This window comes from Primulina eburnea, chromosome 15 (genome assembly GCF_022965805.1).
Source record: "Primulina eburnea isolate SZY01 chromosome 15, ASM2296580v1, whole genome shotgun sequence".
Lineage (NCBI taxonomy): Eukaryota > Viridiplantae > Streptophyta > Magnoliopsida > Lamiales > Gesneriaceae > Primulina > Primulina eburnea.
Window position 1 is genome coordinate 4,485,192 of NC_133115.1, and position 61,732 is coordinate 4,546,923.

The 61,732-nt window shown below is 35.7% G+C and overlaps 5 protein-coding genes and 2 pseudogenes across 8 annotated transcripts; 5 read left to right on the top strand and 2 right to left on the bottom strand.

The window, feature by feature from the left end:
- Window positions 1-210: 210 nt before the first annotated feature.
- LOC140814645 (isocitrate dehydrogenase [NAD] regulatory subunit 1, mitochondrial-like) lies at window positions 211-3,183 on the bottom strand. Of its 3 annotated transcripts, none has more exons than XM_073173683.1 (4): window positions 2,550-3,183; window positions 1,760-2,011; window positions 986-1,064; window positions 211-751 (listed from the first exon to the last, which is right to left on the bottom strand). In XM_073173683.1, exons 1-4 carry the CDS (start codon window positions 3,051-3,053, stop codon window positions 477-479), a joined length of 1,110 nt encoding a protein of 369 aa, XP_073029784.1. In that variant the 5' UTR covers window positions 3,054-3,183; the 3' UTR covers window positions 211-476. The 3 variants fall into 3 exon arrangements, with proteins under 3 accessions (XP_073029784.1, XP_073029786.1, XP_073029785.1); XM_073173685.1 differs by having other exon boundaries at window positions 212-751; window positions 1,760-1,987; window positions 2,550-3,182; XM_073173684.1 differs by having other exon boundaries at window positions 214-751; window positions 1,760-1,999; window positions 2,550-3,179.
- A 1,152-nt stretch (window positions 3,184-4,335) lies between these two features.
- Window positions 4,336-7,002, top strand: LOC140813943 (U-box domain-containing protein 15-like; annotated as a pseudogene).
- A 1,500-nt stretch (window positions 7,003-8,502) lies between these two features.
- Window positions 8,503-14,980, top strand: LOC140813632 (ubiquitin domain-containing protein DSK2b-like; annotated as a pseudogene).
- Window positions 14,981-30,624: 15,644 nt separating this feature from the next.
- Window positions 30,625-37,012, top strand: LOC140814434 (alpha-1,3-mannosyl-glycoprotein 2-beta-N-acetylglucosaminyltransferase-like). Of its 2 annotated transcripts, XM_073173415.1 has the most exons (18): window positions 30,625-30,781; window positions 31,083-31,133; window positions 32,317-32,404; window positions 32,871-32,933; window positions 33,270-33,304; window positions 33,390-33,466; window positions 33,567-33,612; window positions 33,717-33,779; window positions 33,942-34,008; window positions 34,098-34,166; window positions 34,261-34,330; window positions 34,437-34,498; window positions 35,461-35,550; window positions 35,679-35,773; window positions 36,121-36,183; window positions 36,265-36,303; window positions 36,406-36,576; window positions 36,709-37,012. In XM_073173415.1, exons 2-18 carry the CDS (start codon window positions 31,083-31,085, stop codon window positions 36,844-36,846), a joined length of 1,287 nt encoding a protein of 428 aa, XP_073029516.1. In that variant the 5' UTR covers window positions 30,625-30,781; the 3' UTR covers window positions 36,847-37,012. The 2 variants fall into 2 exon arrangements, with proteins under 2 accessions (XP_073029516.1, XP_073029517.1); XM_073173416.1 differs by lacking the exons at window positions 30,625-30,781; window positions 31,083-31,133 and having other exon boundaries at window positions 32,337-32,404; window positions 33,243-33,304.
- A 1,008-nt stretch (window positions 37,013-38,020) lies between these two features.
- On the top strand, window positions 38,021-43,146 carry LOC140813479 (calcium-dependent protein kinase 26). Its single transcript, XM_073171961.1, has 9 exons — window positions 38,021-38,168; window positions 38,712-39,573; window positions 39,659-39,802; window positions 39,874-40,026; window positions 40,458-40,573; window positions 40,779-40,946; window positions 41,402-41,626; window positions 42,203-42,347; window positions 42,816-43,146. The coding sequence occupies exons 2-8, from the start codon at window positions 38,826-38,828 to the stop codon at window positions 42,326-42,328; spliced, it is 1,680 nt and encodes a 559-aa protein (XP_073028062.1). The 5' UTR covers window positions 38,021-38,168; window positions 38,712-38,825; the 3' UTR covers window positions 42,329-42,347; window positions 42,816-43,146.
- Window positions 43,147-47,062: 3,916 nt separating this feature from the next.
- On the top strand, window positions 47,063-49,875 carry LOC140814144 (3-hydroxy-3-methylglutaryl-coenzyme A reductase-like). The gene is made up of 3 exons (XM_073173026.1): window positions 47,063-48,314; window positions 48,402-48,748; window positions 49,184-49,875. Exons 1-3 carry the CDS (start codon window positions 47,201-47,203, stop codon window positions 49,418-49,420), a joined length of 1,698 nt encoding a protein of 565 aa, XP_073029127.1. The 5' UTR covers window positions 47,063-47,200; the 3' UTR covers window positions 49,421-49,875.
- Window positions 49,876-49,967: 92 nt separating this feature from the next.
- Window positions 49,968-59,672, bottom strand: LOC140814145 (AT-rich interactive domain-containing protein 6-like). The gene is made up of 12 exons (XM_073173027.1): window positions 58,737-59,672; window positions 58,619-58,658; window positions 56,901-56,953; window positions 56,672-56,717; window positions 53,374-53,463; window positions 52,906-53,037; window positions 52,686-52,737; window positions 52,522-52,594; window positions 51,464-51,530; window positions 51,326-51,376; window positions 50,929-51,021; window positions 49,968-50,226 (listed from the first exon to the last, which is right to left on the bottom strand). Exons 1-12 carry the CDS (start codon window positions 59,495-59,497, stop codon window positions 50,104-50,106), a joined length of 1,581 nt encoding a protein of 526 aa, XP_073029128.1. The 5' UTR covers window positions 59,498-59,672; the 3' UTR covers window positions 49,968-50,103.
- Window positions 59,673-61,732: the final 2,060 nt, after the last annotated feature.

Genomic DNA, 61,732 nt, shown 5'->3' on the forward strand with positions numbered 1-61,732 from the left:
GACACTACCAAAGTTCATTTGAACTTCAACTAGCGCATTGTTGGGAAAGGGACTTGAGTAACTTAGGATTGTAATCATATTGTTTGGCTGAAATGATCCGTAGCCATTAGCCTTCGAGGAGAAACCCTTTTTAAATTTACAACAGAGCACGCTACCATGTATATACACACACACACACACACACAAACGTGTACACATTCATCTATCTCTATATCAAATTCACAAGGCTTCTATAAATTGAACCGATCCAAACTTCTTTGGACATAAAAAATGTGGATTATCAGTCCACAACCCAAAAACATACAATGGCTTTAAATTTTTCTTGATTCTTATTGTGATGTGTGCTTTACTGAAGAAGAATCGTTATCGTTATCGTTATTCTACCCTGAATATGTGGTGAATGCATATCATCAAAATCATTACAAGACTAGCAACATGATCAAGGAAAACGGTGAGCGGAATCAAGAAGACTATATTCAGTCCAGATTTGCAATGACAGCATCCACAACTTCTTGGGTCGTACTGGCTCCGCCAAGATCTTTTGTCCGGAACTTACCTTCTGATATCACACGCTTCACCGCAGTCTCCAACCGATCAGCAAATGAAGGAAACTGGAGGTGTCTCAGCAACATAGCTGATGAAAGAAGCAGAGCCACTGGATTTGCCTTCTTTTGCTCTGCTAATTTCTCATTTCCCACATTTCCTGCAGAAGCACCTTGCTCAAAGACCGCGTGATCAGCCCCCACATTCCCTGAACGTCATCAGACCAAGATCCATGACTAAAGAAATCCACAAGATACATCATCCATGTCCAACCAAGTTAAGACATTAACTGTAGGCATAAAGATGAATGAAAAGTACCACCATATTTTTTATTTCAGAAAAATGGGATTTGCTCAGTGAAGAAACAGCCACCATTGATTGTAACTCGAAAATAGGGCAACTCAAAATCTTCCAGTTTTGAAGAGGGAGATAACTAACTTACCGCCAGGCATGACACCAGTACCCCCAGCTATACCGGCAGCCGTATTTGCAACAAGATTCCCATACAGATTAGGAGTCACCTACAAAATGTATATTTGTTAGTCGATACGCAACGAAACCAAAAAGGGGAGTCAGTAACAATGAGAAAAATATAACCAGACTAAGGGGAGAAAGTAAGCTCTATGCCATTCATCATGTCTATTATGTATTGCATCTCTTAACCCACAAATTGACTCTTTTAGTTGAACTCAAAGGCTACAGCATATGATATCGTCAAACATGTTTTGTTCGTATTTGCATTTTCACCACAACCAGGACCTTATTCCATTTACAACTTAATAGAATAGCACAACATTTTATATTTTAAAATTTCCAATCAAGTTTGGATGATTTGAGAGTTCAACAAAAACAACCATGATATGCTTGCAATTTAAGGTCCCATTCCAGAAAGAAGACCAAAATAAGACTTTTCACATAGTGATTTATACCAACGTCAATCACAAATCAATGAGCTATTCCTGAAGTCAACTTTTTCTATGCAAGTTGATACTTAAGCATTCGCGCATAAGTGCTACAAGGGAAATGCATATGTGTACATCCAACAAACATCTTTCTATTACCAGCCACATAATGATATTGCAAATTGGAGAAATTAAAACTCTCATCAGTTAGTTATATACAGTAAAATATAAAGAATCAGAAGAAAAATAGGTATAGCTGTATAGGTAACATAAGAAAGGTATGCGTGCAAACGTACACATATATTGTCACTTACCATGACATCAAATTGCTCTGGTTTGGAAACAAGCTGCATTGAGCAATTATCCACTATCATCTCGTTGTATTGTATACTAGGGTAAGCGCTAGCAACTTCACGACAGGATTCTAAAAATAGACCATCCGCAAGTTTCATTATGTTTGCTTTATGCACAGCAGTCACTTTCTTCCTGTTGTTGAGATAGGCATACTCAAATGCGTATTTTGCTATTCGTTCTGAGCAGAACTTTGTAATCACCTTGCAATTTGACTAAATGAGGAACAGGGGGAAACAGAAAAAATCTAAGAAAAAATGTACTTGAAACATGCACACCGGTAGCTGTTATTGTGCTGGATTAGGATCAAATGTTGACTTCCATTCCTTCAGATTTTAATATCAATTTAAAGGTTTCCTTCTAATTCCATTCTGATTGGATTGCTTTAAAATAATAGTCAGGCCAAGATTAATAGACTACGAGAGATCTCCACGGAACAAGAAACTCATTGTACATACATGATGTGCTTGTATTTCTTAGTTCATGGCATTACAACAAGGTTAGGATTTGGAATAAAGGACCTCTATACATTTTCTTCTAACAGTAATTCTTCCTTTTCACACGTAAATGGCAGACAAAAACAGTAAAGCATGAGACAATCCATATTCAAAACAGAAAAGACCAATGCGTGACCGGACAATTTGCAATTACATGATGCATTGAAACAAACAGCACACGGGATAGCACTCAACGCCACCATTCAACAGCATCACAGATGCACAAACACGAACATAAACATGGACCCAAGATTACCTTAAGGCTTTCTACAACTCCAGGAACAACCTCGTGCTCCAGGCCAGAGTACTCTCCCTCCGTATTCTCCCGGATCACGACAATGTCCACATTATCATGACGCGTAGGCAATCCCTTGAGATTGAAGCAGTGGACGAGTGAAGCGTAGAGATCGAGTTCCTTCCTCAAGATGACATTGAGAGAATTAACACCTCCGCCAACAGGAGTTTTCAACCCTCCCTTGAGACACACCTTGTTCTTCTTGATGGAATCGATCACCTCGGGAGGGACGGTCTTCATGTCCCCGTGTATGTCATATTTCTCAAAGTAGACAGGGGCGTGCATGGCCTCCATAACCTGCTCCACTGCGCCGGTGACGAGGGGTCCAACGCCATCGCCGGGAATGAGGGTGACGCCGCGTGGCGACCCATCACCGGGTCGGGGCATATATGTAACGGATCGGGTGTGGGCCGTGAATCTAGCGGAAAGGTGGTGCTTTAGAATGGGGAGGAATCGCCGGGACATATTCGACGCTTCGGGTAACTGGGTATTACAATGAAAATCGAGCTAGCTGGCTATGGCGATGCTGCTGTTTCTCTGTTTCTGCTTCATCAATCAATGTCTCTGTACACGGAACGAAGGGAAATGGAGACAACGACATTGTCGTATTTGGGCCAAACGTGGACTTCTATTGGGCTTAACTTTATATGGGCTCACTTGAAAAAGAAAGAACAAGAGAGCAAATGAGTGGGCCTCAACTTCTGAACCCGATCCAATTGGCTAGGTGATTTGTTTTACAAAAAAAAATTTGGCTTCTGATGTCAATTATTGGTTGTGCATGTGGCATTATCGACAGATTAATATTTTTATATCATTGGATGCTTTTTCCAATTTTCTTTTGAATAAACAACAAATAAGTGTTCATGTGGCATCTTAGGATTTCTTTTATATTGCGTGAGTGGAAACGTGTAAAATGGTGGGATAGTGGTGGAAACGGGAAGGTTCGATCCTGGGTGTGAGGCAGTGTCCACACTCAGGATCAAGGGTTGAGATTCATATCATGGGGAATAAAAAAATTTAAAAAAAAAAAATTGGGCCAGAAAAAAATTCTGGCCCTTGGATGTACCCTGCAGGCACTGTCTGCAGGGGTAGGGTGAAATAATCCGTGGAAACGTGGGGGGAAATTTGTATTTGTTAGTACATAGAAGAAGGAACCAAGAAATACCACAACCAATAACTAACTAACTTCAAGTAAAAGGTTTTTTGAAAAAAACAAATGACATCCCACGTTTATACATAATGCAACATGTTTCATCACATGTCTTGAGGTCTATTTTGTAAGAAACTATTCTGTATACATCTGTTCTTGTAACGGAAATCTTCCTTCAAACTTGTTAAAATTGAAGATGGCATGAAAGATAGATACATTTATTGTGTTTGTGCTTCTCTTGCTCTGGTCATTTGGCATTAGTCTGTGTGTAGCAGCTAAGATATGGGTCCTTTTCTCCATTTTCCTCACTTTACAGTCCACAAATCATTGACGCCATTAATATTGGCACAACTTTAAGTTTAGCGGTTAAAAATGCAGAAAGAAAAAGGGGTCCACCCATAGATTTGTTGTCCAAGAAAATCTCAAGAAATGAGGATAAAGAAAGCAAAAGATAGGGCCAAGAAACAAGAAAAATGAATTAATAGTCAGCCCTGGTCCGCTGCAGTGCATGCATGTGAAGACGCGTCGAATATGTCCATATCGAAACCGCGTGGCCCAGCCGCTTTCAATTCACCACCTCATGTACATTAGCCCACCAAAAATGGAAGTACACTCTGCCCTGAATTCTTATCCTTAAATTCCACAAACACCGAGAGAAAACATAGGAAAAAACCTACTGTTGAAAGTGAGCAGATTAAAGCATCATCGTGGCTTTTTAGAATGTAGAACTTGAGTGAAAATTTGAGGTGGCATTCCCTTAGCTTGGCTACAGCCATTACAAATATCGAAGTTTGTTTGCAGTGATCTGCCAGACTTCGATGGAATTCGAAGGGAGTGGGATTGAAGATAAGAACAGCGGAGTATTGGGTTGCTCGATGGGGGAGGGGAATCTGGTGAAGCAAATGGTACAGATGGTTGAGAATGTGGGATCGTATGGGGGGTTCAGAAAAACACAGAGGAAGGAGTGTTTAAACTTGGTGAGGAGGCTGAGGCTTCTGATCCCTCTTTTGGAAGAGATCGAATCTGATGAGGCATTATGTTATTTGAACAGTTTGAATCAATCATTGTTGGCTGCTAAGAAATTGCTCAAGACTTGTATCTCTGGAAGCAAGATTTTTCTTGTTAGAATCCTCTTGACTCTACTCCTGATCATAATCTTTGGATTACTCTGCATACCCTTGTGATAATAAATTTTATTTTCTTGATTTGATCCAATATTAGGCCATGGAGAGTGAGGCGGTCTCGAGCAGATTTCAAGCTGTTTACGATAAGATAAACCATGCACTGAATGATATGCCTTATGAGAAGCTTGGGATCTCCGAAGAAGTCAGAGAACAAGTAATTAACTCTACATTTCTTTTTCTTCTTAGTTTTAAATACGGCGTGGTCTGTGATTTAGTACTGTTGGGCCGAATGAAGTTATTTATAGCTTGTTATCTTGAAGTATTTGCAGAAATCTGAGGATCATAAGTGTAATCATTATTTGATTTGTCGGGTTTGTCAGGTTGAGCTGATGCATATGCAACTGAAACGAGCCAAAAGGAGGGCAGAAACTCAAGATATTGAACTTGCAATGGACTTGATGATTGTGTTTTCAGGGAACGACGACCGGAATGTAGATGGCGCGGTAATAGAGAGGCTAGCCAAGAAGTTGGAGTTGCATACCGTAGAAGATCTCAAGGCAGAAACCACGGCTGTGAGAAAACTTGTTAAGGCCAAAGGGTCACTTAATTCAGAGAACATCCAACAGGTTGTGGATTTGCTACTAAAATTTAAGCAAACAATTGGAATTGATGAAAATAATTGTGTTCTTGATGGACCTCTGTCGATGAGACGCTTAGAGAAGTGTAAATCTTTGATGATCCCTAACGAATTCCTCTGCCCAATCAGTCTCGAGATTATGGCTGATCCTGTGATCATTGCAACTGGCCAGGTGATTCCTACGCTATTCATCACCATGAAATGTGGAGTGTTCGTTTATATGCTTATGTATTTAATAATTTGTTTCATGATTTTCTCAGAGTTATGAGCGGGAAAGCATACGGAAGTGGTTGAGTTCAGGTCACAGGACGTGCCCAAAAACTGGCCAAAAGTTGAATCACTTGACACTGGCTCCAAATTTGGCCCTCCGCAATCTTATTCTCCAATGGTGCGAAAAGAACAGCTACGACCTCCCCAAGAAGGAGGTATGCGACGAACCCGACATTGCGTCTTCACCACTTGCCGAGGAAATCTCTTCATTAGTCCAAAACTTGTATTTGCCGCCAGCCAACGTGCAGAGGGACGCTATTTTCAGGATTCGCATCCTATCCAAAGAGAGTCCCGACAGTAGAATTTTGTTCGCAAACAGTGGAGGCATCCCCCCCTGATCTCTCTCCTATCATCGTTATCATACGCAGATGATTCCGAGACCCAACAACACATTGTTACTGCTCTATTGAACTTGTCGCTTGATGAGTCAAACAAGAGACTCATAGCTAGAGGAGGAGCCATACCTGCTATAGTTAGAGTTCTGATGTGTGGAACACAAGAGGCCAAAGAAAATTCCGCCGCAGCATTGTTCAGTTTATCTGTTCTTGATGAGAACAAAGTTATTGTGGGATGCTCTAATGGGATTCCACCTCTTGTGGATCTCTTGAGAAGTGGGACTAACAGAGGGAAAAAGGATGCAGCCACCGCACTTTTTAGCCTGGTACTCGACCAATCTAACCGAACAAGAGCCATAGAGGCGGGTATAATACCACCATTGCTTCATATACTTGAAGATAAGAGATTGGACATGGTTGACGAATCGCTCTCCATTTTGTTGATCATCGCATCTCATCAGGAAGGACTGAACGAGATTGGAAAACTACCGTTTATCCGAACTCTGGTCGAATTAGTCAGATATGGGACACCTAAGAACAAAGAATGTGCTGCAGCTGTTATACTAGAGCTGGGTTCGAATAGTTCGTCGTGTTTACTAGGAGCATTGCAGTATGGGGTGTACGAGCATTTGATAGAGATGACTAGATGTGGCACGAACCGAGCTCGAAGAAAAGCGCATTCTCTGTTGCATCTGATAAGCAAGAATGAGCACATACCCTTTGTTCCAATACCAAAATCAAAACTTACTGTATGATATTTTCAAATTCCTGTGGGCACAATCCATGGATCCCTCCTAAACTCACCCAGTTCAATTCACTGTCTGGGGTTGTTTTATGAATATATGACACCATTGTATTGATATGGTGGTTGGAAATGATTACTCTCACTTTTGTACCATGTTAATATCAGTGTGAGCATCGCCTGATATCAAGTTCTATGATCGAGCTCGTGAGACGGTCTCACATGTTTATTTTGATGTTCTATTTGAGTCACTGATGAAAAAATATTATTTTTTATTGTACGGTCTCACAAATAAAAACGTCAGATCATATCACAAGAAACATACTTATATTATAATATTAATACTGAAATCAAAATAATAAATTTGAAAATTCAAGAAAGCAGATGATATTGAACGGAGATAAAAGATGATTTATAAACCGCTATTAGTCGGTGTTCTAAAAAGCTCGCTTAAGCACGCTTAAGCGACAAAAACGCCCAGCTTCAAAGAAAAGCGGGAAAAAACGGTTAAAACCGTAAATTGAACTAATTAAGCGTAATTAAAGCGTTTAATTAAGTGTACGTAATCACAATTAATCGCATCTATTTATTTTTATTTTTTTGTTATTTTGAAAGTATGTCTTTTTATTTTAAAATAATAAATTAGGTTTATAATTTAGATGTTTTAAATTTTAATCATGAATGAGCATGTCTGATAATGATTTGACAAATATTTAGCATATTTTAATGTGGTCTAGTTGCAAAAACAAATAAAAATTGTAATTTTGAGATTTTTATTTTTTTATAAATATGAGAATTAATACATCAGACTTAAATTTATCATATTTATATATTATTTTATGTATTTATTGGTTTGAGATAATTACAATTACACTAAAGATAAAAAAACGTTTTTCACATTTAAGTTTGTGCTTAAGCTTAGAGCTCGACATCCGCGCTTCGGAGCGCTTCACGCTTTTTAGAACCTTGCTATTAGTAAATGATATTATTGGAGATAAATTTGAGATGAAATTTAAAAAAATGAAAATTTAAGATATACTTTTTAAATTTCATATATCTAATCACATAAAATAACAGATAGATAATAGCTGGGACGGAATGTGTATCACAAATTCTTGGAGCAAACATTAATATGTGAATTATTTTCTTTCTTGCATTCATACATTACCCTCCATACTCTTGGAACCATTGACTAATTTTTTTTAAAAAAGAAAAAAGAAAAAATTCTAGAATTTGACCGTAATAAAATACAAACCAAAATACGACAAAAATTTGTGTGCGACGATCTCACGAATCGACTTTGTGAGACAGATCTCTTATTTGGTTCATCCATGAAAAAGTATAATCTTTTATGCTAAGAGTATTACTTTTTATTGTGAATATGAGTAGAGTTGACCCGTCTCACAGATTAATATCCGTGAAACGATTTAACATGAAACTCACTCTCAAAATACAAACCAAAATTAAAATATAATAACAGAATTAAAATATGCATTTGCCATTTGTCGACATATCGGTGGTATGAAATGACGTTTTTATCCTCCATACGCAAGAGCTTCCAGGAATATTACGACCAAAAGGTCAACCAAACTAACCTTCTTCTCTCTCTACTCTACCCTGATCAAAACAAAATTCACCTCTTCGGTATGCGTCTCCCACACCTCTCTCTCTCTATGTATATATGTGTGTATATATATGTGTATAGATTATATGATTCTGATGAATTAATTTGATCTCCAATCACAATCTGATTTGCTAAACTGGAAGTTGTTGCAATCAATTTAACATTTGCGATCCTTCTCATTTGTTAGGGTTTTCAATTAGGGATCGAGCTTGTCGAGAAAAAATCCAATGGGTACAGAGGGAGAGACAGGCGCCGGCGTTGTGGGAGTGGAGGAGGTGAATATCAGCATCCGATGCTCCAACGGCTCTAAATTTTCGGTGCGAACGTCTCTCCAATCCACGGTGGCGGAGTTCAAAGGTCTATTGGCGCAGAATTGCGATATCCCTGCTGAACAACAACGGTTGATTTACAAAGGTCGGATCTTGAAGGACGACCAAACCCTCATCAGCTTTGGTATGCTATTCTAAACTGCTACCTTGTTTTTATTTATTTATAAATATCCCTGTTTTTAGCTATAAACGAATTTTGATGTTGTGTTATCGTGTAGTTATCTCGCGTTTCGCGAAGTATTGAAATCATTGGTTTTTGAAAATTTGCGTTTGTTAAATGTTTAGATTAAGATTTGGTGTTTTGAGGATTTAGGTTGGGGTTTACATGGATAAATTATACTTTGTCCGTGGTCCCTATTTGATACGCCTGCATTCTTTATGTTTGATGACTAGATTGTTGACATTATTTTTTTGTGATTGTTTGCATTTTCAGCTAAATAAATAGATGCGCCAATATGATTTGAAATTCAAATTAGTCGTTCCTGTAATCCCCAAGTGTAGGTTGGAATTAGTTGTGAACTTGCCTAAATACAAACTTGGAGTCAAGTGAATGAAAGACAATAGACGAATGAGGGGAATATTTAGCAAAATGACCTTTGTTTTACCATGAATTTGAAATCTAAACTTCTCGATTTTTAACCTTTGTTAGGTCTTTGTACAAATAAGATTAATATATGCTTGATGAATTCATAATGCATGCTAAGAGAGGTTTTCCATTACTGGAATCACATTGTGGTGGTCAAATTAGGGAATTTTAGTTGATAATTGGTATAGCATCGCCTCAAAATGAGAATTTATTTTGTGTCACCTTTCCCATGATGGTTGAACCATTTGATTTTCTATTTCGTGTATTGTTCGTTGAAGCCTTGCGAGAAGCACATAAATATTCACTTGTAATAGCTACCAATAGAGATCCTCATCAAAAAAGTATAAGAGCGATGTTGGCTGAAAGAAAAAGGAGACGTCCCTTGTGTTGAAATTTGAAAGCAGTGTGCTTGTTTGGTGCCTGTCCTCACTTTTCCCCTTTTCAATGACAAAAAACAGAAGCTAAAAACATTTTTCTTCCTTGAATATTTCCAGCTAAAATCTTTAAGCCACATATCTTTTGCTTGTCAAATATTGATTTCAAACACCATATTGCTCAATCCTTTTTCTTCACTGTTTGTCATGCAAAATCAATTGTGTTTAACTCGTTGACTTGTGTAATGTATTTCTGAATCCCAAGGAAAGTATATCTTTTCCAATCACCTCTTTTATCTCTTGTCGCCCAAAAAAATTTGAGTTGAACAAGATGCGTTCAACCAAGCACTGTCAAAATATTTCCCCCTCATATTTCCATTTTTTTAAATATTGATGCTGCTAATGTTTGTCCTTATATCATAAAGGATTCATTATTTTCTTAAATAGGTTTGCAGGCAGATCACACTGTCCATATGGTCCGTGGTTCTGCACCTGCTGCATCACCGCCCTCTGCTGCTCCTCCAAGTGCTGCCCCCAACAATGGGGGCGCTGGGCTCACTGATGGCGGTGCTTCATTGTTTCCTGGGCTTGGTTTAGGGACAATTGGTGGCACAGGGGCATCTGGATTGTTTGGAACTGGGCTTCCTGAGTTTGAACAGTTGCAGACAGCTAACTCAGAACCCTAACATGATGAGGGAGATAATGAACACCCCTGCGATCCAAAGCCTAATGAACAACCCTGATGTTATGCACAACTTAATTATGAGTAACCCTCAAATGCGTGAGATCATGGACCGGAATCCTGAACTTTCTCATATTCTTAATGATCCCAGTATCCTTAGGCAAACACTTGAAGCTGCACGGAATCCGGAATTAATGCGTGAGATGATGCGGAACACTGACAGGGCCATGAGTAATATTGAATCTTCTCCCGAGGGATTTAATATGCTCAGGCGCATGTATGAAAATGTACAAGAACCCCTTTTAAACGCAACAACAATGGGTGGTGGCACTGGAGCTGATGTGGCATCAAATCCATTTGCAGCCTCTATTGAGGAATCAAGGTACTGCTCAAAATCCAGTGGGGTCTGATTCTTCAGCCACTGGTCCTGACATGACCACAGGAACCACAATTCCAAACAGCAACCCACTTCCCAACCCATGGGGTAATTCTGGTGAGATACGAATTGATTAAATCTTAAAAGCTTTTGCTTGTAATTTTTTTATTTTGCTTTCTAAAAAAATTTCTCGGCTTTAATATCTTTGGTGGAATAGTTATATATAGGCAATAGGAACATTTGTTTCCAATTTTTCACTCTTACTGTTTTTATTTAACTGCTGTGCTCTTTAGCTATTTCTCAAGTTTTAGTTTACTTTTCATGTCCATTTTCTTGATTTTCCAGTTACTGATCTGGAAAATTTTGAAGTGAAAATGATTCTCCATGTATCTCCGTTCCCCATTTGATGTGATTGTCTGTTTTCTGCTCTTTGGTTCCCCTTCTATGTCTTGCCAACCATAGTTATCCTACAATTTTCAGATCTAGTTGAAGCAGCGTTCATCCTGCACCTCATGCCGTATCCTCAGCTGGTGGTTTATGTATTTTTTTAGGTTTGGTAATGTTTTGTCTGTGTATTATATTTTCCATGCTTTTTACATGCTCAACCAGATGAAGAAAGAAAACTTATAGAGCCTTCCTACTTGGTTGTGTAGGAACTGTTCAATAAACACAGTAGATTCTTATTTTGGTCAATAGATTTTTTCCCTTCTCTAGTTCGTGTAATACTGTTGTTTCTTTCTATCTTTTAAGAAGCTTTCTAACTGAGCTTAATGGGATATTTTAGGCGGTTCCCAATCAAATAATGCTAATCCAACTGGTGATGCGAGACTGCCCCCTACTGCTGGGGTAAGGGGGCTTGGCATACCTGGATTGGAGCAAATGGGCATGCCAGATCCCTCTTTATTCAATCAATTATTGCAGAATCCGTCCGTGACGCAGATGATGCAAAATTTGCTTTCTAATCCCCGGTACATGGATCAAGTACAACCATTTATACTTTAATAAATTGATTTAGTAACTTTACTTGGCGCTACTTTTCCGTGAGCTACAACTTGATTGCAGATCCTAGGCTTAAATCCTCAACTTCGCAGCATGCTTGATATGAACCCTCAGTTGAGAGAAATGATGCAAAACCCTGAGCTTGTTCGTGAGTTGACCTCTCCTGAAATGATGCAGGTGTGCCTCTATAAGCACTTTTACTCTTTCTCAGCAAACAGATATTTTTTATATTTAATTTAATTGAGATATAACCGAAGTTATTAAGGGCAGAACATGTGCCAAGGGATCTTGGAGCCCGAGACTCAAGGCATAAGCCGACCAAAGATTTTGTACCCAAACGATTGGTTAATTTGTTAGTTATTAAACTGGCAGTTTATTCAGTTAATAAAATGAATGTAAGTTAGGAAGTCGTTTATGCATGCAGACAACTCAGGTGTAATACTGATTGTTGAAGATAAAGGTCTTCTTCCTCTCATTATTTTATACTATTATGTTTGTTAATAAAATATGTGGCGGATAAGCATTCTAGGATAAAAAAGTATACATGCATCAGACAGTTCTGAATCAACTTCAGACATAAGGTATAAACAACAAACTTTAGACTTAAACTAATATTTAGTTATAAACTATGAGGTATAACCCAAATTAGGAATTTAAGCAACCAAATTAATATTTTTAGATGTAGTGATAAACATTCGATTCAAATAAGAACTTCAACCAATAAAACACAAATTATTTGCAAACAATTAGAGTAGCAAGAATTTTTTAAAATATTTACAAATAAATAGGAAAAGAAATTAAAGAAAATAGCAAATACCACTCAAAGAAGCCTAAAAATGCTATATAAAATTGCCGGAGTTGTCGCGGGATACGTTCTGACTGGAAGCTTGTAATGATTGTGGGCTACCATGCATTGCAGTTAATTATCCAAAACGAGTATAACAAAAATTTAAAATAAAATAGGCAAGTGGTCTTTGAGCCTGAACTAAGGGACATCTGATATGATGAGGCGAGTGCCTCTTCAATATTAGTGTGTCAGAGGTGTTTTCAGGCTCACTGGCTTGGGCCTGATGAGTCTCACACTCTAGGGGCCCCTTTAGCAACACCAGGGATAACACTTTTTTCTGGTTTGGGCTGTTGTAGTTCAACATCACGGCACACTGAAAATCGAACTAGGTTTAATTAGTTTAGTCTGAGTGATAACTGACAAGTGACAACAATGAACTGTTCTTGATTCATTTTATAATTGATAAATTAAACAAGATCAGATATTAGCTTATTATGCACCTCGGGATGTGTTAACCTGACATGTAAACTGACACATAAATTTTTTCTGTGTAATAAGGCCATATAAAAATGGAAGAATTACGTGGTTGGACAATATTTTTAGTTAATACTCCCAAATTATACTGATGTTTTTGCATTGTACTATTTGTGACTCTTATGCTATATACAACTAAATCATATCACTGTTTCATTATTTACAGTCGCGGTGAATCTGTAGAAAATTTACAGAAAATGTTAAAACTTTTGGATGGAGATTCCTAGCCCACTCTCTATCTACAGTTTAGTGTATAAATATAGTATCTACCATATTTTCAGTTATTTATTAATACTATAGTCTATATTTGTCACATTGTTAAAACTAACTTTAGCATTGTTGCATACTTTAATGTTGATAATTTCCTTGAAAAGCATCAATTCATCTCTATAAGATGCTAGGTCAATCAGGATTAAAACTCATACTTGACCAGTTGGTTCTTCATGTCAAATGATCTGTTGTGAATGTTGCAGTTTTACAGCCGGTGGAGAATAAATATATAGTGTGTATGAGTTTCAATGTAGGTTATTAGACTGTTTGCTCTCCTTTTTTCAGTCTTTTTTTTTTTGGTCTCAGCAAATGATGGCTTTGCAGCAACAACTCTCTCAACTTAGTCGGCAGCAACCCACCCCGTGAGTGTGAAACTCCTGTTTTCAATTATTTGTTTCTTTTTTATGTTATTTCATTTTCAGATATTGATGACTTGGATATAGTTGTCTGCATAAAACGTTTATCGATGCAGCTATCCTTGCCTATGATTAATTATTTAATGTTTTCTGCTGTTTATGACTATTGCCTTCATTTAGTCGAATAGTAAATTTTTTTCTCTTTAATCCTGCTCAGTCATGCAGTACTTACAGATAATGCAGTACTTCGTTGTTGGTTACTTATTTCCATTAAGCCTTGCAATTAGTAGCAGATTGTGTGTTTTCATTTGGTGTTGGAAAATAATTTCAAGTATCTGTGTTTGAGTTCTTTTAAGTTATGTCAGAAGGTTAATTCTTCATTGGATCGCCATTAAACTCGATACAAATGCAGTTAAACTCACATCTAAATGTTAACAAGAGATCGTCTATCAAGTCCCATCAGCATTAAATACAGAATTCTGTTACTTCTGCTTTTGCCCTACCTGTTATTTACTTTTTTGGGATGCTTCTGTTGCGGAGGTGTAAACCAAGTATTGTTTTTCAATATCAACTTAGAAATTAGTTGTAACATAACCTGTCTGTCTATATTTCAGGGAAGGAGCTCAAACCAATCAGGGTACAGGTATGAACCGAATGTAGAATATTGTGTAGATATTCTTACGCAAATGCTTAGTTGGTGTCTGCAAAATACAGGAAACCAAAACAATATGGGTCTTGATGCTCTGATGAACATGTTTGGTGGATTCGGAGCTGGTGGTTTGAATGTTCCAAGCACAAACAATCCTACTGGTTAAACTCTCTTTCCGACTTTGGTTTGTTATTATTCGAGGAGTTTCGATCAAAATCACAAGTTTTTCTTGGTTGTTACTGTAGTCCCCCCAGAGGAGCTGTATGCGACGCAACTATCACAACTTCAAGATATGGGTTTCTACGACAGGGAGGAAAACATCAGAGCTCTCCGCGCTACATCAGGAAATGTTCACGCTGCTGTGGAACGACTTTTGGGGAACGCAGCTCGATAGTGTGTTCACTTTGTTTGCTTACATAGTTTGTTTGAGACCTGGGGATTATTATGCGCATAGTACTTGTTATGCACCATCTTCTTTTTCCACAGCTATTATTTCACACCAGGCCACTTCCGGAACATTTTATCATTGTTGGTTATATTAAATTCAAAATTTAAAAATTCTTTTTTTTCCACATTTTAATCTTATGTCTAATAGTAGATGATTATCTCATCGTGATAAGATTATTAATGTTTAAATTGCGTTTCACAATTGTAATAAAAAAACTGGTGTCTTTGAACTCAGCCAGCTAAATGCTATACTCAATTTCACAACGATTTTACTATTTGCATGTGTAGAATATACAATGATTATATGAAGAGAACAATTTTCATATTACTCTAACTTTCTTTATTTTTCAACAATTAATTCAATATACGATAGTCTCGATAAAGTTCAGATTTTATTTTACTAAATTCTTGAAAAATAATATAATTGAGTTGTTTTAAGATAGATTTACATATAATTATATATTGTTTTAATATTTTGTCTAAATGTAATATTTGTTAATGTGATCCATAACTCACAAACATATTCTTACTATTACGCTGACACATATTTTAAACTTATAACCTTCACATTATAAAAATAATATAGTCAGTCTACGATTATTCAAAATAATAAGACAAAAAAAAATTATCAATTAATTTTTTTTACAACTATAAGTGCTAAATTTTTCATGTATATTTTGAAGTTATAAAATTCTATAGATAAATCACGTTCTCGAAAAAATAGCTACACATATTCATCGATGGAAATTTGACATGATATAAAGCATGAAGATAATTGTAATATTTAAAAAAAAAATATTTTTCGAACAAACAAATATTTAAAAAACATAAGAAAATTTAAAATCTTATAAATCATTTTATGTAACTATAAATGTAAGATTAAATTGTTTCACATAAAAACGATTTGAACTTATTATTATTCTATCACTTTCATGTATATAATAATAATTATTACACTTAAAATTAATTAAATTATTTTATTCTTTTGAAATGTTTTCTTATGGCACCAATCAATTATATGTATTTGTCATGCATAGGGTTTTACGGTTTGGTTCATTGACACTCATGTCAGTGCAATCCTCATTATTTTCATCATTAGCTTAGTATATGACTTTGCAGGATAGATCACAATTATAAGAAATAAAAGTCATGTCTTGGGTACAAATATAACTTTTGACCTGAAGATCAAGAAACGTTTAAATTAAAAGATTAATCTTTCACTATTATTCAATTTTGTTGGGTTAAGCTTGCATGAATGAAAATAGCATTAGGATTGATGAACTCCTGAAAAGTTCTCATGCGTTAAGTTGTTGACATTGTGTCACTTATTTTAAATTATATTAATATATAGTTTTTTTTAAAAAATGAAGTGTAAATTTCATTTTTATTTAATTTATTGTAAAATTCATTAATACATGAAAAAAAAAAAAAAAAATACACGTATTTATTAATACTATTTACGAAGATAAAGACCTATATTGTAAATTCACACAAATTTTATTAGAGTTTTTAAATTTATTATTCGCATATTATTTACGTTATTCATGAATGTTGGAATATCAGAAGTTTCAGAATTTGACAAATTAATCAAGAAGATAACTGAAAATATAAGCTAAGTAATCGAACAGTCGTGTAATTGTAATTGAAGACCTCGTTCTAGCTGAACCGATAAAACCTTATCAAACTAAAGAATTCGTAACTTATAGGACATCAGTTACAACTGATAATGTTTCTAAATCAATTGGCCATGTCATCAGTTGAAGTATCAGTAGACTGACTGACATGTCGTACCAAAGCAGAACTGATAGAAGAGATCAAGAAGGAGTTAGGCAAACAGAAGATGAGGCTGAACCTTCCAACAGAAGAGATCAAGAACCTCAAAATGAAGAAATCATTTACAGGGACATTGGAACCGATTAATTTGCTTACCTTGATACATTATTATCATTATCTGTTTATTTAAATGATTATATGTTTTATATCTTTCTACTGTTTAGGTTTTGGCATCACCACAAAGGGGGAAATTGTTAGATATGAATTTTATTGTGGCGATGGTAACTAAAACCAGTAGACCAGCAGATCAGAACAACTAGATAGTTTATCAGTAGTTGCTGCTCTAGTAAAACTAAACCAGTAGAAAGAGGGATAACTATACAAACCAGTAGAGAACACTTTCTAACGTTGCTACCTTAATTGTTACCGTTAAAGTGTTCCTAGTACCAGCATTAATTGCAGCATTAAATACTATACGGAGTCATTTAATGCATATTATCAAATTGAGTATAAAACAAGACTGATTGTTTTATAGCTTTTCTGCAGGAACCTATTTCGGTAATAAAGCTGATTGTATCAGTTATCTGAAGACTTCTCTGTTTATGAACGTTGAACTCAGTCGATTATATATACTTGGATCAAATCCTTGTTCGACACGACACTTCGCATAATATCATTTTTCAAGGAACAAAGCTACTCTCTTATCAGAAAAATATCAAGTCGTCCTTGAGCGTTGTCAAGTTCAACACAAAGAAAAGTAGCACACGCTTCACAGCTTATATCTGATCTTGTTAAAGATCATCTTGTGCTACTAATTCTTACACTCTTCACAATCTTTACTACATCAATATTTTATCAGAAGAGTCTGTAATCTGAAAAGAGTCTTTTCAGAACTTTGTGTTCCACATTTTTGTAAGTTGAGAAACTAAGAGTTTCAGTAGGCTGAGGTGTAAGTCCTTTTGAAGTGGGTGTGTACAAGTGTTGTACTGTTGTAATGCCCGGAAATTAATCACTGTAATTGACGTTGATTGATTTATAATGTCATGTGATTATGAATGGACCAATCGGGATACCGAAAAGAGTATTTAAAATGAAAGTAGGGATTTTTGGTGCGAACCAAGACCGCACCCGCGGTTCCTACGACACAGCACCCGCGGTGTAGATGTTGAAAAATGGATAGGATTGCCGTGGGGTGACCGCACCCGCGGTGCTTACGAGACCGCACCCGCGGTGCAGCAAAGACCGCACCCGCGGTGCTGCGTGTTGCGCGGAAATGCTGCCACTTCGTCGAATGTATGCAGGATATATATATGTTTGATAGCCATTCATTCCTTCGAAAATCATTCAGCAGAAATCGAGAAAGGGTCAGAGGAATTGGGTTGAAAATCCTTATGCCTTTTCGGAGAAATCCGTCCGTCTGATTTTGATTCTGACTTCGGTACCGAGTTCCTATCAACGTAGGCTACGACTGGACGTAAGTTTTGCTACGTTTTGACATGTTTTGAAATTAGACTATTGTCAGAATTGAATAGGATTCATATATGATGTTCTTGTCATGTTAGACATCATAGAATCGAAGTCAGATTAAAGAACGGACTGTTTATGTAATTGTTATGATTTTTGGAATCAATTTGACTGAGAATTCATATCGGATATGTATTGTTATTGAGATTATGACTGGTATCGATATTGATTATGAGTTCTGGTATTATATCCGTGATGTTTGGACTGACGGGATTATCGAGACAGTATTGTTATGCCGTCGAAACATCAGTTGATTGAAATTGATCAGAGTCGGTATTGATTTAGATTGTATTGATATACCGTATGTCGATTGACATTGATCAGATTGTATTGTGATTTGATATTGATCAGGACATGTATTGAATTGAGTTGTTTATTGATATTATACCTGTTCGATATTGTTATTACCAGATTGGGAATGGACCGAGATAGAGTCGGGACTTCTTCTTCTTCTGAGCGAGAAGATAAAGGTATAAATTAATGTTGAGTTGGGATTGCACAACTCGAGGGAGGTTTGACTCGAGTTTCCCTAAATCACATACTTTACCTTATTGCATTGATATTTGCATTAAGTGGATTGATGTACTTGTTCTCTTGATACTAGATGACAGGTATTAGACGAGTTATCTTGTGACAGAAGTGCCGGATAGTGGTGGTATCGCCACGGCACATTGCACGATGTCTCAAGTTAGGATATTAGCGATAGAGCTACAGTCCTTGACGGTTAGGTCAGGACACTGGATGTTTGGTTATACCGAGTAATGGAATCTATTACGGAATTCGATATAGGAACACCATATTTGGTTATATCGAGTAAAGGGTATTGGAATTCTTCTATTACGGAATTCGATTTAGGAATACCAGGGCACTGGTTATATCGAGTAATAGAGATTATGGTTCCATCCTTTACGGAATTCGATATAGGAATACCACATCTGGAAACTGGGATCCCTAGACTAGGATTGAGTCTAGTCTAAAACGTCGAGTCACGAGCTTGAGTGACAGTTATATTGATTGATATTGATGGATGTTGATTATGTTCCTGAATATGGTTCATGTCCTTTTATGTTCCGGATATTGGTACCTATTTAGAATAGAAATTATTCTTGATACTGATCATGTTCCAGATGTTGGTCCATGTTTAGAATAGGAGTTATTCTTGAGATTGATTATGTTCCTGATGTTGGTACATGTTTAGAATAGGAATTATTCTTGATATTGATTATGTTCCTGAATAGGATACATGTTTAGAACTTGAATTAGTATTGTATTGATTCATGTTCTGATCTGATACATGTTAGAATTATCCGTTATATGCTTTTATATTGTTTATATGATTGCATGTATACATGATTTATACTGAGAATGTAATTCTCACCGGAGTTATCCGGCTGTTGTCTTGTCTGTATGTGTGCATGGCAACAGGTGGGATAGGAGCGGGGTCAAGAAAAGAACGAGGCTGGACTAGATAGCGTGGAGATCCGGGCTTCAGAAGCAACTTAGGATTCAGCACTGATATGTAGTTGAACCTAGTTGGATTATTGTAGATGACATCAGATTTGTATGTTCATGTTTAACATGTAATTTGATTTTAATTACATTATGTTTCCGCTGTGTATTTTAGAAAAAAAAAAATTTTAGACCCTGTTTATTATAATTGTTTCAATTATTCCTAAAGATGATTAAGGAATGAATTAGCGTCCGGGTCCCCACAACAGGTGGTATCAGAGCTGTAGGTCCTTGAACTGTAGGTTCCTTAGCACTGAGATAGAAAAGAGTGAGCGGGGTAGAATGTGTTTTCTTTCCTACTTTTGATTGCTAGCATGTGATATAGTATTATGTTGATTTACATTGAGTATGCTAGCATGCCAGCATGTTTTGTTGCGTTTAAATGTACGTTACCTGAATATCTGAATTGATATGGTAATATATCTGATTTGAAAATGAATCAGAACCAATTCTTGATCAGAAGGTAAGCTGATCAGAAAGGGATTGGGATTGATTATCCCTTGTGATTACTGATTCCTGTGATCATCAGATATACCTCGTAGAAGATTTTCAGAAAGGGGTAGTACTTCGTCTGATCAGATAGATGTATCAGAGACTCCGATGGAATTAAAATTGAAAGAGTTTCAATTATTTCAGCCGCCGATTCTGAGTGGTATCGGGACGTCTGAAGAGTATGAGAACTGGTTTGATGACATAGAAATACTGTTCGATTTACTTGATTTTATAGATGAACAGAGAGTTAAACTGGTATTCCCTCAGTTATGAGAAGCTGCCAGAAGTTGGTGGATTACAACCAAAGGAGTACTAGAACTGAGAGTTTTCCGAGGATTTCAGGGAGCTGGATCATCTGGATATGGTGATCAAGGAACAGACCCAGGACACACTTGATGATATAGTGGCAGGTATCGTTCCTTTAGGATTATGATGCATATGTATTGATATATACTAATGCAATCGGTATGATTATCCTTGATTGGGTGGCACTGATATATGCTTTACATGTTGGTTTTGTATCTACTGTAGTATTGCTTCTTTACCTTTTGGGGAAAGAATTTGATATCAGTGATATTCTGTGAGATATTATATACTGCAGTAAGTTGAGAATGAGATTGAATTAGACTAGATTGTACTTGTATTGTCTGATGATGACTGCATAATGGATATTGATATATTGAACAAGTACATAGCTATGATAGATTCTTGCCAGGAGATGGTAAGATTCGGACCTGAAATGGCCAAGGAATAAATGATATACGGTAAGGATTCTTGATTTTGAATTCCTTGATATCTGTATTGTTTATGATTCGATGATTATCGAAAGGAATGGAGTAATTCCTTATGTATTCAGTTGATGACTAAAGCTGAGCCTATCATGAATTGATTTACTAATAGCAAGAGGTTTGCTATAGTCTTTCAGATGAGATTGCATGGTTGTCCTGGATTAGGAAGAATGATTTCAGCCTTGATTTGATACCAGGTATGGGTTTCATTTTATAATTTGTATAGACTGATACTGATTGAACTGAAAGAATTGAGATATCAGTTGAAAGAATTATTGTCTAAGAGTTAGAGTTACATTTGAATATATGTTTCTCTGGAAAGTATTTCAGTTCCGATTATGGATTGATGGATCCTGTGTTCAACAATATTCTGAAGACCTTATGCTCGTTTTATCTATGACATTTTGATATATTCGCAGCGTATGATTGAATTGAATATTCTGGGAACTGAGATTGTGGTATACAGAATTGTTCGGATATGACTCTCGATTGTGACAGATTGTATTCAGAGTCTATGATATCTGAAAATAGTATACTGACTGACTTATAGTACTGTTGAGACAGGGATCAGTGACTGAGAATGGCCTGGAATATGACAGAATTTCAGAGATGTCAGAAATGTCAGAGATTGCGTCTTATGCAGTCATTAGATCAGCATTGCGTATTGATATCCTGAATCTGATCCGATATTATTATCGTTCTGAGCCTGTGTTTGATATCGATTGTTATGAACCGTTGAGATGATAAACAGTTCAGAAGTTTGATCAGACTGTTCAGAACTTGATTTGATAGTTAGAACAGTGTGTCAGAGCCGATTACCAGGTAGGTAATATTTTATTTTATATGATTAGCTGATTTGTTTATGTTAGATATTCGAATTGGAAATTGACAGGTATTGTCAGATGCACACAATAGTAGATTTGATACTATTCTGGTAACAGGAAATGTGTGATAATTCGAATAGACAGTTTTGATATAAACAGATGAAATCAGTTATGACAGAATTTGTATGGAAATGTCTAAATCGCTGCCCGATGAAGACAGAAAGATAGAATTTGTAGATTGATTATCTTGATTATTGATTTCTAAATAGAAATGGGAGTACATTTCTATAGACTGTGTGATGACACTACTGAAATCTTTCTTAGAGGGGGTTGTGATGTGATTATGATTGAACGATTGTTCAAATCTGTACATGTTATATTGTACAGGATGACGTACAAATATGACCCGACGACTAAGAAGTATGTCAGAAAAGGGGTTAGATTGTATTAAATGCCAGGATTGATTTTATCAGACTGTGATTTTCGTTTGATTTTGTACTTTTGGCTGAGTATATATCATGATTTTTCATCTATGATTTATAGATTGAAAGATAGTCGGAGCGAACTATCTAAACACTGGAAGATATCCAGGAACTGTAGTGCTGGAATTTAGCACTAATTGACATGATTCATTGTCACTTGTGAATTATTGTACAATAATAGCTATCAGATGAGTATCGAAATAGCTTTAGTTGAGGTATTGTACCATGAGAACTGCGGGTTTCCTTCGTATGGGAATGATATTGCGGTGATGCCTGAGATTGGATTTGATAAGATCAGAAATCTGATAAGAAAAGTGAAACTGATTCAGAAGAAATGAGGATAGCTCAGAATTCATAGACTAATAAGCCAACGTCGGACGATGACTGTTGATATTTGAAACCGAAGATTGAATATATCTTTGACTGGGATTAACAGATTTGGTAACAGATGATGATATTAAATTATTATGGAACTGTTGCACTGGTGATTGGTATATACGGATGTTGTATAGCCATTGTTCTGAGGTTGATTCTATTACGAGTGATTTCGTAGATATGAGTTTATTGCAGTTTTGTATATCTCCTTCTTATATCTGATTGGAGATATGACATGATTATCTGTATTCCACGAATTGATTGATTGTGATTTCGAAGACGAAATCGTATCTTAGGGGGGGAGAAATGTAATGCCCGGAAATTAATCACTGTAATTGACGTTGATTGATTTATAATGTCATGTGATTATGAATGGACCAATCGGGATACCGAAAAGAGTATTTAAAATGAAAGTAGGGATTTTTGGTGCGAACCAAGACCGCACCCGCGGCCCCTACGACACAGCACCCGCAGTGTAGATGATGAAAAATGGATAGGATTGCCGTGGGGTGACCGCACCCGCGGTGCTTACGAGACCGCACCCGCGGTGCAGCAAAGACCGCACCCGCGGTGCTGCGTGTTGCGCGGAAATGCTGCCACTTCGTCGAATGCATGCAGGATATATATGTTTGATAGCCATTCATTCCTTCGAAAATCATTCAGCAGAAATCGAGAAAGGGTCAGAGGAATTGGGTTGAAAATCCTTATGCCTTTTCGGAGAAATCCGTCCGTCTGATTTTGATTCTGACTTCGGTACCGAGTTCCTATCAACGTAGGCTACGACTGGACGTAAGTTTTGCTACGTTTTGACATGTTTTGAAATTAGACTATTGTCAGAATTGAATAGGATTCATATATGATGTTCTTGTCATGTTAGACATCATAGAATCGAAGTCAGATTAAAGAACGGACTGTTTATGTAATTGTTATGATTTTTGGAATCAATTTGACTGAGAATTCATATCGGATATGTATTGTTATTGAGATTATGACTGGTATCGATATTGATTATGAGTTCTGGTATTATATCCGTGATGTTTGGACTGACGGGATTATCGAGACAGTATTGTTATGCCGTCGAAACATCAGTTGATTGAAATTGATCAGAGTCGGTATTGATTTAGATTGTATTGATATACCGTATGTCTATTGACATTGATCAGATTGTATTGTGATTTGATATTGATCAGGACAGGTATTGAATTGAGTTGTTTATTGATATTATACCTGTTCGATATTGTTATTACCAGATTGGGAATGGACCGAGATAGAGTCGGGACTTCTTCTTCTTCTGAGCGAGAAGATAAAGGTATAAATTAATGTTGAGCTGGGATTGCACAACTCGAGGGAGGTTTGACTCGAGTTTCCCTAAATCACATACTTTACCTTATTGCATTGATATTTGCATTAAGTGGATTGATGTACTTGTTCTTTTGATACTAGATGACATGTATTAGACGAGTTATCTTGTGACAGAAGTGCCGGATAGTGGTGGTATCGCCACGGCACATTGCACGATGTCTCAAGATAGGATATTAGTGATAGAGCTACAGTCCTTGACGGTTAGGTCAGGACAATGGATGTTTGGTTATATCGAGTAATGGAATCTATTACGGAATTCGATATAGGAACACCATATTTGGTTATATCGAGTAAAGGGTATTGGAATTCTTCTATTACGGAATTCGATTTAGGAATACCAGGGCACTGGTTATATCGAGTAATAGAGATTATGGTTCCATCCTTTACGGAATTCGATATAGGAATACCACATCTGGAAACTGGGATCCCTAGACTAGGATTGAGTCTAGTCTAAAACGTCGAGTCACGAGCTTGAGTGACAGTTATATTGATTGATATTGATGGATGTTGATTATGTTCCTAAATATGGTTCATGTCCTTTTATGTTCCGGATATTGGTACCTATTTAGAATAGAAATTATTCTTGATACTGATCATGTTCCAGATGTTGGTCCATGTTTAGAATAGGAGTTATTCTTGAGATTGATTATGTTCCTGATGTTGGTACATGTTTAGAATAGGAATTATTCTTGATATTGATTATGTTCCTGAATAGGATACATGTTTAGAACTTGAATTAGTATTGTATTGATTCATGTTCTGATCTGATACATGTTAGAATTATCCGTTATATGCTTTTATATTGTTTATATGATTGCATGTATACATGATTTATACTGAGAATGTAATTCTCACCGGAATTATCCGGCTGTTGTCTTGTCTGTATGTGTGTGTAACGCCCCGAAAATTTAAAGTCCACGCAAACCATGTGCATGCAATTATTAAATTCTTTTGTATTTTTAATTAAATGTTTTAATTGCATGAATTATTTATGTGGTGCATTTTGACGTGTTTAAAATATATTTTCTGCATGGTTGCATTAAACTGTATTTTTTTTAAAAAAAAGGATATTCAAGTGACGATCGAGGAACGGAGACCGATGGATGAAAAATAGAAAATGATTTTATTAAATAATTGTTGTTTTTAACTATTTTAAATATGGGTAATGCTTTTCTTATTTTTTTTGAAAACAAGGAATTTCGAGGTGATTTTATACACCGGGACTAGTTTTTAGCGGTGTTGGATTTTCAACTAAAATTCGATCTTTTAAGCGGTCCGGCTATTTAATTCACTAGCTATTTTTTTTGAAAACATTTTTCTAAGTTCATTTAAGCCTAGCTTGCACTAGTGGGCTTAATTAAAAGTTTATTAGGCCTTAAGCCTATTTAACAAATTATTAAGCATATAAAAACAAGTAAAACCCTATGCTAAGCGGCCATTCTCTCGCCGCTCAAAAGAAACAAAAAAAAAAAAAACAGAAGCTTTCCTCGGCGCTGGCAGCAGGCTTCGGCCATGAAAAAACAACAGCTTTTCTTTCAAGTTTTGAGGGAAACTAGCCTTGGTTCTCTCCGTTCTTCGTCGCCATCGGTATTTCGTGCGTTTACGACGCAAAGGCACGCCTAAATCTTCCTTTTCTCATCCACCATATCATATTATTGTTTAAATATTGAATGCATAAAGATCATCAAGAAACTTTCTGAAACTTTCGAGTTTATGCACTTACATGTGGTTAATTCATGATTTTTGGATCTAATAAATTGTTCTTGCATGCAAGGGGCTGCCATGACGTTAGAACATGATCGAGAGAGGTTTTTACACGAATTTAGAGAGTCCTAAACACACCCAAAACGTTACACCGCAAGCTGTCTTCGGAAACTTGTTTGCTGTCATGAACTTTAAGGTTTCGGGTCCCATGATTTGAACGGAGGGCTGGCCTGGGATGTGGTTCATGGCTAACCTAGGGTCAGGTGGTGTCAGGGGGAGGACCCTAGCCATGCTAGGGCTCGGTCTGGAACGGCAGGGAGGAGTCCTTGCAAGCAAGGACTCCCACCCGAGAAAGTGCACAACTCTGTGCAGGTGTCGTGAATCTGTCCAGGGGTGAGGGCTCGGTCCAGGGTTCAGGGGCTAGGCTAGGACGAGTCTTTAGAGTCTTAGGAAGGTGTGGGGGTGACTGGTTCGGGGCCTGGGCTCGTCGGCTGGGTCCTGGAAGCAAAAGAAAGAAACCTGCCACTCTTAGAACTCTCGGCCAGCATAGTGTATAATTGGAGGTTCACGTTTTTATGGTGTGGGGCAGGGTCTTGGCAAATTAAGTGTCCAGTAGGCTAAATTAACATGTTGGGCACCTTTTGGCTCGATATGGTTCGGGGGTAACTCGCAAAAATTAAGAGATGGCTCGGGGTCGAAGTTTAGGTGTCAATTTGAGTTTTAAAAGTAAAGAAAATTGGAAAATGGCTCACGGGGGTCGGGTTGCGGTCCATAAAAGCTAAAATAATATCAAAAGACTAAATTTTGAATTTAGGAATTTTATATTAAAGTTTGGTATTTTTCGGAATTAAAACATCGCCAAAACAGTTATTTAAAGATAATTGAGAAAAGTATAATTTTTAAGCTTTATAAAATCATGAAAAATTATATTTAATCTTAAATAATTATTATAAGTCCAAATTTCTAATTTGGGAATTTTATGCTAAGGTTTGGTTTAATTCGGGGTTTAAACGCTTTAATGCGTCACGTTTCAAGATTAAATTAAAAAGTCCTCGATTTAGGCTAAATAAAAATATGAGAAAATTCATGTAAGCTTAAATAATTATCTGGGACAAGTTAGAGTCAATAAATCAAGAAAAAGGTCAAGAACGTAAAATGTCACGATTAGGGGTAAAACGGTCTTTTTACACCTAAACTTAGTAACGGTCATGGCAGTGCCCTAAATGCTGTTTTTATGATATTATGTGCATTTTTAAATGCTTATGAAATGTTCATGATTTATTTATGATTTATTTTAAATGTCCATGAAATTTTATGATTTAAAATTGACATTTAAAATACATGGTGCACGTTTGGTTTCAAAAGAAAATACATTCATGCATGATTTTATAAGATGATGAAAACATGAAAATATTGATGAAGGTGAAGTAATTGTGACTACGAGGATTTGAGGTTATGATCAAGAATAGGCCAAGGCTCAGTTGACGATCTTGTGTCGCTGATGTCCCCGCCGCCCAGTACTGTGGTTTCATGTAGATGGTACCATCGTCATGTCATGTCATGTCAGGAATTGAGTATTTGAGGTTATGATCAAGAATAGGCCAAGGCTCAGTTGACGATCTTGTGTCGCTGATGTCCCCGCCGCCCAGTACTGTGGTTTCATGTAGATGGTACCATCGTCATGTCATGTAATGTCACGTCAGGAAAGTCACAATTAACGATCTGAATTCAATCAAGAGAAAGATAATGTCATGATCATGAAAAGAATCACGTCATGTTATCACGTCATGTTATTATATCATGTTATCATGTCATGTTATGATCACGGAAAAAGGTAAAGGTTCATGTTCATGTTATGCATTTCATGAAAATATTTACGAAAATGTTCATGCTCAAGTTTATGCATTTTCATGAAATGTTATTTTAAGTACATGTAATTTCACTGTTGCATGTGATTTTATACATGTATTACTCGTTACAAAGATTTGGTGTGTTGAGTCTTTAGACTCACTAGGTGTGTTGGATGCAGGTGAGGTTGAGGGAGGACTTGACGCATGAGATGACTGGACTGAAGGTGCACACAACCCGAGGACCAGCGCTTCTACTGTTTTTCCGCACTCATGATTATGGATTATGATTTCACGTTAAAAGATTTTTAAAACCATTTATTTATGCTTTAGAGTGGTTTTGGAGAGGAAAATACGTTTCACGATTATTGCGTTTTAGGTTTGGTAACTCATGCGATTATTTTATTTTATGACCATTGCAATTGATTTTCAAATGCTAGCTAGAGAATGTTCTAGGTCATGGACAAAAATATTTTATTAAAATATTTTTCAAGGACCGAAAAAAAAAAAATCTAGTACATTTTAATTCAAAAGAACATGGGACGTTTCAGTGTGCATGGCAACAGGTGGGATAGGAGCGGGGTCAAGAAAAGAACGAGGCTGGACTAGATAGCGTGGAGATCCGGGCTTCAGAAACAACTTAGGATTCAGCACTGATATGTAGTTGAACCTAGTTGGATTATTGTAGATGACATCAGATTTGTATGTTCATGTTTAACATGTAATTTGATTTTAATTACATTATGTTTCCGCTGTGTATTTTAGAAAAAAAAAAAAATTTAGACCCTGTTTATTATCATTGTTTCAATTATTCCTAAAGACGATTAAGGAATGAATTAGCGTCCGGGTCCCCACAACTGTAATATCCAAAGTCTTTTAGTTATACCTTCTGGAAACAGAAGAAGGGGAGACGTAGAAGAGTTTATCTTCGAACTTCCATAAACAACTGCTGTCTACTGCTTTATTGTTTTTCAACTACTTCATCAGATTATTTCCGCACATTCTACTGTAATCAGGTGAAAGTATTCTCACAAGATCGACTACTATCCTTAACAGGATTCTAGTACTTCATCCTCACGAAAAACGAGTAGAGTTTATTCACCCCCCCTCTAAACTCAACGTCGATCCTCAACAAGAACAGATGAATCAGATTAGAACAATCTGAATATCTCGTACTACTGTCAGATAAATTAACTACAAAACGATTCAACGGATATTTGTCATTACATGTTCATTAAATGCATTAAATACGACCGTTGAGATCGAAGACTATCTATAGTTGATCGAATCAGTTGAAGAAGGCTAGTGATTACGAGTGAACACACACAAAGCAATCAAACTACAACTTTCAATCAATTTGCAATATTTTTCACGAGTATTTTATCAATTTACAGAGCTCAAACTCAAGCTTTACATTCATTGTATTTATTTGTAGCATTCAAGATACTAGTTAGAGCATTTTCATTTTATTATTGTAAAAGAATTTATTAGACTAAGAGTTTCAGTTTGTCAGTATGTAATACCAAGTGAAATGGATTATTACAATCATTTGTAATATATCAAAGTCTTTTAGTGAAATTCTATCATCGTGATAGAAGGGGTGACGTGGGAGCATTTTGAAGTCTCTAAATATCCATAAAAACTCTCGTGTTCATTTCAGTTACCATTGTAGTTTACACCAAGTATTCAATCTATATTTGAGTCTTATTCTGCACTACTATCAGTTAACTAATATATATCGACAAACAAGATTATAGGATCAATTTCTCAAAGAACTGATTCACATAATTGAAAAGAGTACAAAAATCCAAGTGTTTATTCAACATCTCTTCTAAACATTTCAACTATCTTAATCGATCCTATCAATGGTTGTTAATTTACTCAAGTTAAAAAAAAAAATTGGCACAAAAACTTCTGTGTGATTGTTTCACGTATCAATATTTTGAAACATATCACATATCCACCCGGACCATGAAAAACATAGTTTTTCACTTCGAAAATGGACTGGGTCGACCCATCACAGTGATATATATCCATGAGACCGACTTACAGAAGATGTACTCAAATATTTGAGAACTATAAAATTTTAAACAAGAATGTATACTTCATTTCATTTGATTTATTTTAAATTCATTAATTAATGAAAAAAATAAATAGAAAAAGGCAAATCCAAAAAAATAGAGATAAAATTAATAAATCAAACAAAAAGAAATAAGAGAGAAATCAAACAATAATAACTATTTTTAAAATAAGAATATAATTCATTTTAAAAAGATAGAGTGTAAATTTTTACTCTTCTATTTATTTCAAATTCTATTAAAGATATAATTTTTTTATATAAAAAAATAGAGTAAAAATTCTATTTAAAAAAATAGTGACTAAATTTATTTATTTTTAATTTATTTTAGAATTCATTAATGGTAGGGAAAAAACAAACAATAAAATATATATTTATTATTATTATTTTAAATTTTATTAAAGATATATTTTTTTAAAAAAGTTGAAGTGTAAATTTCATTTTAAAAAATTAAAGTTAAATTTAAATTTCATTCTAAAAATGTAGTTAAATTTCATTTTTCTTCAATTTATTTTAGAAGTCATTATTGGAAAAAAAATAAAAGAAAAACTTTTATTTATTATTAATTTAAAATTTAATTAAAAATATAATTTTTTTTTAAAAAAAATAAAGAATATAAATTCTATTTCAAAAAATGGACGTTAAATTTTATTTTTCTTCAATTTATTTCAAAATCTATTAATTAACAGATAAAAAAACAAACAAACAAAGAAATGTATATGAATTATTATTATTATTTACGTTATCATAGATGTTAATTTATTAAAGTTAAAAATAAAATTGACACATAAACTACTATGAGTCTGTTTCACGGGCTCCGAGAAAAGAAGTTCGCGACCCGTGGTCCGTGGGGGTCAGTTCCTCTTTTTTTTTAGAATCTATTAATAAAAAAACAAACAAATACACATATATTAATTATTATTATTATTTAATAATAGTAATTGACTTGTGGGCATGTGATTCTAACAATGATATAATAAAACAGAATGAAAGTAGATAGCTGAAGATGATAGCGATGTCCTCAAATTTATAAATACTTGAATTGAATGTGATCTAAAAGGAAATAAATACGGCGGAGGGGAAGACGAAATTAAACACGGGGAACCGGAGCTGCGATTACCGGTACCTCCTGCTGTTCGCGGCCGTCCCCTTCATCTACTTCCAGGTCGAATATAGGTTTTTTACTTTTATTTTGATTTCTCATCAGAAGTAGCATGATTGTTTATTCCCATGCTTTTCTGATCTGTATCTGTCATTAGGAAAATTATACTCACTCATTTGCTACCTCCAACTGATGTATGAAGTTATATGTTGCTTCGGATACTCGTATTGATATTTTTCTGTCCAAACAAGGATGATTATACCTTCTTCGTGTTTGCTGGTTGCTTGATTTCTATAGCAAAGGCTGGTGTTGCGAATTGAAGTAATTTTGCTAACATGATTGACTCTGTTTTCTTCTCCCGCAGATGCGTCTTTTCACCTCTCAATCAGAGTATGCTGATCGTCTTGCTGATGCTGTACGTTTTGCTCTATGTTGATTCAATGCTCAATTTTAGTATAAGACAAGCTTATGAGTGGGGGCGAATTGAGAAACTGTGTTTTGGGGTGCGAGAGAAACAACTAAATGCATTTGGGGCTGAAAGATATTCACATTTCTAGCAAAATTACAAATATAATTTCCATAGGTTTATTTGATGGCATCAGTGGTCCATCGTCTTCACACCTGTTTTTGGGTTTTGAGATTCTGATGTAGATGCTCAATATTGAATGCCTAGTTCTCTCAGACTGTAACACGTTCTTTGCTTACCTTCTATTCTTGATTGGGGAGCTACTGTCAGCTATATGGAAAAAAATTATTTGGATTGAAGATTTGGCTGATCTTTGAAAGATGTATTTTATTGTAATTTTCTTTTACAACCTCCCCCATGTGTAGTCATAAAAAAATTTGTTCTCAGGATGGGTTAGAATTAGAATGAACTACTTGTCATTAAGAAAAATTAATTTTTGAGATCCGAATAAAGAAAACTTGTTCTTTAACAGCAATAACTTTAGGTATATCGTCATTATAAAAGTTTGGGTGGCCTTGTTGATTTGGTGTACTGAGAGGGAAAGATACAGTGTTGGTTCAAAATTATAGGACTTGTAATGTAAAATTCATTTATGGATGAAGTTTTAGGCTTTTTAGATGACTTTCTTATCTCCAGCAATAATTAGGTACTGGCTTTTGAACTATGCCTATTTCTTTCATAATGTCTATACCTTAGATTTGACATGCTTTATTAATTAAAGAATTGATATAGGATAATTTAATCAATATAAGAACTATTTGGCAGCTCTTCTGATAAAACTTCCTGGTAGTAACAAATTAGTTTGGTCCAAACAGTATAACTATGGGGAGGGTTTTCTTTATAATGAATAAAAAAATAATCAAAGTATGTTTAGAAATAATAATACATAAAAAGTATATTGTTTTGCTCAGGCATTCTTTTATATTTTCTTTTTAAACCAAGCAATGAAACATGTTTTACTCCGTCTCCCTGAATGGAATTCTTTATTAATATAGCCTTATTATTTGACTCATGTGTCATTGAGTTACCCACTTTAAAAATGCTTTACACTTTCTGTAGTATGCCATCATACAACAGGTCTCATGTATATCATAGGATATACTACACCTAACATGCACAGTATTGATGACAGATTGAATCAGAAAATCAGTGTACGGGACAGACACGACTGTTCATTGATCAGATCAGTCAGCAACAAGGACAAATTCTCGCTCTTGAAGGTGCTTGATCCTTTATGCTTCTTTCCCTGATGACTGGATTTAAAAAAATGTGTTGCAATATCCTGCTGCGAAATCCATAGATTTAATGGCCTTCCTGTCATTAACTGGAAATATAAGAAAGGATCTTCTCAATCATAAAGATCCATTAGTAAGGTTTTCCGGTTTGGGATCAATACAATACATACTGCCTATACGTAACGATGTAGGACATATTTGGCTCGTGATAAGAAATAAATTGTTTATGTAATAGGGAAGAGATAAATCACTGAGCAGTTTTCATGTATAATATTTTATGCTTATGCTCAGTCAAGGATGATGAAGCAGCTCGTCTGTTTCACTGCTATTTTTCGCATGTTTTTCTCTATTCTCATTTCTGGATAAGGAAGTTCATTTTTTTATTATTGGATGATGTGGTGTTATTGATGAGAAAAAATTAGTGATTATCTTTGACATGCTACTATTTCAGAGGAAAGGAAGCGTCAAGATAAGGAATGTGGACAGTTGAGAGCACTTGTTAAAGATCTTGAAAGTATGTTTACACAGTTCCTTTATTTTTCTGTCACCTAGTTAATTGCTTTCTTGCTGTTCATGTAAAGAGCTATTAATATTATGAGTCCTTTGTATTGGCTTTTTTCCATTTTGTACCTCTGCTTGGTTGGTTCTAAGGCAAATTAAGTAGTATAATAATTCAAACTGTGACTTTGGTACTTCAACTTGATTGGCTCGATAATTAGGTTATTGCTATCTTTCACCTTTTATTTTTATTTTTATTTTATATTGGATGTTGGGCCACTGGTTCCTTTTGTTGCCCATGATCAATGCCTGTGTTTGTTATTAGTGTGATCGTTTCTCTATCCAAATTCAGGGAAGGGTATCAAGAAAATGGTTGGTGATTTACAGGTTTGTAGAAAATATTTGTTTCTTTGTGTTGCTATTTGCTATTTTCTTGAACTCTTATATATCGAACTAGTTACTTGTTTGTCAGGTTCCAGCAGCAGCTGTTGTGGTTATGGCTTGTAACCGTGCCGATTACCTTGAAAGAACTATTAAATCTATTCTAAAGTATGATGTGTCTCCATGCATCTTTTTGGTGCTTTGCAACACTTCTAGCTGTCAGCTGACATTTTCTTTAAATCCTTTTTTTAATCTTTCTCCTTACTAGGTATCAAATTCCTGTGGCATCGAGGTATCCCCTCTTCATATCACAGGTAGCTAAAAATGAAACATCTGTTTGACATAAATTTGGAATTTTTTTATTGAGAACAAGGGGCACTTTGCAGATGCAAATTATACTTGCATTCTTTTTTGGCAGGATGGATCAGATCCTCTTGTTAAGAAGAAGGCGTTGAGTTATGATCAGCTAACGTACATGCAGGCACTTGTTTTCTTTCTATCTATCTTTTACATTCTAAAATTATTTCTTACTCAGTTCGAGTACCTGCTTATTCATTGGACTTGATTACTTTTAAGGTCTTAAAATTTTATTCCTGGTTCTTGTTCAACTACAACAGTTTTAATATACTTTCATGTGCCCCAGCATTTGGATTATGAACCAGTGCACACTGAAAGGCCTGGGGAGTTGATTGCTTACTACCAGATTGCACGTTAAGTTACTTTGTATCTTGTTATTATTCGTCCTTTCTGTTTGAGGAGAGATTCTCTTGCTGACACAGTCTTATTGTTTGCCATTCAGGCCATTATAAATGGGCACTGGATAAGTTGTTCTATGAACACAAGTTTGACAAAGTAATCATTCTTGAAGGTTCCTGTTTTCTTTATTCTTTTTAACTTCCTTTTCTTTACTTTTTCTTTTTGTCTATGGTTCTTTCTTTCACTGAACACGCCGTCATCTGCAGATGATATGGAAATTGCCCCCGATTTCTTTGATTATTTTGAGGCTGGAGCTGCTCTCCTTGACCGTGACAAGTGAGTTGTTCTCTACAAGATATGATGAATTATAGATCCATTGACAATTTGACATCCTATATCGATTTCTGATTGTTAGTATTTGATTGTAATGCATCAACGATAGATCTATAATGGCGATTTCGTCATGGAACGATAATGGACAAAAGCAGTTTGTACATGATCCTTGTAAGTTCCTCCGTTTTCCTATTGATCTGATAAACTTTTACAAAAATGTTCCTAGGTTAATATTAGTATGTTCCTTTTACTAATAGAAATTGTTCTACCTAATGTTATTGTTACTGTGTTTCTGGGCTTTGATTATATTTGTCATTCTTGTTCCTTGAGAAAACTTGGTTGGGTAGGTTAGTTCTTCTTATCACTTCCCACACTGCGGGTCATATTGAGTATTATTCATAATGAATGATAATTCATTTGTGTGTAACTTGACTAGTATTTATGTTGTTTCCCCTTTAACTCCCTTAGTCCCTGTTTGTTTTTCTGGTCATGTAATCAAAATAAGCTATTCGATTTTGATTGCTTTTAGTCATTTAGTGAATCTATTGGATTACGATCATTATTGTATGAAATATGTGCAAATGATGTGCCATATATTCGTTCAAGCTATTTTTTATTTTTCAAAAACTATTGTATTGATTATAAGCCTGTGATTTTTCAGTGTCAATGTTAAATTGTGGATGACTGGTTGACGTATCATTAAATTTTTGTGAAGAGGCTCTCCGAGTTCCTGTAAACTATACCATTTAGTTTTGAACATATCACCAGATTTGTTCCATCACAGATCCATTAATATATCTTTGTTCATGGTTCTGTCTTTGAACTTCTTGAATCCATGAGGTTCCCCTCTATCCTCATTTTGCTACTCACCAATCATGCTATAAATTTATTTCTCATATTTTTTGTGCTGAGATGGGATATACTATCACTTTTACTTTCGTCTGCTAGATTGACATTCTTCTTTATTGAACTGTGTGAAATGAGATTTTCATTGTGTGTACAGTTCAAATTTGGGAATTTTTACAATCTGCGGATTATTAAAGCAGTTTCCACTATTTTTGGTCTACATTATTAAACAGCCTATTTGTCAAACGTGGGTGACCTTTCTGTATCCGTTTTCCTATCTCTTGCAGATACTCTTTATCGCTCAGATTTTTTCCCTGGTCTTGGATGGATGCTCTCTAGATCCATGTGGGACGAATTGTCTCCTAAATGGCCAAAGGCATATCCTTCAGCCATCATAATAGTTGTGATATTTGACATCAGAATCTTAAATTGTCTTATCTGTGCTCGTTATTTCTCTGTGGTATCTTTCACTTCAGTCTTATGCACTTTCTTGACCAAACAATCACTTACTGGGATGACTGGTTGCGGCTGAAAGAGAATCATAGAGGGCGTCAATTCATTCGCCCAGAAGTGTGCAGAACATATAACTTCGGGGAGCATGTAAGAATTTCACATCCATGTTCTTTTTCTTCAAGAGGAGAGTGTTTACTATGATATGTTCAATCCTGGTAGATAGTTTGACTAAAATTGTAAATGATGACTGATTTTTGTTTAGGAGATTTCCATCAGGGAAAACAATTATTACCTTTTTTGGGTTGTTAAAGAAGGGTCGGCCAAACGTATGTTTAATGTTTGACATGAAATTTTTCTGTGATTTTTGGTTTTATCTCAAGTTCACTTATTGAATTCTTGTCTGTTACATGTTTGGAAGCTATGCGTAAGTAGTGCTTGTCACATTTTTTTAGTCGAACTTGTTTTTACCAGTCTTCCTATTTTTTCCTTCATAGGGTTCCAGTATGGGGCAGTTTTTCAAACAATATCTTGAACCAATCAAACTGAATGATGTCCAGGTATTTAACTTTTATGGTCCATCTTACCCTGCTCACCTTGTGCTAGCGTTCGTTTGAAAACGTGTTTTACTGGTCTGGAAGGTTGATTGGAAGTCCATGGACCTGAGCTTCTTGGAGGAGGTAAAGTCTTGCATTTACAAGTGAAGTATATGCCATGCAAAAATGATATGACTAGGAGGAAGGTAGTCTATCGAGATACTGAGATTAGATCTACTTTTATAGGACAAGTATGCGAAATACTTCGCTGAACTGCTTAAAAAAGCGACTCCAATGCATGGAGCTGACGCTGCTCTTAAGGCACATAACATTGAAGGTGATGTACGAGTCTTTTACCGAGACCAATCAGATTTTGAGTACATTGCTAGACAGTTCGGGATTTTTGAAGAATGGAAGGTAAGTTCTCTTCCATTCTTAGTTGTGACTTTCTTCTACATCCCCAATATAGAACTCTAGCTGACTTATTTATCTCCTTGCTAATTTTAAACGATGATAAGTTTACCTTAACATGGTTATATGTATAATTAGGATGGTGTCCCAAGAACGGCATATAAAGGAGTAGTAGTTTTCCGTTATCATCCGCCGAGGCGCGTATTCCTAGTCGGCCCGGATTCTCTCCAACAGTTCGGAATCAGACAAGACTTGAAGGCAAAGTGGTGTCTGTAAGATTATTAGGAGCTTTGACGGACTGAATTCCTCAATGCCGGTGATAACTTGTATTCACTAGTATCGTATTTGTTTTGAGTTCTTTCTAAAACGCAAATCCACAAATTTTCCCTATATTTCATGATGACATTTTACAATAGAATTGTGGTCCGATATGTAACTTTAAGCCTAGTGGTGGTTCAGTAGACTTTTGTTGACGGACTATTTGGACACGGATGACTTTGACCCTTTAATTATAGTAATAATAATAATCTATTAATGTCGAATGGAAAATGACCGAATAATTTTGACGGTTTAGAGTCACTCTTTGTCGCTTTCATTTAAAATTTAATGACACAATAAGCTTCTTTTATTAATACTTAATTAATATTTAATGAGACGCTGTTTCAAGTTCAATGGGTTTTTTTTTTAGATTATAATATTTTTGAAATACTTTTATCAAAATATTGTGTTTTCTCACGATTTATCAAAAAATTGTGAAAATAAAATAAAAATTTTAAAAAAAATTGCTATCATGATTTATCTATTTAACACGCTACGAGAACAACCATCCGTTATCTTTTTGAGCAAAAATTTTTGTGAGTCATATTTTGTGAGACGAATATCTTATTTAGGTAATCAATGAAAAATATTACTTTTTTATGCTAAGAATATTAATTTTTATTGTGAATATCGGTATGGTTGATTCGTCTCATAGATAAAGATTCGTGATACCGTCTCACAAGAAACCTACTAATCCTTTTGTTATATGTTTTTTTTCCTCCAATGAGAATCAAGACTGAAAATCGAAAGCAATTGAATAATAATAATAATAATAATAATAATAAATAGAAACTTCTTTTGTTATATGTCTTTTTCCTGCAGTGAGAATCAAGACAGAAAATCGAAAGCAATTGAATAATAACAAAATAGAAACCGAAGTTGAAAGGAGGGTTTTTTATTAGATTATAATAATTTTGAAATATTTTTATCAAAATACTGTCTTTTCTCATAATTTAAATTATTATAAAAATAAACTCGATTCATTTACATCCGTAATCATCTTTTGATTTAGTTCGATTAAATCAAACTCCATACTTTAATAATTAAAATCGATTTGTTTACATTAATGAAAAAATTTAATCATTTTAGATAGAGTGACATATATATAATTATAATAGTATTTATAATTTATATAACGAAAAGAAAAGGCTGTATTCTTTCTGTATGGATTGTACAGAAGCAAAAGCAAATCATGTATTGTCCACCACTTCCTACGGACATGTATAAATTCAGAAGGACGATTTGACTCCGACTCCGACTCCTCCGGCTACTTTTCCCTGGTACAGATTCGTTTTCATCTGATGATGATTAAGGTTCCATTATGTATTTTCTTGCTTATCTTCGTCTTTTTTCCCCTTTAATTAACTTTAATTATATGAATAAAGGCACTCCCTTTTGTTGAATCTTTTTCAACTTGTTTCATGCGTACATGTGTAGGTATTTTATACCCCTTTTCCCACTCGTTTTACGTAATTGGTTTGCCTGATCTGTAGCTGAAAGTCAGATTGTTTGTTTCTTGAATTGTGTATGATTTTGCTGCTGACATATTGCTTGCTCTTTCGTCGTCGATCCGATCTGATCCATGATGGGTTTTTTTGTAGCCCCCTTTTTGGAATTTTTGTTTCATTTTTAGTTTCCCTTTCTTTCTCCTTTTAATTTTCTTCAACTTTTGGTTCTCGAGCACGGGGTAGAGGGCTCTAGAGCTGGTGTTGGTGCCATTATTAGTTTTATCCCTCTGTTTCAACGTTTTTTAAGTTATGTTCATTAATTAGGCTGACAGGTCGGTTCTGATGCTGCAAACCTTTGGTTTCTTTGTCTGGCAGTGTTAAATTTTCAGAATTTGGGCAGTCTGATTTAATGTGAAAGATAATCGGATGCGGGAAGGGCTGCTAAGGCGCTATTTGAGGTGACATAAGGGAAGGGAATTCTGTTGTTTCATGGGCAATACATGCCGTGGGTCTTTCAGAAGCACACCATTACAGGGCTACAACCAGCCCGAAGATCAGTCCAACTCTGAACAGAACACCGCTTCTAACTCTTCTGATAGTTGCTCTCCCACCGTGAACTCGCAGCACATTGTTGACACACAACAAAACCACAAAAAGGACCCCAATTTGCCAGCCCTCACCAGTCCCAGGAAAGAGAGTGTCATGAACCGTGGTGCTAATAATCAAGCTTACTTTGTGTTAGGTCACAAGACTCCTAATATCCGAGATCTCTACACACTTGGGCGTAAATTAGGACAAGGCCAGTTTGGCACTACCTTTTTGTGCACTGAGTTGTCGACAGGCATTGAATATGCTTGCAAATCTATATCAAAAAGGAAGCTTATTTCCAGAGAAGATGTTGAAGATGTGAGAAGGGAGATTCAGATCATGCACCATCTGGCTGGTCACAAGAACATAGTCACCATCATAGGGGCATACGAAGACCCCCTTTATGTTCACATTGTGATGGAGCTTTGTGCTGGTGGTGAATTGTTCGACCGCATAATACAAAGGGGGCACTACAGCGAAAGAAAGGCGGCTGAACTGACTAAGATCGTTGTAGGAGTCGTGGAGGCTTGCCATTCACTTGGGGTTATGCATAGAGATCTTAAACCGGAGAACTTTTTGTTGGTCAATAAAGATGATGATTTCTCTCTTAAAGCAATTGATTTTGGTCTATCTGTTTTCTTCAAGCCAGGTATACTCTAGAATACTTATTTGATAGTTTTATGACTTTATCCTTGTGTTGTTTGCCTATATGTATATGTGGTGTAATGCTTCAGGTCAGATTTTCACCGATGTGGTTGGGAGCCCATACTATGTTGCACCGGAGGTTCTTTTGAAGAATTATGGTCCAGAAGCAGATGTATGGACAGCAGGGGTGATACTATACATATTACTGAGCGGGGTGCCACCATTTTGGGCTGGTAAGTTGTCATTATTCAAATATCAAATCCATATTCATGTGCAAGTATTGATGGTTATCCCGATTGTTCAGAAAATCAACAGGGAATATTTGATGCGGTTTTAAAGGGACACATAGATTTCAATTCTGACCCTTGGCCATTGATATCTGAAAGTGCTAAGGATCTTATCCGAAAGATGTTATGCATGAGACCTTCAGACCGGTTGACTGCCCATGAAGTATTGTGTATGTTTTCTTCCCCTAGATGGTCGGAGCTACTGTTATTTGTTTAAAGTTGAGTTCCTCATCTGTCTTTCGTTTCTTCTTAATGTTTTTTCTTTGTGTGACGTTCTCTAGAGCATGTGTACATTGTCATTGATCAATTGGGAGACCTTTTACTGATCTATTCTAGAGCAGCTTGAATTTCTGTAAACCGAGATTTCCACTGTTGAAATATCTAATCACTCAAGTAATTGCTGTATTTTTTTAGATAATTTCTACTTTTAGTGTCATAAAAAATAACGACAACTTTGTGATTATTTGGATGTTTTCTATCAGTTGATGTTTCCTGCTATAGTGAAACAGTGATGTTTGAAACTTCCTTTCATGCCATTGACTATGGTTTTTGTGTGATCGTGATCTTATAATCCTTGTCTTATCACATATCAAATATGTAGGCCACCCTTGGATATGTGAAAATGGTGTTGCACCTGACAAATCCCTGGATCCAGCCGTACTTTCCCGCCTTAAACAGTTTTCTGCTATGAATAAATTGAAGAAAATGGCTTTGCGGGTATGCTATTTACCTGATATGAAATCTATAATATTGATCTTTCAATGGCTTTGTCAACTGGAAATTTTGTCATGTGAAGATGTCTTGAGAATATGTTTATCTTCTTTTTCAGTCTGTGGAACCATATCGATGCAAATATTACTCACACGTCTACTGAAACCTGATGATCAAAGCATTTGTTTATGAAATGAAAACAAATTTTCAGGTGATAGCTGAAAGCTTGTCTGAAGAGGAGATTGCTGGCTTGACAGAGATGTTTAGAGCCATGGACACTGATAATAGTGGTGCAATCACATTTGATGAGCTCAAAGCTGGTTTAAGAAAATATGGATCAACATTAAAAGATACAGAAATTCGTGATCTCATGGATGCAGTATGGTTACTTCTTCTCAACAATATATGTTCTTTGCCTAATTTCCTTTTTCATCCAGTCATGGCATTTGCAGTTTTCGGTTTTCCAGATTTATACCTCAGTATGTCATTTTTCTTCATGTACTCATGATTAAAATGGTCAAAGATAAAAGATTCAGCAGGATATGCCTAGAATTTTTTAAAAGAATTTTTTAAACAAGGATGTGCCTGGATTTTCTTCGATCTTGTTGCCAAGACTTCATGCTAACTGAATCCAGTAGTTCAGGTTCTCCAAAAGCTAGAAATCTTAGTGGTGGTTACATTCCTTACCAAAAATGAAATTCATTATACGCTGGATATTTATGTTGTCTTATTCGTAGTGTCATCTTCCTCCTTGATAAATTGATGCATGCCAACCATCAGTTCGGTATTGGATTTGTGGCCATTATTGTTTCTTTATTATTTTCACGGTTGCAGGCTGATGTAGACAATAGTGGAACAATTGACTATGGTGAATTTATAGCAGCAACAATTCATTTGAATAAACTAGAGCGCGAGGAACATCTTTTGGCAGCATTTCAATATTTTGACAAGGATGGGAGTGGTTATATTACAGTTGATGAACTTCAACAAGCTTGTGTTGAGCATGGTATGACAGATGTTTTCCTTGAAGATATTATCAAAGAAGTCGATCAAGACAACGTAAGCCCCCTTAGCATCATGGCCTGTCTTGGTTCCTTTGTTGAGAATGTGGAACACTGCAAGTCAGAAATGTTGCCTGTATACTATGTACAACTTATCTGTATATGTATTCAGCCCTTATCTCTTACTCTGGCTTCAAGGTTTTTCAAAAGGAATTCAATTGAACTGTAATATCATTTACCATTTCATTGATGTAGTCTAGTTTGTGTACTTACACAGACTCAGGAAGATTTTACTTCATGAAATGGTGTGCAAACATATTATTAATTTTATTTTTACAAGAAACTGATATTTTTATTGAATTTTCCATTATTCCTTTATACCATTTTTCTTTTAAACAAGTTATTATGCTTTACTATATGCAATTTATCATATTTTAACAGTTAGTGGGTACTATGTTGATGTAGACTAGTTGTAAGCAGTACTTCCATGATTTGGAAATGAGCTAGAGATGCTTAAGGACTGGAGCCGTTGTGCCTCTTAGATCGTATTTGTTCTATTCAGGAGGTTTTGACCTTCCTATTACTTTATTCGATGGGTTGTATATAGTTAACTTTTGAATACATGTTCGTACAGGATGGAAGGATTGATTATGGGGAGTTTGTTGCTATGATGACTAAAGGAAATGGCGTTGGGAGGCGAACTATGCGGAACAGCTTAAATATTAGCATGAGAGATGCCCTGGGAGCTCTAACTTCATAATTCAAAGCCTCTTTTACAGGTAGTTGCCTGTTTTTCTGCCATGTTACTTTCTTACTTTATGAGGACATCATATGTAATTAATGAATACTGCAAGAAAACGCACATTAGCAACTGAAGTAATATGGAAATTGTTTTCACTAATGTGATCAGTTTACAATGAAAAACTTGTATTGTTTTTAATATATGCATGTCCGTTGATTTTTGTGAAAAAGAAATTAAAGAATGTAACGCACGTGGCTTGTTTTATATGTTGAAGAGATTAATATGCCACTAGTTAAAATGTCAGCTTGAAAACTCAACTTTCCATTAACCCTTTTGTTATTTTCTTCACTTTCATTTCTGGAGATTCATATAATTAGTCATATCCGAGCTGCTATAGCTACATTGTGTATACGCCTATCATCGTCATGTTATGATAAATCTAATGTTGTCTTATACTTAGTTTCCAATCTATCTAAGGGATATATATTATATCGTAACCTAACAGGTGGTCGAGAAGGTACCAACAATCAGCAGTATCTCTGGGGAATTCCTTGTTGTGCAGTTTATCTGTTTGTATCAGATTGAGTTACAAATTACTGAAGTTGTTTTGCTGTTAAAGAGCAGGGAATACTCATATGTATTGATTTAAAGATTCTTTATTTGTGTTGGTGATTTGTTGCATTATTGGGTAGATGCTGGGTAACTATCCCATGTATGTACAAAATTTTCCAGACCTCTTGTTGCCATGGAGATAGAATGAGAACTTTAGAAACAACTCCATGAATTGGTACTGTATGAAATGTGCCATAAACATGCCACATGGCAAGATCTTCTGACCCATGTGAGAGTCGAATGTCAGGGAAATAACATGTGCAAGAAGGGAAATCCACAGTCCACACCAATAAGGTAGGGGTAGTGCTTTGCTTGGATCAATTGAATGACTTCCGAGCTTTGTTTTTTTTTTTTTTTTTGGTGTGTATTCTAGAAGAAATTAAATGCTATACCTTTTTATAAGGCTAGAGATTTAATGATAATAATGACACCACAATACTTCAATGCTGCAACTAACTAATATCCCAAGTCAAAGATAACTTCTGGTGAGGGCAGGTTTAAAGGTTTCATCTCCTATTTTTATATTGTTGAGATGAGGTTGTAGATTTCATATTGAAATCTAAATTTTTTAGTTTATTAAATAATTTTGCATTTAAAAAATAGAGTAATAAAATAAAATTAAAAAATTTACATTATTTTAAAAATATAATAACACTTAATTAAATTTTAGAGCATAACTCTAAAATACAGATAATTAAAAATAAAAGAAAAAAACTTGTGTCAGACGTTCTCACGGGTCATATTTTGTGAGACAAGTCTTTTATTTGAGTCATCCATAAAAAATATTATTTTATATGTTAAGAGTATTATTGTGAATATCGATAGGGTTGACCCGTCTCACAGATAAAGTTTCGTAAGGAGACCTACTCAAAATAAAAATAGGCATAACTAAAAAATTTACATGAATAAAAAGTAGATGAATATCATCCTCATTTAAAATCTAAATATATTCGATCAAATTCTTTGAAAGCATAAATAATTAAAAAATAACATAACTAAAAAACAAAACAAACATAATTATCATAGGATTTTTAATATAAGTGAATTATTAATTTTTTTTTTTATTTTTTACAAGTTTTTACTATTTTCTAAAATTTGTTAAAAATTAATTATAATAAGATTTTTATAGTTGCTGATCTTCACACGACCTGAAAAATCTGGCTGTTAACACATAGAGTGTGTTTGGTTGAGTGGATTAAATAAGGATAGATTAATAGTCCAATATTTATCGTTAAAATTTTAAGTTGTTTTAATAATCATTTTGACCCGGTTTAAGATCCAATTTTATGGATAACTATTTGATTAATAAAATTGGATCTTAAACCGGGTCAAAATGATTATTAAAACATCTTAAAATTTTAACGATATATATTGAACTATTAATCTATCCTTATTTAATCCACTTAACAAAACACACCCATATAGGGTCTCTGCGCAGAACCCACAATCATCCTCACACTTAAAAACATCTGCGTACGAGGTCCGAGGATATTCATCGGCCCTTGTACATGCTCTAAGTGGGCACCTAAATGCACCACATTTTCTTAGGTGCGTGCGCTGGTGTGTGATCATCTGAATTCAAAACAAAAAATACTAACAGACTTTAGTTCAGATGTTCACGAGAATATCTTGTATTAACACGAGATCATTTGTTTGTCCCGATGAGCTGGCCTGGTAAACTAAAAGTTGCGGCAGCCATCGAAGACTTGGTTTACATTTGAGAAAATAATAAGCTCCCAAAAGTCCCCTAAATCATGTGGTTGCTAATTGACTTATTAGGTACATCATAACACTAAATCTATATTAAGTCAATCACTTAAATTAAATTAAATAAACAAGCCAATTGTCTACGTACATTGATGACTTAATTAGCTATAGATTTGTCAATTTCGTAGAACCTTTAGATCATGCATCAAGGGCCCTTCACCTCGATCTTGCGGTTTTCGTTTCGAGTCCGCGATGCGATACATTTCTTTTTTTTAAAAAAAAATTCTTAAATTCGTGAAGTTGATTGTTCGTTCGTTATATGAAGAATAGAAACAAAATTGAGTATTGCTGAAAATAGATACCAAATTGACTAATACGTCCATTTCATCACATGTGTAATTTTTTTGTTCACATACTCTTTCTAAGGGGAGAGAGGACTCGAACTCGAGTCTATAAGACGAATCGAATAAATTTATTCTTTACATTTTAATATATATATATATAGTATATATTCGACTAAATTCTGTACATATGCGAGATCTAATGGTAATAAATAGGGGAAGTTGGTGAAAAATCCCCGATCAAAACATTTCTTTGGGTTCACTCCCTACCCACAAAATTGTGGTACTATATCATATAAAATGTGATACACTTCATGTGGAAATGTGGTACTAAAAAAGTACCCATGGACTGAACACAAAAAAAAAATCGACGGCTGCCAATTTCCCGTAATATCCTCCGACGGGCGACGACCAAAAGAAACTCGTTAAATCGCACATGAAATATAATTTTCGCCTTCGCGAGACATTTTAAAATTTGATAAATATTTAATATCTATTTAATAAATTGATTGTCCATCCAAATTGTATTTTTGCTCAAATTCACCTTAATTCTCAGACACAACCATCAGCTATATCCCTTTTACACTTGCTATCTTTATTTGTTCAACAGAGCCAATAAATTTATAATTGGCTTAAATGTATAATTAAAAATATTAATAAATTTGAAAAATAAAGTAGCGAAAATTTATTAGTTAATTAATCGATTACGTTATGATCAAATATAAGTTATTGCAAAATAATGAAAAAATGCAATAATTTTTTTTTACTGTTTTGAAACAAAAATAGCTTATAAATACAACGTGGGAAAATTTATAGGTTAGCTTTTGATTTATCGGGAATTAAGATAAAATTAAAATGAATATGATATATTTTTTTTTCAAAAAAAAACTTTGATAAGCTTTTTTATTATGTAGTTCGTTCAACTCACGATAAAAATTATTTGAGTTATATCATTATCATCGTAATATAAAATTTGTCAATTTTTATACGAAGTTGACATTTTATATCATTATCAAATGTCATTTTCAATTATTTCTACAATTAAAATAAACAATAGTGATGTCAAACAGGCAAACGTACTTTAAGGTTTACCCACGTGACAATTAGATTATAATAACTAGTCGTTTAATTCGTCTCTCGATAATTTATAACTCATCTGATAATAATATCAAATTTGTTAAAAATTATAGTGTAACTCTATATAAACTTATCGAATAAAACAAAATAAAGTGTGCGGAATGATAGAAATCGTTTGCGGGCTAAGCCCCGTTGGTTGGTTAAATTCCACTTGCATTCATTGAAATATTACCACTGACTTTATGGGCACAAAGCGCATATTGCTTTCCGTGTTTCTCATTTCTTCAGTCAAATTTATTCAGTCAATTGCACCTTACCTCCAACTCCAACCATTCTTTCTTGAGTAGGTTTTTTGCGAGACTGTGTCACGAATTTTTATTTGTGAGACGAGTCAACTCTACCGATATTCACAATAAAAAGTAATATTCTTAGCATAAAAAGTAATATTTTTACGTGAATGACTCAAATAAGATATCTGTCTCACAAAATACGACTCATCTAACACAAGTTTTTGTCTTCTTTAAAATAATAATAACACCACCAATAGTAGTACTAGGGTGTGTTTTAGTATCACATATCCCATGACAAATTTATAGAAGTGATGGTCTGATAGATCAATTTTTTGAGAAGAATATTCTATTTGAGTCATCCATGAAAAATATTATTTTTTTATTGTAGATATGAATATAATTCATATGTCTCACGAATAAAAATATACGAGACCTGATTTTCAACGGATATTTGTGTTCAAAATCATACAAAATCCCACCTTTGTCCCATTTCAGACATTGGGAAGAATGATTGCCATTATAGTATATGCTATTTCCATTTGTTTTGTGCTTTTTCAACTTGAATGTAAAAAAATTTGAGGAAGATCTTTTGACAGCCGATATTAATATTTAATATTTAATATTAAGAAAGTGGAATTTACCGACATGGGGTAGGTACAAACACAAAAGCAATGTGTACCCCTCCCTGCATCCACACCTACCCTATAAATTTCAATCTTCAGCGCCAGTAGCTGCAATTCACCACCAATCCTTGTCCCTTTTCTCCATTCGCCGAGAAAGGGTGAAAAGGTCGAATCTTGATCCAATTTCCTTACATTATACAGGTGGAATTTCGATTGTGATTTGATTTTTTCTTGAAGAAAATGGAGGCTCGCCGGCGGACTATCAAGGGTGGCCTTCACCAGCCGCAGATTCATAGAAATGATAAGGATTCGGAAGTAGTGAAGGCCACCGATGCTCTTCCGCTCCCCTTGTATCTGACCAACAGTGTCTTCTTCGCCCTTTTCTTCTCCGTCGTTTATTATCTGCTTCTCCGATGGCGCGAGAAGATCAGAAACTCCACGCCGCTCCATGTGGTCACCCTCTCCGAGATCGCGGCCATCGTCACGTTCGTAGCCTCCTTCATTTATTTACTGGGATTCTTCGGCATTGGCTTTGTGCAGTCCCTTCTTATTCCTCGCGCTTCCCACGACGACATTTTGGATGAAGAGGATTTTGATCTTAGGGTGCTCAAGGATGATTCTCGTGCCGCTCCTTGTGGAGTGGCCGATCATTGCAAGATTAGCGATCCTCAATTGTCTCCTAGTACGCCTGTGGAGGACGAGGAGATAATCAAGTCTGTGGTGGAGGGCAAGACCCCATCGTACTCTCTGGAATCCAAGCTGGGCGATTGCCGCCGAGCCGCTGCTATCCGCCGAGAATCCCTGCAGCGCACCACAGGAAAATCCCTGGCGGGGCTGCCTCTCGAAGGCTTTGATTACGATGCCATACTTGGCCAGTGCTGCGAAATGCCTGTGGGTTACGTGCAGATCCCCGTTGGCATCGCTGGGCCGCTCTTGTTGGACGGAAGGGAGTACTCGGTTCCAATGGCCACAACGGAGGGTTGCCTGGTGGCCAGCACCAACCGGGGATGCAAGGCCATCCATGCCTCAGGTGGTGCCACCAGTGTCCTTTTCAGGGATGCCATGACCAGGGCTCCTGTCGTTAGATTCGGCACCGCGAAGCGGGCTGCTGAGTTGAAGTTCTTCCTCGAGGATTCCCACAATTTCGAGGCCTTATCCCTTGTTTTCAATAGATCCAGCCGATTTGCTAGGCTTCAGAGCATCAAGTGTGCAATTGCTGGCAAGAATCTGTACATCAGGTTCTCCTGCAGCACGGGGGATGCCATGGGGATGAACATGGTTTCCAAGGGAGTGCAGAACGTCATAGACTTCCTCGGCAACGACTTCCCAGACATGGATGTTATTGGCATATCTGGTAATTTCTATCGCTTAAAAGAATCATCTTGCTTTTTCTTTACTCATCGCCGCAAACTAATTCATCATATTTACGTTACCTGAACAGGAAACTACTGTTCCGACAAGAAACCGGCTGCTGTGAATTGGATCGAAGGCCGGGGCAAGTCAGTTGTTTGTGAGGCTATAATCAAGGAAGACGTAGTGAAGAAGGTTCTCAAGACCGACGTTCCTTCCTTGGTGGAGCTCAATATGCTCAAGAACCTCACTGGTTCTGCCATGGCTGGAGCTCTCGGCGGCTTCAATGCTCATGCCAGCAATATTGTGTCCGCTGTCTACATCGCCACGGGCCAAGATCCTGCCCAGAATATTGAGAGTTCTCACTGCATTACCATGATGGAAGCAGTCAATGATGGAAGGGACCTTCATGTCTCTGTTACAATGCCTTCTATCGAGGTAAACTTCATTTCTTTCCATTTCACGTTGGATGTTGATGGTTGTTGGCTAGACATTCGTGAAAAACTAGCGATTTTACGAGGGCCTACCGAATTTATCTGACATTCATAATTTCCACACACACACACACACACACACACTAAATAAATATATATATGTACACACACGCGCATATATATAACTCATGCCCACAGCGGTCCCCTTTATAGAAATATTGCCCATAAAATATGGATCACATCTACTAATCCGCTGATATTCCTCCATCATATTTATCAGCTAGTTCTTGACAACAGCACCAATATAAGCGATAAAATCGGAATAGAGTCCAAACAACTAGCTTCCTTCACAATTTCCCAATGGCAACATAACCAGATATTATGTTTGACTGATTACCATTGTTCTTTCATTAAATATATTTGTCATGTTCCTATATAGGTTGGCACAGTTGGGGGTGGGACTCAATTGGGGTCTCAGTCGGCCTGCCTGAACCTGCTTGGAGTAAAGGGCGCCAGTAAGGAGGCACCAGGATCAAACTCCAGGTTGCTAGCTACCATTGTAGCTGGTTCAGTTCTTGCTGGCGAGCTGTCTCTCATGTCGGCTATCGCTGCCGGCCAACTCGTCAAAAGCCATATGAAATACAACAGGTCAAGTAAAGATGTGTCCAAGATGTAACTTCTGGTTAGCATTTCGATTCAGACAATAATAATAATGTTCGTGTTAACCCATACTGGATTACACTCTTTTCCTTCTGTACTTTTTATACTTGCAAGAAGCACGAGGTATACATATAATGGAAATCTTTGTATATACAGGGGAATACTTGTCCTAGAAAACAAAAGCTTCATCTACTTTTCTTTATCTTTATGTTTTTTAGTTTTACACAGTATTCGGTATTTAAATTTTAAGGAAAGTTCCAAAATATTGTTGTTCGATTGTTTTCCGTTTTAATAAACAGACTACTCCATTATTTGTAGTGTAGTTTTTCCTAAGCGTAAGAGTATTCTGTCGTATTGGTACGACGTGTGGTCTCTCTTTCGATTCCTGGAAATAAAAACAAGCATCACAATCCCATTTTATATCATCAATCTCGCATATTTTCACATAAATTCACATATTTGCAATAAAAACCATTTTCTTCAGGAAAAAATGATGATATTCTTGAAATGGATAATCACCACATTAAAATTGTTAAGATTACCAAAAGAAAATAAAATTAAACAAAGGGATTCAACAATATATATAGAATCAAAATATTTATTTTGATAATTATAAATATATTCTGATACAGAAACCTAAAGGTAGTCGTCACTACTCGGACAAGAAAACATCCACTGCAAATGTAGAATTAAAATTATCTATGACAATATCGTTTCCCAAGCATCTGATTGCTCAAATGGTACTCGAACAAATAGCTGCCCATGCAAGGTCATCACGGCGGATGTCAGATGAGGATCGATTCTACTCGGTAAGGTGACAACCTGGGAACACAGACGAGTAAGCCTCATTTAAATCAGATTGCACAGGTTATCAACAATGCAAACAAGGCAGACCCACTCAAAATAATTTATTACCATGAAGAAACAAAACAAAATTGGAAGAAAATAACAATGTCTTATAGCTCTTGCCAGAGGTGAGTAAAATTTCAATCTCCTAAGCTAAGTGATGGAATGTAATTAGTTCGATATTTGATTCTGCAGACTGCACAATCAATGACTGATCTTATAGAACGTTAATTATTTTTTAATGTTTTTGAATCATATGTTTGATTCAATTAGTTTGATTAGTTTGGTTATTTTTTTCAGTCAGCTCGGGTTTTATGACAGTTAAATTGGGTTGGCAAAATTCCTATGAAAATGTGGACAGGTCCAGACGTCTATATAATTTTGCTCGGTTTAATTAAGGAATAAGTTGGGTCTGTAAGCATATCACTAGCCCATGCTTAAAACCATGAACAGGGCAAGCAGATACCAAACCATGTAATGCACTAGGCCCGGCATACCAGGTCTCTCTGAAACCAAAATTTATGACAGTGCCACTTAGATGAGCTTAGAGATCACTAGTACAAAAATCTCACGCCCTTACTTTTTTGCTATAAATGGATGCAAGACAAAATTTCCATATTCCTAGTATTCACACCAAAATAGATCTAGTAATATAAAACTTGAATGACATATCATAACCTTTTTAAATGGAGTGACACCCCATGGATTATCCTGCTCTTCTGGTTGCCCAGATATAACCAAACGCCCTGCAGGATCCGACTGTACACGCACCTGCCATAGAAAAAGTATTAGACCTTAATAATAAGTTCTTAGATCATATAAAGATGAAGCTAGCTGCCTGGTCAACCAATGCTCAAATACGACCTCGGAAAATATATGGTAAATTTGAGTTGCATTAAAAACAAAGGAAACCAATAAAAGCACTTGGCAAATTTGTCTACAATTAAAGTAAACTCAATGCCAGTAAATTGTTCCTTACCCTAGCTTCCATAATCCTAATTATTGTGTCCATAAGGTAGAACAACGATAGCTGATAACCAAAAGAATAAGAAACGGCCATAAGCCTGTTACTTGCCTCCTCACGCAAAAACCCAGGAACTAAAGCATAGACTTCAAAGCAATCTTTCTGCAAAAAGCAATAACTTTAACGTGTTAAATCTCTGTGAAATAGCAAAAACACCAGTATTTATAAGGAATGGTAGGAGAAACGCACAGTTCTTTGCACATTGACCTTCACCCAATCAGCCGGGACACCAACATCCACAACCATCATCTCCTGTCTGTCCATAACACTGAACTTCATAAGTGAATGGAAACGAAGGCATACAGAACTTATACATTCAAAACCTGTAAGTTAGTTGGGCAGGGTATGTATCCAAGTGATGAGGTGACCATATTTCTTTTAGTTGCCATTTCAATGTTAGTAAACACCTATTTTAACAGAGAGACAGGATAAGACATAATGAAGAATACAGGAACTGATTGTCTATGTATGATCCTGATACATCTATCAACCTTATAGTTGGTTTCTAGAATATAAAAGATTGGAGTAGAAATGCCAGTATTTTTGTCCTCAATATCTTCAATTTCTCATCAGAAAACATTTCCAGACATAACCTGTCAATGCCCCCAAAACAAGCTGCGTACTAAGTAGGAAAATAATTGAGGGAAGGGAAACAATTGAGTTAAATCGGAAGTTCAACAATATCTTATATTTGTGGGGATAGTGATCTTTGGATTAATTGGAATGGCTGAGACCGTCCCAATCATCGGTTATTATAAGTGAAAACAATATGCGACAAGGTAGGAAAGGGGATATGAATAATTTAGCAGCAGCGGATAATGAGTGGGTGGGGGAAATCTAGGGGAAGGGGGTCTTGTTGATTGGTACAAGCAAAAGTGGTACAGATTAGGAAAGGTGGCACCAGTTCTAGGAGCAAACTTTGAAGTAGTTGACAGTTGGGGAAATAGGGTGGGTCTAACGGCTGGGTGGTAAAAGTCAAGGTAAAGAGAGGGTGACAGAGGTGGAGACATTAAACCCCTCAGGATAAGAACATGAGATATTCTTCCAAAAAGAAAAGAAAAAAGTCCTGCCGAACAATCCCACTGACAAAAGTAGAGATGAATGCAGGATGAAAAGAATTATCCTGAACCAAAATTGAAATCTTTAACATCGCCGAGGTAATTCTACCACCAGAAAGATATAATTTGTCTAAGGTGTCAAAAGTTGTATCCAGAACCACATAAAACTTCAAATTACAAGAACTTAACTGTGGTTTTGATGCTAAACGTGCAACTTTGACTGCTTGCTCAACAGGAGATGATCCCTTTCGCTTCAGAATACCTTGGGCAATGACAAAAACAAATGACGTAAAATCCAAAATAAGAAAATAAAGTCAAAAAAGGAGCAGTCCAGTTACGGTGGCAAGACTTACCAATATTTCTCAAGTGTTTTTCACTCTTCAACGATGTAATTGGGTTCTTATCCTGTCAAAAAAATAATTCAATATTGGAACTATAATAGAGAAACAAAAGATAGAAATCTCAATTGTGGTTAATTAAATTTGTCCCCACCAATTAATACAATCTAATTGTTTAAGTGACCAGGCACAGATGGAGAGGACCGGCAAAAATGAAATGAACTGTGAGTTATACCTTAATGATTGGATCTCCAACCTCGCCATTGCCAAGAAGGCGCTGGGAATGCCATCCCTGCATAGCACGAGCAGCAGCATCCCTTCTTGCCCTACCACCACCACCTGATCCTGAAGCATGGTTAAGATCCACCTGCATTTATTGGATCACCAACATTTATAACACAGTTTCTTGTCATCGGAAACTGTTCAATCTTAAAAGTATTACGATCCAGGAATATCACAAAACTTGTTAACTATTGCTTTGAACAGAGATGTTCTAGCATGGAATTCAACTTGCATCACAAGTACAATATATGAAAAGGAGTCTGAACTACTATCACAATTAGCAAAAGTCGAAAAAGAAAAAAAAAAGAATTGCCTGCAGAAACAGGATCCAGTAAGTAGCTCACAAGTACAACATAAGAATAGGAATCTGAGCTACTTTCACAATTATCAGAAGTCAATAAGGAAAAACATAGTGAATCACCTGATTCCCAGAAACAGGATCCGGTAAAGTAGCATCAGTGAACGGTAGCTCACCGTTACGCATTTTGTACTTTTCATACTCCAACAGCGCCTGTAAGAAAAATTATCGGCTCTACATTCCGCCAGAAAAAAGATTTTCTATGACCATGGATAACCCACGATAGACATCAAACTGTCGTGTACGATGGTCCATGATGCAGGCAGTGATCAATAAGTAAAAACTAACAGTACCAGCAAAAAAATCAAGATTCAAAGAAAAAATGAAATAAATGATATGCACGACGACCAAATATCATAGAATATTGTACATTATGATGTATAAAGAAAACTCTAAGGAGATTTTTTGCGTGGCATATCAAACATTACCAACCCCACGCTTAGCAAGTTGCTAAAGTAACAACTCAGGAATTGGATCCCAAATGTAACACCCAAAAAATTTGGAGGTGCTTTGTCGAAATTTAATTAATGAATTTAAATAAATAATAATAATAATAAATAAATCAATAAAAATTTTATTCTAACAAAATTTTGACGTATGTAAATAATTTGTCTTCACATTAATCTACTTCACGTCTAAAAGAGTTAGAATGAAATAAATAAAAATGCATCTAAATCATATTAACAAGTTAATCTTGTTATTCTACAAATAAAATTATTTTATTATTCTACAAATAAAATTTAAATTGGACACTACAAACATATAAAATATGATAATAATACAACTTAAATAAATAAATAAATAAATAAACACAATATATATAATATAAAAAAATTAAATAAAACTCAATAAAATATTAACTAATTCAAAATTGTCTATTAATAACTAAATTAAAAAGATAATTAAGTTTCACTAATTTAATGGACAATGTGTCCATAATTTGATGGAAAATGTGTCACCAAGATAATTCAACACTTGGCAATAGGTAGATTACTCACTTCCCTTCATTCTCCACTATAAATAGGTTTCATCTGATGTATTTCATCACAAAAATCCTTTGAATTTCGTAGGTTTTAGAAAGAAACAGCAAGGAGCAAAAATTTTGAAAAATAGGAAAAATTGAACCGTGAAAAAAATTTCCGGAAATTTTCCAGAAAAATCAATCCAGATTACTAATTTGTGCTCCTTATTTCTCATTCTTCTTGAACAGATTTTATATCGGTTACGACATAAAACTTGTTGAAAATATTTTCTAGTTTACATAAATTCCGGCTGATGGTTCCGATGATCCGGAAGTATTGTTTTTAGACGGTCAAAACAAGCTTGGTTATCATCTTGGTTTTTCGAAATCCGGCCACAATCAGTTTGGAATTTCAAATACTTTACGAACAAAAGTTGTAGGTATGGTCGACACAAGTTCCCACAAAACTTTCTGGCCGCGCGTGGTGGCCGAGCCCGGCCACGCGTCGGCAAGGTGGCGCGTGAATTACACACGCCACTCCGATGGCAATTATTTCGCCATCTAATCGCTTCTGCCCTATTTTTCAGCTTTCCTGGAAAATTTGGTGATTTTTGAACTGGTGGTTTAATTGTTGTGAATTTTTAAAGTTTTAATAAAAACTTTTCGGTACAAGTTTTCGTACAAAAATGAGTTTTAAAAAATTCCAACACCTACTATTGGTCCTAACCATTGTAAAATCCCCCAAATGATATATATAGGAATTATCTTGGCTTGGAATGGACAACTAAGGTGAATTAGTAAGTTATCAAGGTGAGATTTTTCCTACCGGTTTCTTCGATGATACAGTTTGACATTTGGACTGGAATCTACAGTAAATTTTATAAGCCACTGATTTATTCATATATTGCATCATGTTGTGCATGTCACAAATTATTGGTCATATTGTAATGTATTTTTGAATATCTGGATTTATTTGTTCTTGACTGGTTACCAATCGACTATTATTGATTGAATGATTGATTCAATTGAGTCTGGACAACGGTTTATGCACCGGATTGCTAGTCCACTGGACACATGGCTTCGGCACGGAAATCTGAGTCCAATAAAGAATATGTTTAAATATGGTATATGGTTCATCTGAACAACGTAATTTCGGTCTAGAAATGTGACTTAACTTTGCTCGTAAATGATGATTGTATGGATTTTACTTGAGTATATGGGAAAAAGTGATATACCGAATGTTGGTGGCAGCCACCTCTATAGCAAACATTATTCACTTCAGAGTCCTGAACAATCAGTGTATGTCACTTGACAAGATATCTTTATAACGATACGTTACTACTGATACATGTCATCTCATATTGAATTTATGCCTTCACATATTACCGTTTGATTTGTTAACTATATACACGCCCAATTTATTTGCTCACTAAGTCCTCAAAGACTCAACCTCTATTTTGTTGTTGTGTATTGTAAATTCTAGCTACAGGATGAAAATTGGGAAAATAGAAATGTTGACTTAGCAAGACTGTGACTCTTCCATTGAATTCATATTTTTGTCATCTTTTATAAATTAAAGGAGTGTACACGCTTCCGCTACTGCAGCTTGGATATAATGAATTTATTGCAAGCCGGGGCCCACACCAAATGTCACAGAAAAACAGCCATAAAACACTATTGAGTCCATTTCCTGATCATTGTGAGAAGAGAAAAACAACTCTGATGAGAAATTTATTTCTCAGAAGCAGCATGAAGAGGAACATGACATGGCTGCTTCCTGATACAGGGAAAAAAGGTCGAACGAAAAAAAGACATTAACGCCCTACTACCTAGACCTCTATAGTATTCAATGACTACCTAGGCTTACAGCTCAACCTGCTGGATATGCTAAAAAATAACACTTATCATCCCTAATAAGCCACCATACATGTGTTTAGCATTCTTTAATGCTTCCTAGAATGCTCGTTTTTGCAAGTAGAGAGATGGCAAGACTTATCATACAGGTCACTTGTTCACAGTCACTCATATACATTCATACATAGGTAAGCAAGAATTTTCTTACAAGCAACAATTTAAAATGGTGCATTGACTTCGTGAAGTCATTCAGCTATTTGGAATAGGGAAAAAACCGACAAAAAAGAAGGTTCACATCTGTCCACATCTAGCAATAGCAATTTCAGAAAAATTCAAACGTCGAGGACAAACATGAGTACACGTATGAAGCTCCTTTTCATCACAAACAAAAGACAAATGACACTTCATTACACCATTCCAAGGGACTGCTTAAGCCATTATACACAGACACACATGTAATATCAAAACAAAAAGAAAGAATAACTCCCACTACATAAAAAAACTACTTTACGTTGATAAATCATGAAAGAAACTTGTGATTATAACCTTCTCATAGAAACCTCGAAATGTCCAAGAAACAGTGGTGCAGGTCCTGTTTAAAGTAGCAAACAATATTTACATGTATAGGTGTCCAGTTCAAAGAAAGAAAGAAACTGCAGAAATGTGTAGATTATAACACGGTCCATCAGAGTGCAGTAATAGGCATATAAGTGGTCCCAAGTACACGAAACAATCGGGTTTAATCATAGAATATAAATAAAGGCATTATACTCACTTGGGAGGCCTAAAGGATTCTCCTACTTGACGCCACGACTTCAATGAAGTCACCTACAAATTGAGAAACAAGATGAAGGCTACAAAGGTTCGCATCATACTAATAAATTAGATCTTTAAACAAAATATACTTACTAAAGCTAAAAAGAAAACGGCATTCAAAAAAGTAGTATAGATATATCTATAAATCAATGATCCCTTAGTCAAAGCCTCTAATCTTCATACAATTGTTTTTCACAACCAAGCATAAACGTTAATGTGGTTATCAACCTACAGTAATTAGCATCCCATATAAATTACTACAAATCAAAACAAAAATAACATCAATTGCAGTTGGAAGATCGAGCACGCATCATCAGGTTAACTTTATTTCAAACAGATATATGTTTCTTAAGTCTCTACACCATCTCGACATCTTGTTACCTTGAGCAATATATCATGTATGCTTCTCGTATATCCATATACACTTCTAACAACTCATCAAATAAGAAGACATCCTTTGCATCTAGTTGAAACATGGTCCACTCCTCATTTATGACAATGGAGGGATAAAGACTCAAACTGTATTTAGTCAATCAACAGGGCAGAATCTCAAAATAATCTACAGCATGCATGCGTATAACATTTAGCAACTAAGTTGCCTTGATACCAACCACTTATATGATTGGGTTTGTATTTGACTGAAGACCTATGGTCGGGATATATGCTTTAAGGCTTCGAGTTGGTCGAGATTGCGGGGGGCATAATACATTCATTCCTTTGTCAATACACTTGCAATGGCATGTGGATTGAGATGAAAGGTATAAACATCCTTGGAAGAAGGATCAATTATTTAACGAAGCAGAATAGAGAGGTTGATTCATCAATATCAAAGAAATGAAATAGGGAGAAGCCTCAAGATTGATTCTGTCATCCTTGTAGAATATTAATTAACATTCAACAATATCAGTTTATTGGGAAAGTATTCAATTTTATACGGTATAAACATTGTTCTTTATTACAGTATATGCAAACATTATTCTTTAAAGAAACAATTCCTCTTCTTTGAAGCATAAGTTCAAACTAGATAGGGACACAAGAGGGTGGTAGTAGTTGAAAATACATGGCTATAAATGAAAAAAGTACTGTCATTTTTTCAAGATATGCGATGAACTCATCGCTTGCTTGGTTTACCAGCTTTAGCAAGGTCCAGATGAACCAGTAAAAATGTTTGCCATACAAAAATGTATGTTTTCTTTTGTTCGGTTGCTTTAACCATATCAATTCTAAGGGAGGCACAAGGTCATAGACCAACCTTGAATCCTTGACTGTGGATTGGTATCAAAGCATTAAAATGTGCATTAACCCACTACTATAGCTCGTCTCATAACCAACACCCTAAAATAGAATAAAGAAAAAAGCTTCTCCTAAACAGGACCCCAACTAGGCTGACGGTGTTGAGGCATTCCCACAAAGTACTAGCAGTCTTAAGCATTATATCAAGGAAACAAAATCTGCTGGACAAGTGACAAGAAAAAATTAAGAGGACGTCGGGAGCTGTTAAAGCAGGGGCGTGTTCAAGCTTGCGTTAAAATCTTTTGCTGTTAAGTTCCCAAACACCAATAAATGAACGGAGGATATAGAAAGGAACATGCCTAGGAAATAACTTCATTTTAGTCAACTCATCGTGAAAGATGATTTCATAGAACAAAGAATAAGAACAAGGAATCCCAGGAAAACCTGTTCATAGCCACCGAGTCTGATCACCGCTCTCCACAACCTGTTTCAAATGGAATGTAATAAAAAATTGGATATTTAAAATCTTCACGTGCTGCATAAACGACTACAGCATACTTACTTGAGGCAATTCAATGGCTCTTGATAGAATTTTGGAGGCTTAAACTCCAAGCACCTTTCTCTATGGAAAGTTTCGAGCTCCTTCATAAAAGCAACCTGGTCCTCTTCTGTTCCCGATTCATTCCCTGTAACATCATTCGCATCCAATAGGAAATGTTTAGTAGAAGGGGTTCCAAGTCCAGTTTCGCATGTTCCATTAAGTTGGGGTTCATGCAACTCTGTTTCCACCGACTGCCGCACCTTTGAATCCGAAAATACACCATTTAGTTCCTCATTCTCGTTCTTGGTCGCAACCTCCTCCTCTTTCACGTATTCCGTTTCCTCCTCTTCCCTGAGATTTCTTCTTGGAGCCAAATCATCGCTCAGTTCCTCATCCCCAGATCCATTCTCCGCAGATGACAAAATCCCCGGAACCAGCTCCGATGATTCTTCTTCCAGCTTCCCGGGTTCTGCTTCTACGGCCGGCAATGCCCTGTCCAACACAAGGGAGTCGCCGCACATATCTTTGGAATTAGCATCTACAGTGAATGGAACTTTTCCCTCAGCCCCGTCTTCCAGAACTTCAGAATTCACATTCACATGTTCAGCGACCTGGGGAGAACCTTTCACATTACCTTCTCCATTTTCACCACCCTCTACTTCGTTCTGAACTTCCGTATACTTGGATTCTTGAAACTCTTCGTTTTCAATGATTGATGTCTGAAGATTATCAGGAGCAGCGGCCGCCGCACCTCCATGTGCAGCTTCTTCGTCATCCTCCATCCCTCGTCTGCCGCTTATATCAAGCCCTCCCAGTTAAAAAGAAAAACCCTAATCAACGTATCCCTGAACCCTAATTCTTTCTAGCAAGAACATATTTGAAGGCCAAAATTCGGAGTCCCGGAGCGGAGGAAATGCGAAATGAAAATATTGTGGGAATCACACAGCACCGCTGAATGACAATTATTATTATATTTCAAAAGGGGTACGATTTCTCTGCTTTTTAAATGTATAAAATTCAAGACAAAAAAACCAATGTTGTGAAAAAGTAAAAATTTATGGTAAAAGTAAAAATCTCAAACACTCAAAATTTACCAAATTACACATTTTATAATATTTTTCTCTCTACTCAATTGTGATTTTCTTCACAAATGAGAGATCTATTTATAGAGTTTCATTACACATAATCCAAAAATAAAATACATCATTACCTACATCATCACACACAAATTTCTAACTTTACAACTCTTATTTTCAACATTCAAATATTCAACTATTACTTTTTCAATATTTAAATATATTATTTTCAACACTCCCCCTTGTGATGATGATCATGGTACGATGATGTCTTCATTACGTGTTTTGTACTGCCTCGTTAAAAACCTTATTTGGAAAAACTCATTGGGATAAAAATCATAGTAAGGGAAAAAGAGTGCAGTCACGTAAACTCCCTCTGATGTTGACATGAACAATTCTTCACAAATTTCGTAGATTGCGCATCCCAATATTATATATGTGCTTTCTGAATATTGACGTAGGAAGTGCCTTTGTGAAGAGATCTGATGAGTTTTCACTTGATGGAATGTGACGAACATCAATACATTTATTCTTTTCAAGCTCCTTGGTGAATGCAAAGAACTTAGGAGGAATATGTTTAGTTCTGTCGCTTTTTATGTATCCTTCTTTCATTTGAGCAACACATGCAGCATTATCTTCATATAGTATCACAGGCTTATCATCGAATGATAATCCGCATGAAATTTGGATATGTTGGGTCATTGATTTTAACCACACACATTCACGACTTGCTTCATGTAGTGCAATAATCTCAGCATGATTTGATGAAGTAGTTACGAGCGTTTGTTTCTGTGAACGCCAAGAAATTGCAGTGCCTCCACGAGTAAATACATATCCAGTTTGGAAACGTGCCTTGTGTGGATCAGATAAGTATCCAGCATCAGCATAACCAATCATACTTGAATTAGCATCTTTTGAATACAAAAGTCCCAAGTCTGTCGTTCCTCGTAGATAACGGAATATATGTTTAATTCCGTTCCAGTGTCTCTTTGTTGGATATGTGCTAAATCTTGCCAACAGATTTACGGCAAAAGATATATCAGGCCTTGTACAATTTGTAAGGTACATAAGGGCACCGATGGCACTTAGATATGGTACTTCTGGACCAAGAATATCTTCATCATCTTCACATGGACGGAATGGATCTTTTTCTATGTTTAATGATCTAACAACCATTGGAGTACTTAAAGGATTTGCTTTATCCATATTAAAACGTTTAAGGATCTTTTCTGTATAATTTGTCTGGTGAACAAACATTCCACATTCTTTTTGTTCAATTTGTAAACCCGGACAATACTTGGTTTTTCCAAGATCCTTCATTTCAAATTCTTCCTTCAAGTATGACACAACTTCTTGAATTTCCTTATTCGTTCCAATGATGTTTAAATCATCAACATATACAGCAATAATTACGCATCCGGATGTTGTTTTCTTAATGAAAACACAAGGGCATATTGAATTATTTACATATCCCTTTTTCATCAAGTGATCACTTAGTTGATTATACCACATTCGACCTGATTGCTTTAACCCATATAATGATCTTTGTAATTTCACAGAATAACATTCCCTGGGTTTTGAACTTTGTGCTTCAGGCATCTTAAATCCTTCAGGGATTTTCATATATATATTACTATCAAGTGATCCATATAAGTAAGCTGTAACAACATCCATAAGATGCATTTCTAAATTTTCAGATACCGCCAAGCTAATCAAATACCGAAACGTAATTGCATCCATCACGGGAGAATACGTTTCTTCATAATCAATTCCAGGCCTTTGAGAAAAACCTTGTGCAACAAGTCGAGCTTTATATCTTACTATTTCATTTTTCTCATTTCGCTTTCGAATAAAAACCCATTTGTATCCAACAGGTTTTACACCTTCAGGTGTAAGGACTATAGGTCCAAAAACATTACGTTTATTTAGCGAATCCAATTC

Excerpts from the sequence above, each read along its gene's own strand:
- LOC140814645 (XM_073173683.1), bottom strand. The coding sequence starts at position 3,053 with ATGTCCCGGCGATTCCTCCCCATTCTAAAGCACCACCTTTCCGCTAGA. Across the intron at positions 2,012-2,549 it reads GAGTTGTAGAAAGCCTTAAG|TCAAATTGCAAGGTGATTAC; the intron begins GTAATCTTGGGT and ends TTCCTCATTTAG. Across the intron at positions 1,065-1,759 it reads CAGAGCAATTTGATGTCATG|GTGACTCCTAATCTGTATGG; the intron begins GTAAGTGACAAT and ends TACATTTTGTAG.
- LOC140814434 (XM_073173415.1), top strand. The coding sequence starts at position 31,083 with ATGCGTCTTTTCACCTCTCAATCAGAGTATGCTGATCGTCTTGCTGAT. Across the intron at positions 34,009-34,097 it reads TGCTTACTACCAGATTGCAC|GCCATTATAAATGGGCACTG; the intron begins GTTAAGTTACTT and ends TTTGCCATTCAG. Across the intron at positions 36,184-36,264 it reads TCAAACTGAATGATGTCCAG|GTTGATTGGAAGTCCATGGA; the intron begins GTATTTAACTTT and ends CTGGTCTGGAAG.
- LOC140813479 (XM_073171961.1), top strand. The coding sequence starts at position 38,826 with ATGGGCAATACATGCCGTGGGTCTTTCAGAAGCACACCATTACAGGGC. Across the intron at positions 39,574-39,658 it reads ATCTGTTTTCTTCAAGCCAG|GTCAGATTTTCACCGATGTG; the intron begins GTATACTCTAGA and ends GTAATGCTTCAG. Across the intron at positions 41,627-42,202 it reads AAGAAGTCGATCAAGACAAC|GATGGAAGGATTGATTATGG; the intron begins GTAAGCCCCCTT and ends ATGTTCGTACAG.
- LOC140814144 (XM_073173026.1), top strand. The coding sequence starts at position 47,201 with ATGGAGGCTCGCCGGCGGACTATCAAGGGTGGCCTTCACCAGCCGCAG. Across the intron at positions 48,315-48,401 it reads GGATGTTATTGGCATATCTG|GAAACTACTGTTCCGACAAG; the intron begins GTAATTTCTATC and ends TTACCTGAACAG. Across the intron at positions 48,749-49,183 it reads TTACAATGCCTTCTATCGAG|GTTGGCACAGTTGGGGGTGG; the intron begins GTAAACTTCATT and ends GTTCCTATATAG.
- LOC140814145 (XM_073173027.1), bottom strand. The coding sequence starts at position 59,497 with ATGGAGGATGACGAAGAAGCTGCACATGGAGGTGCGGCGGCCGCTGCT. Across the intron at positions 56,954-58,618 it reads GACTCGGTGGCTATGAACAG|GTGACTTCATTGAAGTCGTG; the intron begins GTTTTCCTGGGA and ends CTCAATTTGTAG. Across the intron at positions 51,022-51,325 it reads CTGGGTTTTTGCGTGAGGAG|GTGCGTGTACAGTCGGATCC; the intron begins GCAAGTAACAGG and ends TTTCTATGGCAG.